At 47.6% G+C, this 72,089-nt stretch overlaps 1 long non-coding RNA gene across 1 annotated transcript; it reads right to left on the bottom strand.

The window, feature by feature from the left end:
• Nucleotides 1-386: 386 nt before the first annotated feature.
• On the bottom strand, nucleotides 387-60,428 carry LOC146839341 (uncharacterized). The gene is made up of 2 exons (XR_014981061.1): nucleotides 60,218-60,428; nucleotides 387-6,022 (listed from the first exon to the last, which is right to left on the bottom strand). It is a non-coding gene; the product is annotated as an uncharacterized LOC146839341 (long non-coding RNA).
• Nucleotides 60,429-72,089: the final 11,661 nt, after the last annotated feature.

A 72,089-nucleotide genomic window follows, 5' to 3' on the forward strand; every position in this document is an offset into this window, starting at 1 on the left:
AGAATTTTGGCTCAGTCTTCACGTACACTGAACGGCACATTTCTCAATTTGTGTTTTACAGGTGTAACATCCTCCTGGACCTTAATCCTATGTTTGAATCTGTTAATTTTACCTAACTTGTCGCCAAAAACTGTGGGAAATTTTCCAACCCATTTGTTATTGTTTTCACAACTTCCAAAAGACTCTTTTTTTTTTTCGCCATCAGTTACTAATGAAACTTGTACATCTCTCCCAGGTCTAAGTGTCATACCGAACAGGCCTTGGTGATACCACCCAAGAATATTTAACCCTTTCTTTGCTACATATACCTTTCCAAAAATGCTACGGTCCATCCTCGTCGCCAAATTGTAGTGAAGTATGATGGTATGTAGGACATCAAACAAGGATACTTCAAGACGTGTGTTTATTAGCCACAGCTGCTGCAGTCAGAGTAACAGTAACATCTGGAATCTCTGAGCTACAAGCCCACACAGTACATTCTACATTCCAATGACATGTCACCATGATGGAATGAATGCAAGATTACAACAATATCACAGTAGTTCCGCCCTGCAGTATCTCACCAAGATAGAATGTTCTAGCAGGATAAAGAAAAGAAATAAAGGCCGGGCAGCTAACAAAGCCTCAACAGCTTCCGCTTTCCCAGAACCCACTTTGTTATGTGACGGTCACGTGGGTTCTGAAAGACAGAACTAAGCTACCACGTAATGTGGCATTACTAGCGAAGTGGGTATAGATACCCTCTAGAAGCACCCAAAATGACCCCACCCCAGAGGAAGGGGCATCTAAATGTAACATTACAACTGGACACAAACAAATCATACAAAATCTATTGCTGTATTGTCTCCCATGGCTGCATTTGGGGGTTGTTTGGTGGTTTTCATAAAACATTAAATATAACATGTTTTCGGGGCACCCATCCTTTTGGGTATCAAGTTTCTGCTTTTGCTATAAACTAAAAGAAAGATATAACACAGTGGTGTTATCTAATAAAAGATATAGCTGGCAGGAGAGGTGGGGTCTAGAGACGGAGAGTAACATACCTGTCTTCAAAGAAACCCATGCACAGAGCATTGCCTTTTTCTGTGGCGTTAGAGATGAGAGGGGCCATAGCCTGCTTTCAGTATTGCAGACTGCGCAACCAAGAAACCTAAGGTCCCGGCTTCCCCTTGAACACATTTTGTCAATCTGGACAAGTCACTTTAGCTTGAAGTTTCTACAGTAAATTCAGCTCACGGTCCGCTTTCCATTACTCACTTTCTCACTCGCATATGGATGCCCATATATAATTTCAAGTGTCAGTGTAGAGCACACCATAAACTGCATTGTTTCCAAACCCCTCCCAGGTGGGCAAGACCCTCGAGCTCCCAGTCCAAACTTTGCAACTCACTTGCCTCATGCTCACAAATAACACAATTCGGTTATGGTGCAAAAAGGCCGCATCTTCATTAACATACAATTAACCAACACATAATTCAACCAAGCAATCCTGTTTGTGCATTTTGTTGCTGATCGCAGCAGTCCTGACATAACCTAGACAGCACAACCCCTTGTGACAGCGTTCTGAGCGAATGCCCCTCTCAGCTGGTCCAGCACTTCCTGTGGCCTGTAGGCCACACCTTGCTCCCAAATGTTGTAGGTGGCCCTCCTGCCTGACCCGGGCTGCAAGTGCTGTGTCCGCCCTCTGCTGACCCGAAGCTGCCCCCTGTGTCCCTCCTTAAGGCAACCCAAAGGCACAGATTTAAGCTGCTCCCCTTTGGCTATTGTGTCTGACAAACTTGTGGTAGCCTTGTACTTTAAGGTCGATGAGACCATGCCTCACGAAGCCCCACCCATCCCGCTAGCCCAATAAACCAGGCTGTGCCCCAACCTGTCGACCTGGTGTGACTGTGATTTCCGCCACTTCTCCCTGGCCCAATCAGTGATTCATTGGCCTCTTGCCGTGCTGTCCACCCAGCCTGAGCCTAACTGGCCAATGTAGTTACTATACATTGTCCTGTACTGTGACACTTCGGACATGTCCTAACTCTGCTCTGCGGTGGTCCCACCGAGAGAGGCCTCCTCCATCCCCAAACACTTGTTACTGCTGGGCTCCTCCCATAAGCAGCGGCAGGGATTCTTGCCAGTCACCCCTCCCAACTCTCTAACCAAACAACCTCTCTAGCACATCACTCCTGTCTGAGTGCTGGCCAGACGATCTTACAGATATGCAGATCGTGACCAGTGCCCGCCTGCCCGTGTCAGCCCTTTCACACATGGCTGAGCCTTCCCGGTGTATAACCTTCCAACTAGATTCACTGCTGGTTTGACCGTCAAAAGAGAGGTAAACCCAATGTCATCACTGCAAGCTGACCAGCTGCCCAAAGGTCAGAACTGTAGGAAGAAGGCCCGGGATGTGAACGTGAATACCACCCCAGGGGAAACAAAACACCCAGGTAAGGATCAAAAAACTGAGAGCAAGCGTGTCCAAGCAACTTCTTGCAAGATTGAAGTGTAAGCCTTTTTGCAACATTAGGATAACCGAAGACCGGGAAAAATCCTAATGCTGTAATCCATCCTTGCTGTTTTCATGCAGTTCCCTGCTGAGAGGTGAGGGCTTACTGTTCTGAGATTTTAATTCCAACTGCAAGTAACGCAAGGATCTCTCCGACAATACGCAGCAAGTAAGTGACTTACCTACAATAGAAAACTTTGTGCGCTGCCTGGTACAAGCTCTTTCCAGCAGGAGTATTAACCCTTTGCGCTACCCAGTGCTGAGTCCAGACCTCTACCTAGCAACACTCCGCTCTCTCCCCCAAAAGAACAATTACTCCCAGGAGTCATCTTAGAAAAGGCGGGTCCGGCATCAGACATGCCAATAATATGGCGGTCCTGCGGGCTCCGACGACCTGGGAGGCGGGCCTGTCGCACACAGCAGTCACGCGACAGGCGCGCCTCCATCATTATTGGTTAGTAGTTAGGGGTTGTGACAAGGAAGTGAAGTGAATCACTTTCGGGTCGCGCTAGTGGCCAGCACCAGGCCGGCTAGAACCAGTCTGGGCTATTGGTGGCCATAAAAGGCTGAGGAGCAGAGGAATCTTCCTCTTTGCCTTCTGCACTCCCCAGCCTGTAGAGAAACCTCGCTAGGAGGCTGCTATTTAATTTTCATGCTTTATTTTCTAGGTTGTGGGAAGTCGCAGGATCGCTTCCTTTTTTCCTCCACACCTGTGTACTTTGCAGATACCCACTTCAGCTGTTCCTGTAGCATGTGCAACAATGGGATAGCTTGGCCCATGGTACAGTCCTCCTTGCTGACTTCACGTGTGAAGCTCTCGAAAGCGAGTAGCATCTCTGTCAGGGATTTAACTAGGCCTCATTGGTCCATCTCAATGATCATACCTTTCATAGTAGCATACCCACTTTGCATGACATATTCATTGATTGGTCTCTACTGCTCAAACAGACATTCAACCATATAATAAGTTGAATTCCAACATGTTGGCACATCCTGGATGTGTGCTTTAACTGGCATTCTATTATTACATTGAAAGATCCTCAGCGGCTTCCGCGCTTCAAACAAAAGTATGGCTGAAATGTGTACAGATTCTTCTGCTGGTGGTCAGTAAGTTGTTGACTTGCTCTTTTTTCAGAAAGTCTTGAACAATGATATTAATGCAGTGCGCCAAACACAGGACCCTGAAACAGCCACCACCAGCCATGGCCTTAACTATATTACTGCCATTGTCCGTGGCAACAAAACCATTGTTAATCCCACTTGGCCGCAGCCATTCAAAGACCTTCCTGTCAAAGTCTTCCAAAATGTTTGCAGCACTATGAGATTTCTCCAGGGCGATCATGGCTACAGTTGCATGTTTCCAAGCGGCATTAAAAATCTCAGCAGTGTCAACAACACCTGCTACAGATATCTTTTCTCTAACCCCCACAAAAGAGATCCAGTGTACAGTGTTGCACATGTTATCAGTGGCTTGGCAACTGATCCAAATGTCTGTTTTAAGGTGGATAGTGTGACCATCACTCTGCTGCAAAGCTGGTCCGAGGAATTCAAGCACGTCGTGATGTAGTGCTTGAACAGCAACTCTGGTGAAATAGGATCAGCTGGAAAGCTCCCATTTCGGGCATATGGCTGCCACAAATTGAAGATAACCCACCCTTTTCAAAAGGGAAGAGATCCAGCTTTGAGTTGTTTAAACGTGCCGTTGGGTGGTTGCGTTCATTCTGCCCCTCTGACCTAAACATGCTGATAGTGGTAGCCTGGATTTTTTTCTTTTCTAGTGCCACTGATGCATGTGACTTATTGATGCCATTAGGCCTGGGTGGTAAATTCCGTTCCGCTCGCGGAATTTGGGTAATTTTATGTTCCGCGGAGAACGCGGAATTGCCAAACATTCCGCAATCCGCAGCTTCGTGGAATTTTTTGCTTGTTCCCTCTTTCAAAATGCGTGTTTGCGAGTTAATTCCCCCGAGCATGCAAACAGCGTTCGCGAACAGGAAAAAAGCATTGCGAACGGGCGGAACAAGCAATTCCGCGTGTTTGCAGAACTCTGCGTGCTCATGGAGATTTGTTACTGTTTCACGGAGCTTTGCGTAACGCGACTATGCAAATTCCGCCCACCCCTAGATGCCATATGTTAGACACAGTGCACGTTTTTTCACTGCGGTACTCTCTTGACTTGGACCACTTGGTGTCTCATACTGACTCTTGTGCCATCGCAATGTTGCTGGTGAGGATGTGGGAGGTACCATTGCACAGCTGGGGACAGGGCTGCTTTTTGTACCAGAGAAAATGTCTCCCTCTTGTTCTACTTCTTCATCCCCTCCAACAACAATGGGTGCAGTTTTTTGGCCGCTAAGGTGCGCCTCCCACTGGATCAAGTGGAATTTTTTTGAATGGGTCATTTTGCAACCGGTACCATAGTTTGTACCAAGCTTACCCCAACTAACACCTTGTCCACCAATGGAGCATATAGCAATGTTCACCTTCTTCTTGCTAACCGAAAACAAAGTCCCAAACTGGGGGACCAGCAATGCTGATGCTACTTGCATTGTCGGATAAACTGGTAGGTGGGTGTGACATTTGACTTCCTGCAGTACTTACTTCTACGGAGGTGGTTGTGGTGGATGTAGGACGCTGCCAGCGAAATATGGAAGCTAGAGGTGGTGTTGGTGGTATCATCTGTGTTGGTGGTATCCGTGCCACATCCCTCATAGCAATTTGGGATGGGGCAATGTCCGTCTCCACTGGGGCAGGGCTAATGTCCATGATGAATGGCTTGTCATCATCCTTCTCTTCTACATCTACGTCCATAACTCTAAGGCTTTCCGGAACCTTACTTTTCTCTAGCCTTGTCTCGTGGCGTGCTCTCTCTCAGACTGAGTTGACTTCCAAGTGGCATCTAGATCATCAGAAGGGGGCTTGTAGACTGACTAACCCTCCTTTTTTTTGCTGGGGATCAAGAAGACAATGGATCTTCTGAAAGAGTGGCTTGCTGTTCTTCTTCCTCTGCAGGAAGCTCGATCTCCTGAACTGCCCCTACTTCGGGAGGAACAACTACTATTGGGGGCGATGGTTGCGGCTGTTGTTGCCCACTTTTCTTAGTTTCCTGCATTGATTGGGTACTACTTTGCGATAGGTCAATTTCAACATCACTGCTCATCGTTGTTGGACTCGTGATTACGTTGGCTGCCTCTGTAACAGACATGGGCTTAGGTTGGTGGGGTGGGTCCACTGATGCAGGGGTGCTGCTCCCAGCTTGCTCCCCGGACACTGCTACTGCAGGCACCATTTTTGGTTTCCAAAAAAAGGTATTGGGTGACATACCAGTCTTGGTAAATGGCAGTGTCTTCTTCTGACTGGCAACTCTATTGATACTGGTACCTTTCTTTGGCGCTATATTCAAGATATCAGCAGCACGCAGTGGCACAAGTTGAAGAGATGTCTGTGGTCACACGTCACATGACGTCATGTGTAGCAGGACTTCAGTCTGGCAGTACAGTGGGTGGTGTTGTCTCCTCTTTTGTGTACCTAAAAGCAAAGAAGCAAAAAGAACATCAGTAAAACGTGGCATTCAGTGTTGTGGTTCAATTACTACTAGTACAAACAAACAAATATAATATATAACTTAGTGTGCGGTCCACTTGTTAGTGTTATTAATATTATTAAATGTATTACCTCAGTTATCAACAAAACACACCAATCCAGTGTGGCCATTTGTGAGACTTTTACATCAAGGACTTTCATGGTGTACTGTACACTCAAGAAGGACACAAAAGAAGAAGAACAACAACAAAAATACAAATATAACAGAACCAGTTTAGCATTGTGCATCATGTGGGATGCAGCATTCATGGAGCTGCAGCTGACAATGGATGAAAGCAGCAAGCCAAGAGGAACAAAGAAGAGACATGCAGGCCTATGGCAAAAGCAGTCGAGAGCACTAACTGCCAGCACAGAATGGTCACCAGAAACATGGACACTCACAACAAGCAGGAGGCCTGGAAAAAATGGACTCTAGCAGGCCTATATGGATGGACACAGACTTTACAAAATGGCCCCTGGCCACATGGAGAGGCTCAGCCAAGGTGAATGCTTACCCACTAATACAAACACACTGACACACTCGCCAGACAGAGTACCAAAACAGAAATCCACAGGGCTAAAAAAAAGTTTGCAAGTCACACAACAACCACACATAAAAAAGTGAAATACCCCAAAAAAACACATTTTGCAATTCAATCCAATGCCATCCATGCCCTAAATAATTTTTTAATTCAACAGACACCAAAGAAACAGTTGCTTTTTGCATCTGTGAGTAGCCTTGAGCCTACTGGCTGAAAAGCCTGTTGGCAGACTACTGCGATAGTGATTTAAAATACGGCAGAAGCAAAGGGGGCAACATCCACATACCGCGCCGTGAGGGGAACGGCCAGCGCTGAGGGACATTGCCTTTTCGTGCCATGAGGGGAACGGCTCACGCTGGACTTCACCTCCCAGCCACCCCTGCACCATCGACTGCTGTGACGCGGTACAACGCACCTGGAGGCGTTTAAAACCATCTGTACACTTCCACAGCACGGGACGCGAAAACTGACAGCAGCAAAGGGGGCAACATCCACATACCGCGCCGTGAGGGGTACGGCCAGCGCTGAGGGACATTACCTTTTCATGCCGTGAGGGGAACGGCTCACACTGGACTTCACCTTCCAGCCACCCCTGCACCATCGACTGCTGTGACGCGGTACAACGCGCCTGGAGACGTTTAAAACCATCCACAGCCTCCCGCAGCACAGGACGCGCATTGGCTGCGCCCGGGCGAAGCCCGTCCTTGCCCATCATTGCCAGGAAGAGGCAGGGCAGGGCCAGATCACTTTCATCCGACTTTTGGGACATAAACCAGAAGACTCTCAAGGTTCTGGGTGGTCTAAGGGTCGTGTAGTATATCTAGCATATCTGGTCCTGCTGTCCCGCTGTAATTTATCTGCTCCCGGGAGCTGCGAAGCTGTTAAAACATAGCAGAAGTGTACTAATGTTTTAAAGTTTATTATTCCCTACTTGGCATAAACATCTTTAATGTTAACCACCCAATTTTGGTTTTATAATGGGCAAAAGGAAAGCTATGGAGGGTGCAGGGGGGATAAGTGGCCAAGCTGGTGGTGATAAATACAGGCCCCAGCTAGGCCCGCAAGGCACAAGGGTTCGCTCTCCTGTAACGGAATCTATAAGGAAGTTGGCACGGAAACTGCAAAGTACAAAGACAGCATTTATTAACCCTTAAGGGTGGTCCTACAATCCACACAACACCCTTCAGTATTGCATGGAGTAGCACACAGAACATTCGTACACAGTCCCCTTTTATACACAACAGAGGGGCTCATAAGTGGGTGGATACAACATGAGGCCGAAGAACATTACCATTTATGGTCATTCTCGATACTGAATCAATACATGGGCGGAGCCAACACACTCCTTGAGCCCGCGAAACACATGGTCAAGCAAGGCTAATTATAACAGATGTGGTCAAGTCTGGGCATGCGCCAGATGGACAAGAGAGCTATTTATAAACTGTTACTAGGCAGATTACAGAGCAACTAACACAGAGGTCGGACTCGCCTCGTGGCGAACACGTGGCAGCAGGGTAATACAAAATGGAGTCCAGACTTCGGTCAACATAACGGAGAAAACATGATCTAAAGCGAAAAGGATTAATGTCTTCAGTAAATGCTTAATCATGTTGCTGTTTCAATTTACAACAGACGACCCTTTCAGCATTTACTGAAGACATCCGGTTTCCAAAAATCATCATATATGTCAATTATCATCATTCCTTTAACCTCTTTGGCTAGACGCTTCTGATGAGCAACATCGGCAATAGTTTTCTTATCTGGGATACAACAGGAAATGCATACGGAACAGAACAATGGTCCACATTGAACACACATACAGAGAAAGAACAGAATTGCTATAATAATACAGAGACCAGTTAAGACCTTCCATCCCCAGGCAGTAACCAATGCCCAAAACCATCCAGAAAAGGACCAGGTGCCGTTTTCTGTGTGGATTTCAGCTGCTATTTTATGCAGCTTATTAATGGCGTTATAAACGGATGGCGTATGATCAGGGATGAACACACAGCAGCTACTTCCAATAATTTTACAAGCTCCACCTCGATCAGCTAACATTACATCTAATACCATACGATTCTGTAATGCAACAATCCTAGTTATTTGTAACTCTTCCGTAAGATTCCCAAGAGCAGCAGCAGTCTGATTCGTCACAGCTTCTACCACTCTTGTCAATCTTCGGATCTTCCTACTATTCAAAGCGGCTCCAACAAAGAAAAACAGTCCTAAGTTAAAATCAATATACTGTTGCAAGCTGGTATCAGTTTGATCCACATCATCAATCGATAAAGTACGTTTATACCTATTTACAGTCACATTATTCAACAATTTGAAATCCTTATGATATGATGCGGGTGCTAGGAATACAGGAGGTAATAGGAATGATACATAACATACCCCAGACCACCCAGCCGGCAAACGGTAATAACCTTTATTTCCGCACACAAAATAGGTATTATGGGACGCTAGGAAGGTACTGTTATTTAACCCATCAATGTTTAGAACAGTAAGGCAATCACTAACACCAACAGGGATGAAACCCACACTCTGGACACACAAGTCCGCTTGAGCTTGTGCCACTTGAATCACGAATTTGTCCTTCCCCACAGTGTCTCTGGTGTTCGTGAAGATATAGGGAATGGATTCATTGTCCGGCCGGTACTCTTCCCATTCCCAAATTGTCCCATTCGCTTGTGGATACCCATTCTTGTCTTGATGGCATTCCCTATTAAGTCTGAAAAGCAATCGTCCCACTGTCGGTTTCCGAGTGGCAAAAAGCAAAGTGTACCATGCTCTACAAGAGCCATTATGAGAGAAAGGGAGTGGTATGAATGGCGTACCTCCTTTCTTCTGATGGGCCGGCATCATCCCACATATCCAACAGTTCGTAGCATTCGTAGCAACGTGGGTATGATGCAGCATCTGGATGAAAGTGTTGTTCAAGTAAGATTGTCGATGCTTCAACTCTTGATACGGTAATGTATAAAAGTAGTGCTCCTCAGGCACCGGAGTTGTCAACACGAGTGTTTTCCGAGCAGGAGTTACCTCCTCCACAAACCATGTGGTTATCCCAACAATAGCTACTGTTAGCATGAACCCCAACGCACAAAGGATTTTCTTCTTCTCCATGTCAAAAGAAACAATACCCTGATATCTTCCTGAAACTAAAAAGTCTGTCAGAACTCTTCCCCTTGGGCAGCGGTTGATTTCTTCACCAGCGGGCCAAGACGGGTGTCACTACACTAATGCAGGGCTGATTCCCCCCCTTGCCTCATCGGCTCTCCGTTTCACTAACCCAAGGGCCGTTCTGACAGTATGCCCCGGTACTGGAAACCTCACTTCCTCGGTCGAAGATGATATCGCCTTCCTCCAGAAGCCGCGTGGTCCGGAAAGAGCTCCTCAGTGTCTCGTGGCTCAGCAGCACGGCCTGTCTCTGCTGCCAGGATTTCTCGTTGATCGGTCAGCACGGCAGACTCCACCAATCCGGGCGGCACCTTTCGACAGTGCAAGGAATGGATCCAATTCTTCCTGTTCGAGACTCGCACAGCCGTCCTCGTTGCAAGGAGGACTTGCTCAGGGCCCACCCATCTGGGCTCCAAACTGTTCGTTCTGTCGAAGACTTTCACCATGACATGGTCCCCAGGCCGGAGACCATGTCCTTCACCGGTAGACCGATCAGGGAGCGCCTCTCGGACCTGTTGATGAATAGAAACCAAGTTATCCGTTAACTGTGCCAGATAATCGCTCATCATTACACAAGGTACATCATACACAGCCTTAGGTCTTGGTGGACCCCAAATATTCATTGGGCGTCCAAAAACAATCTCGTACGGCGTAAGGCCGGTTCGAGAGTGTGGTACTGATCTAATTGACAATAACGCCAGTGGCAGGGCGTCTGGCCAAGTCAAAGACGTTGAAGCTTGGATTTTGGCTATCTTAAGCTTCAGTGTACCATTATACTTCTCGACTAATCCTGCAGACTGAGGGTGGAACACGGCGTGAAACTTCTGAGTGATACCTAGACCCTTCAAGACGTACTTTATAACATCCGCTACAAAGTGAGGGCCATTATCACTCCACAGAAGTCTACAGACGCCATATCGAGGGAAAAACTCTTTTAGCAGTAGCTTCGCAGTAGTCATTGCAGTATTATCTTTCGTAGGGTACGCTTCAACCCACTTGCTGAAAGCGCAGACCACTACTAGAACATACTTCAAATTGTTACAGCGCTCAAGCTGGATGTAATCCATCTGCAGAACCTCAAAGGGTGCAGTGGGGGTCGCAAATCCTCCTGCTGGGGTTCGAGTACCCTTTCCTGGGTTATACTTCAGACAGATCATACAGGTCTGCACCACCCTCTTTGCTGTGCTAGCAATCTCTGGATGCTCCCAGACTTGGGTAAGCAATTTCACAATTGCGGAAGCTCCAACATGTGCTAGCCCATGTGCCATCTGAACCATAGGTTGTACAAAGGCCGTGGGTAATTTCCATCTATCCATCTGCTTATTTCTCCAGCAACCCTCGTCATCCAGTTCTCCTTCGCTAGCCCATTGTTCCCGCTCTTTGTCAGAAGCGGTCCTTTGCATTTCTCGCACTTCCTCCTTCGCATCACGCCATCTCTCCACCTGTGACTTCACTACATACATGGCAGTAGTACCGGGCTGCATCGCAGTCTCCCGTGCTACTCGATCCGCTAACGCATTCCCTTCTCCAACTTTATCAACCACTTTCCTATGGGCGCTACACTTAACAATGGCAATTTTCTTTGGGTATGTCAATGCGGTTAAAAGATTGTGAACTAACTCTCCATGCATTATCTGTACTCCATGTGACGTTAGAAACCCTCTCTCCTTCCAGAGTAGGCCGAAGTCATGCGCTACTCCGAAGGCATAGCGGCTATCTGTGTAAACATTCACACACAATCCTGTACTAAGCTCACATGCTCGTGTTAATGCTATTAGTTCCGCTGCTTGAGCCGACTTTTGTGGTATGCGTGCTGTCTCCACTATCGTTTGTAACGTGGTAATTGCATACGCTGCTGAAGTCGTACCATCTGGTAGCTTCAGACAGGATCCATCCACCCACAGTTCTCCATCTACATCTAGAAAGGGCGTATCCTGGAGATCAATACGACCCTTTGTTTGTTCCTCAGTCACAAGAATACAATCATGCGCTTTCTGTGCCTCAGGCTGGGTCTCGGGGTATGGCAACAATGTGGCCGGGTTTAACGTTACGCACCTTTTCAACGTAATATGAGGAGCCAAAAGCGTCAACTCATATCCCGTTAAGCGGGCACTGGTCAAATGCTGCGTCTTTGTTTGATTAAGCAGGGCATCCACAGCATGGGGAACTAACACCAACAATTTATGGGACAACACAATTCCTTCACTTTGGCGTATTGACACAGCTGTCGCCGCTACCGAGCGAAAACACCCTGGTAATGCTCGGGCGACAGGATCAAGCACAGCCGAAAAGTATGCACAAGGGCGTTGCTTATCGCCATGCATCTGCACTAAAACTGATAATGCACATCCGTCTTTCTCATGCACATACAGCGAAAAGGGTTTTGCATAATCAGGGGTCCCTAACACTGGTGCTGAACAAAGGGCCTGTCGCAGTTGCTGAAAAGCAGCATCACACTCATCTGACCAAGGGATTGGGATAGGCGTGTTTTTTGTCAAAAGCGCTAGTAATGGCTTAGCTATGTGTGAAAACCCCAATATCCACTGTCTACAAAAAGAAACAAGGCCCAAAAATGCACGCACATCCTTCTGCGTGGATGGCCTCGGTGTGCCCAAAATTATTTTGATACGATCTGGTGTGAGTGCACGTCCCTCCTTAGACAAAAGGTGACCCAAATAAGTCACCTTTGGTCTACAGAATTGCAATTTCTTCCTAGATACCTTATGATTGTGGGATGCTAAAAAGGAGAGTAAGGATAACGTGCTTTTCTCACACAACTCCAGGGTGTCAGCCGCCAACAAGATGTCATCGACATATTGAATGAGGGCGACCCCCTCGAGTAAAACAAAGGAATCCAACTGTCGCTTCAAAGCCTGACTATAAATACTAGGGCTTTCTGTATAGCCTTGGGGAATTCTACAAAAGCGATAAGATCTATTGTTTAATGTGAACCCAAAAAGAAATCGGCTATCAGGGTGAATGGGAATGGAAAAGAAGGCATTCTTTAAATCAATCACTGAAAACATGGTCGCCGTAGGCGGGACCAAGGTAAGCAACGTCGTGATATCGGAAACCACCGGGTACTGAGGTATCACGATCTTGTTTACCTCCCTCAAATCAATTATGAACCGATAGACCTTTGCATCCGTGTCCTTTTTCAGAATAGGGAGAATCGGACTGTTACAGATATTATAGGGAACTTCTTCCACTACTCCCACTGCAATCAAATCTTGCACAATCTGTATGAGAGCCTCCTCGCCCTCCTGGGAAATACGATACTGCGGGAGGCGTGGTAACACTGCCCCCTCCTGGACACTAATGTGGACCGGAGGAATCACCATTTGTCCCACATCTGTGTCCGAAGTCGCCCATAAAGCACGAGGGAGGGTAGCCAACAACGCATCCTCTGATATCGTACACATCCGCCCTGACCGGGGGTAGTTGTCATTTAAGAGCACCCTCACACCCTCAGGGGAGCAGCGGATCGTAGCCCTAAAGTGCTTTAACATATCAAGGCCCATAATGTTATCCGGTGTATACGGAGCAAGCAGAAACGGACAGGACGCAGAAAAAGAATCAACCTTAAATGTAAGGGGCTGTGAAAGAGGGCTTCGGGAGAGTGTACCGTCAAACCCTACCGATGTAACCACTGAGCCGGATGGGGGAGCCCCCGGAACCAAGTACCTAGACAATGCACTACGTGTCGCCCCTGTATCTACTAGGAACTGATCAGTAGAACCTAAAACCTCAGCCGATACATAAGGACCCGTCTGATCGACCGGCACCTCAACTGATTCAGACCCCCATCCAACGCATTCCCATGCATGCTGAGAATCATGATATCCTGATCGATCAATCTCCGATACATGATACTGATGCTGGCGATCGAAAACATTTGAGCTATCTCGGTGCTGCCCAGCGGTATCGAAACGAACATGATCATTAGAATTCCCTCTAAAGTTCGAGGAACCCCCTCTACCTCTCGCGCCACCCGGAGTATGCCCCTGACGCGAAGCACGCAACACTGGGCAATCCCTGGCCCAATGGCCCAATTGCTTACAATACGCACACTGGTTCCTATTCAAATCAGATCGGCCCGAAGGGGGACCATAAGATCCTCCCCTTCCTCTATTATTACCCCGTCGGGGCGGGCCATATACTTGTGCTAACATCACCTTAGTCTTGAGGTCTTTCGATTTCTTCTCTTCCTGGCCCTTCGCCTCGTGCTCCTGACGCTCATAATACTGGGCGATAGTCAGAAGGGCCGTCGGCGTCGCGGAGGACCAGGAACTCTCGCTCGCTTTTAAACGGGCCGCAACTGCCGGTAGCAGATTAGCCACATATTTGTCCGCAAAAAGGTGGCGGCCTGTGTCGTCAGTAAGCGACTGGCCACTAAAATCATGAAACGTTTCCTCAAAGCGCGTGAAGAAATCTGCAACTGACTCGTCGACTTTCTGTTTACATGCAGCTAACATATTCCAGTCAATCTTTTTAGGGGGGATAATCGTCTTTAACTTAGTCACAATAGCAGCAGGGAGATCTAAAATACTCTGCGGCGGTTTCTGCGCGGGCTTCCTCTCCCTGTCTTCATCCTCAAGCTCAGACCACCGGGCCTTAAAGGCAACTATATCATCTACCTTTCGTACAGAGCGCCACATATCCGGTGGTAGAATAAGGCCAAAGAACAGGTCTATATCTGCTAAAGTCATAACGCAAGAATTCAAGGCCCCCTCGACTTCTTCATAGAAGGCCGCTGGATTCTTGCGGGGGTCAGGCAATGCATTCTTTAATGCCATAACATCAGCCCTATGCCACGGAGTATAAACCCAATTATACACGAAGTATCCCTTAGCATCGGCGGAGGTAATGTCCGAGCTAGTCCCCGCTCCTTTAGGAGGAACATACAAAGGCGCCGCCTCTCGCATTGGTTTAGCATGCACTACGTCATCCTTATCTGACTGGGAGGTGGATGGGTGGCCCCCTGCTGCAGACGGATCCGACTGCTTCTCCTCCTCCGTTTGTTGGCGTGCTTTCTCTCTAAGGGCCAGCACCTCGTCCCGCAAAGCGAACAGCCGCCGAGCCGCCTCAGGAGCCTTAGGGGGAGAAAAAACACCATTACGTAATGCTCCGGCATCCGAAGACACTTCGTCAGGCTCAAGGACACTAGAATATTTTCGGAAAGCAGCAATCACTTCATCCGCGAAATGAGACAGAAAATACACCCTCTCTCTATCTTGCCACGACCCCCAAGTATGGAACAACTCCTCCTTAGACATCTTGCCCTTAAGTGCACGGAGGGAAAGTTTCCGAAGCTCAGCCATATGCTCGGCCGATAACATGGACCGTGTGTCTACCTTACCCGAAGCCGGGCCAGAATCTTGCGGCCGCGGAGCGGATGCGCCAACATAAGGGGGCGGAGAGCGATCTAGTAAATAAAAATCATCATCAGGATTATTAAGGACAGGATAAAGTGGCTGGCGAACGGCATATTGACCCGAAACTTGTAGCCTACGCTCTTTCTCTTGTCTGTCCGTCTGCTCTCTGTCCTCCCGATGCTTCGCTTCCTGCGCTCGCACATGATCATTCTTCCGTTGCTCTTTATCAAACAGCGCTTTCTCACGTTTCTCTCGCTCACGCACTTCCTTCACCCATAATCGCACACATTCAAACATATCCTGACGAGCACGTCGCTTACACATACACTGTTCCACATACTCAATCTTACGTATATCAAACGATCCATACGAAGGCCATCGCAACTCAGGATCTTTCTTCGTGTATTTCCTCCATAGTGTGCTGTACATTATGGAAGAAAGACCATGCTTCACATACATATCCCTATTAGGAGTCCCCTCTGGGGGAGCTGGAGCAGATTCCTCGAGGTTCAACCGGTTACCAAAGCAGCAGCACCACTTACGGAGTGCGCTAAAAGCAGGCATGCTAGGAATAATGCAAAATATGCAATATTGCAAGAAAAAAAATGGCACTTAATCGTTGCGCCGTTCAAAGTTTACACAGCTCCGGAGAAATCTCTCCACATTACCTGCCTATATGTGTTGCAACGCATATATGTTCACAAAGACAAATCCAAATATGACTAGTCCTCATCAATCAAACTCAAATAGCCAACCCAGGCTTCAAAAACTCGGAGCAAGTACCATACAATGGTTCTTACCAATCAAGAGTCCAGGTTCAACTGCCAAGCTCCACAATCGCCCAAACGGCTCTCACGGCAGGACCGACAGAAGAGGTCTCAGTCGATGACCGGCGCCACCCAGACGGTCAGCTCGGAAGGGAAGGGAGAAAAACCTCGGGATGCCAGGGCTAAGACGCCGCTGGCAGTGATCACGTCCCCGGCCAAACTCCTCACCTTCGTCGCGACCAGTCCTTCGAGCATCCGAGTCGCCGATGAGCCCCACGTGACGGGCGCCAATTGATAAATACAGGCCCCAGCTAGGCCCGCAAGGCACAAGGGTTCGCTCTCCTGTAACGGAATCTATAAGGAAGTTGGCACGGAAACTGCAAAGTACAAAGACAGCATTTATTAACCCTTAAGGGTGGTCCTACAATCCACACAACACCCTTCAGTATTGCATGGAGTAGCACACAGAACATTCGTACACAGTCCCCTTTTATACACAACAGAGGGGCTCATAAGTGGGTGGATACAACATGAGGCCGAAGAACATTACCATTTATGGTCATTCTCGATACTGAATCAATACATGGGCGGAGCCAACACACTCCTTGAGCCCGCGAAACACATGGTCAAGCAAGGCTAATTATAACAGATGTGGTCAAGTCTGGGCATGCGCCAGATGGACAAGAGAGCTATTTATAAACTGTTACTAGGCAGATTACAGAGCAACTAACACAGAGGTCGGACTCGCCTCGTGGCGAACACGTGGCAGCAGGGTAATACAAAATGGAGTCCAGACTTCGGTCAACATAACGGAGAAAACATGATCTAAAGCGAAAAGGATTAATGTCTTCAGTAAATGCTTAATCATGTTGCTGTTTCAATTTACAACAGTGGGACAGGTAAAGGGAAAAAGGCCAGAAAATGTTAAAGAAGCGGATGTGATCAATATATGTGTCATGAGTAGAATTGACAACCTTATCACAGAGTGTGAAGGGCTATTGGGAGTTGATCCACTAGCCCCCATCGATCCTATTAACTCTTTATCTCCAAAGAAACCTATTCCCTTGCGCCCAACCATCATCCCGTCAATGTTTCAGAAAACTCATCGTAAGGATGCAGTGGCCTGTCAGGAGACCATACAACCAGGTCCTGAATCTCATCCAATGATCGATTGGTTAACGTTCCTAAAATAGGTGCAAGATATGAGAATGACGACTCCCTGATAAATCAGTCCATACATTGGTTACGCCATGTCAGGGGTTGCTGCTCGCTGATCAGGGAAGATATAGATATAGTCAGGGCATGGAGATGCATGTCAATTAACCAGCTTACCGACTGCATCAAACTTACCCTGACTAACCCAGACCTAGCGAAAAACCTCCAGGCCCTAGAGTATAGAACTTGCTCTCCTGATTCTTCATCCATTCAGATTAGGCGTTTCCCAACAATTGCTGCGGCCACGGCTCACAATAGTGTGAAGCTACTACCTACACTTAGAGGGTCCCTGTTAGAGGCTGTGGATTGACTATATCGGGCTCACCAGTCTCGGCAGGAATTACAACTCACTTCAACTACTAATAATCAAAGTACCCCTAACTGTCAGGGTCGCTTTGCCCTGTCGTGCTTCCTCACTTCTACATAAAGAAACGACTTTGGTGGGCCTCGTTAACTGCGCGAACCCGCTCTGGGACTACATGTCCCATGAGCAGTAGCGGCAGCTCGGCATGCACGCGCAGTCGCGGAAGGCTTCATAGAGCCCTTCCGCCCTGGCGGCAGTGCCGATTATTTTGTTTGGAAATGACTTGAGAAGCAGGAGATTCCGTTCCTGCCCCCACTCCTGGTTCCCCAGTGGCGTCTGGCAGAGCCCTTCGAGCAGCAACGTGGTAACGCGTCCATTTCATAGACCTGGTGAGACGAAACCGGGAAGGCATTACTTTGGCAGGCTCAACCTGTACGGTAAGGGTGCAGTGCACCAGCGCAGTTCCCAAACGGCCTATCTAGGCTTGAGAAGGCTATCGGGGAAGCTGATGAACGCACGTCAATCAAGGATGTGCAGCAAGATTGGTGAGCTTGCATGAATATTATTGTTTGTTTGGCATAACATTACAGTCGTAGCACCCGGTGTTCATCCTCGTTGGCGAGCCACACATTTGTCGGCTCTTGCGAGTGGCAGGAATACCGGTGCCTGGGCATATGAAGTGTCTAATTTACGCAGAAGTAACGTGTCGGTTAAACACAAATCATTTCACTTAGTGAGCCAAGACTGTCTTTATGTTACATGTGATTTGTTCATCAACCAGTGAGTGTGGAACCTTTCAATCTCAAAGGATGAGAGATAACTAAACTTTGTGTTTATGGTTGTGTTTTCTTAGCAGGGGATTGTGGATGAGCTGAGACGATCTCATACAACCTCTGCGACATTCCTACCGATATCAGTCTGGGTAGGTCAAACTGAGAGGAAGGATTTTAATGCTGTTTTCTCCGTCTTAGTGATACGTGTGTGTTCTTGAGTACGACGAGGCATTGTCTTATCGGCCTCAGGTTCTTGGGTAGAGAGCGTGATCTGTACCTAAGGAGCCACACATACCCTTATTTTTCTTTACAGGTGATTACCCTTAATATTGGCACTCACACAAGGGATAGGGGTAGAGAGTGGTGGGGACATTAGAATTATAACATCGTTGTCTTTTTTGTGTCTTTTCAGGTCTCCTTCCCCGCTGTTCCCTCCCTTTCCTTCCCTCGCTCGATCGCGTCACTGATCTGCGCTATAATAGCCCTCAGACTTGAAGCTATAGAGAGGTGGACCATAATGAGCATCGTTCTGATCCTGAGGAGTCGAAGAGCTTGACAGAATAATCGGCCCATGAGTTTTACTCCTCCTGATTGAATACTCTGGTTAGGTATGGCTACCCTTGAGGATGTGGTGGCTGCTTTACAGGTAGTGCAGCAGGAATTGGCAGCCTCCAGAGTAGAAACCGTGAATCTACAAGCTAAGGTAGAATGCTTACAAAGGAACCCTTTCGATGCAGGGGGGTCTTCCCTATTTCAGTCACATCCTATCACAGTTGAGGTACCCACGCCAATCCCTCTAGCACCCCCAGAAAGGTACTGCGGAGATGCTAATAAAATACAAGTCTTCCTGACGCAGGTCATGTTACACTTTAATTGTAAGGCCAAGGCATTCGCCAATAACCAAGCAAGAGTGGCGTTCCTTATCTCCTATTTGGCCGGTGACGTTGCTTTGTGGGCCGTCCTGTTAGTGCAGCGAGACGACCCGCTCCTCTACGATTGGGATTCATTCAGAGAGGAATTCGAAAACATTTTCGACCGCAGGTCCCACACCCTCTCTGCAGACCGTGAATTGCTTGAGCTGTGACAAGGAAATAAGGAGCTAGTGGTATACTTTACCACGTTAAGGCGACTAGTGGCGGAAACCAAATGGCCAGAAGACAAACAGTTCGCTATTTACTACCAAGGATTTTAGAGACGAACTGAAGAATATCATCGCTCAGATCGACCCCCATCCGACGTTGTGTACTGAGCTCATCAACTTGACCCTGAGGTTAGAACACCGTCTGGGCGACAGGAAGAACGACATTCGGAAGAAGGAACGCGTACCCCTACGCAATGAACGTTTCAGCACCAGGGAACCTCCACGTAGCTACACGGAACCCATGGAGATAGGAGCAGTACGTGCTCAACTAACCGCGGAAGAAAGAAACTGAAGACGGAAGAATGGGCTGTGCCTCTATTGTGGGAAACGGGGGCATTTCGTCAGGGACTGCTTACAAACACCCCAGAACCCTTGGGAGAAGGGAAAGGAGGCAAACACCTATAGCAAGAAAACTCCGGAAAACTAGACAGCTCGAGAGACATCGGAGGGAAACTCTTGAGCGCTATATATCTGCCCTCTTTGAGCGCTGAGGACATGAATCGTTTTTTCTATATCACGATAGAAATCTGAATCGGAGAGGAATGGAGAGCGTTCCAAGCCCTGGTGGATTCTGGAGCGATGGGTATGTTTATGTATGAATCAGTAGCCCTAAGAATGGGGGTACGCCTATTGAAGAAAACCACACCAGAAACTGTGAGAGCAGTGGATGAACATACGCTGAACTCCAGACCCATTTGTTACGTCACGGACAAGGTGGAAGTCAGATGCAACCTACACCATGAAGAAGTCTTAGAGTTCAACATGATTCGTTCTCCTCAACACGGGATTATCCTGGTTCTCCCATGGTTACAGAAACACGACCCACGAATCAGTTGGGTAAACAAAAAACTATCAGTTTCGAGTCAGAGCACTGCTCCAGCCATTGCTTCAACCGGACGGTACCACCTTCACAGGCCAGGCCAGTGAAGCATTGGATCGCGACGGCAGCAGAGAAAGATAACATCTTACCCAAACAATACTCCAGATTCCGTGACGTATTCAACGAAGTACAAGCAGAGACCCTGCCACCCCATCGACAGTATGACTGTCAGATCGATCTTGTAGTGGGAGCAGTAGTACCCTGAGGACGGATATACGCCCTTACGGAAAAGGAGAACGAGCATCTGAGGCTTTACTTGGACAAATACCTGAGATTAGGGTTTATATGCCCCTCAAAGTCACCTGCGGCCTCCCCTCTGTTTTTTATTCCGAAAGCCAACGGAGATCTCCGTGCATGCATAGACTTCAGGGCATTGAACGACATAACAATTAAGAACAGGTATCCTCTCCCATTAATCCCAGTCTTATTGGAACAGGTCAAGAAAGCAGTAATCTACACCAAGCTGGATCTTAAAGGAGCCTACCACCTTGTGAGGATGAGGGCCGGAGATGAATGGAAGACCGCCTTCAAGACAAGATACGGGCTGTACGAATATCTTGTGATGCCCTTTGGTCTTTGCAACGCCCCGGCAGCATTTCAGTTTTTCATTAATGAAGTGCTGCGCGATTTCATGGATAAATACGTCGTCGTTTACATTGACGATATTCTGGTCTACTCGTCATCCGAAGAGCAGCACATATAACACGTTAGCACGGTCTTACAGGCGTTACGTAACAACAAACTGTACTGTAAACTTATTAAGTGCGAATTCCACGTGGACGTCGTCGAATTCTTAGGAGTCATGCTTTCACCTAGGGGGGAGGTGATGGCAGAAAGGAAGGTGCAAGCTGTGAAGGAATGGTCTGAACCACAGAATGTCCAGGACGTACAGTGCTTCTTGGGATTCGCCAACTTTTACAGGAGATTCATTAGCCAGTTCTCCAAGACAGTGACTCCTATAACCAAGTTATTACGAAAGGGTACGAAGTTCCAGTGGTCTGACGAAGCCCAACTCGCCTTTGATGAACTAAAAACCGCATTTGTAACAGCACCCGTATTGGCGCATCCCAATCCAGAGAAACCCTACATAGTGGAAGCCGACGCCTCCGAGGTGGCCATCGGGGCGGTCTTGTCGCAAAGACACGACGCCACGGGAGAGTTGCATCCCATAGCTTTTCTGTCCCGGAAGCTGAACGAGGCGGAGATAAACTACACCATCGCCGAGAAGGAGTTGCTCGCGATCAAGGAAGCATTTACAGAGTGGCGCCATTTCCTATTAGGAGCCAAAGAAAGGGTAACGGTGTACACCGATGATCGGAATCTGTAGTTTATGTGGTCTGCCCGGCACCTAACACCGAGACAGCTACGCTGGATGTTCTTCTTTGAGGAATTAGATTTTGTGGTGACATACCGACCGGGTAAGGAGAACAAGAAGGCAGACGCTCTCACCAGACAGGAATCCAGTAGAGAAGAAGAAAAACGAGCGGAACACGCCATTATTCCCCCATATAAGGTAGTGTGTGCCCTACAAACCAGCGACTTCTTACAGAACATGGCAAGAGGAAGCCAGACATGCACATGGAGAACGTGGCTGAGATTCCACAGAGAGTGGAAGGGAAAACAAGGCATCTTCCTAAAAGGACACTTGATGTTGATACCCACGAAAGCCTTGCAGAAACAGGTGTTTAGCTGGTGCCACGACATACTAGTCTATACGAGAGGCCAAGCGTGTGTAGCTTTTGTTGTCGTGCAATGTATGATCTTAGCTGCGCATGTACCTCCCTGGTGTAGCCTGGGAAGATCATAACTTTATTCCCTTTGAAGGAAAGGTCCGCTTGGGAGCGTGCTTCTTGCAGAATGGAATCTCAGTCTTTGAAATTGAGGAAGTGCACTATGATGGGTCTATGCGGTGTTCTGGGGGAGGGCGGGGTAAGTGCGTGGTGTGCCCTCGCAATCACGAACCATGCAGATAGGCGGCCCTCATGCAGTCAGGACCTAATCCAGGTTTCTATGAATGGGGCCACTTGGGCGGGCTCCGTTCCCCCTGGAAGGCCCACCATATGAAGGTTATTTCTGCGCAAGCAATTTTCTGCATCTTTGGATAGCCTGTGGAGTTCCAAGGTTTGAGAGAGAAGCTTTGAGATCTGAGACTTCATGGTAGTGACTTCGTCCTCGACAGAGGATGGTCAGGATTCTGCCTTTGTGATTCTAGCTGTGGCGTTGCAAAGTTCCTGGTGTGTGAGAGCCATATAGACTCGTTCTTCCCCAATTTTAGTCTCCACTGAGTCCTGGGATGTACGGATCGCTTGAAGGACGGTGGCCAAGTCCCCCCGGATGATGGGACAGCACTTCTGGGAGCGGCATTGGAGGCTGCGACAGTTGTAAATTGCTCCATTTGTTTCTGGTGGGGGGTGTGCTGGTGTGCTGGTCTGTCCTTGCCCATGTCTGCCCTTTGGCTACTGAATATTGCCGCCGTTAGGGAGTTGAACCAGGTTTGCTAGGAGGCAGTGAATAGACAGGGGGTGTCTCCCTCATCCAGTGGCCAGCACGGCACCAGTCACCGAAAGGCGTGGGTGCGATAGAACATGTGCTGGGTTGCCTTGTGTCTGGGCCCTCTATCTCCCTTGGGACTGCCCTGCGGGCGTTGGACCTTTTGGGATCACTGCTTGTTCGATTATGGGCTCTCCTTCTCGTTTTACACCTCTTTGGCTGTGAAATTACTTTTCCCGCTCCCAAGTGGGGATCCAGGACCGAGAGAGTCCAGTAGTACACTCGGTGTATGTCCCTGTTGTGAGCGCGGGAAGTTCATTCCACAGTGGTCCTCTTTAGCTGCTTGGCCCACTCTCCTCACTCACTCTGCCTGCCGGGGATCGCCAGGTGGAATCTGGCTCCTTCCTTGCTGCTTTCTCCCTGGCTCGCAGGTAGCGGTTATTTGTAGGCCTGTTCCACTGAATCATCCTCTCCACAGGCCCCAAGAGCCCCGTCATAATGTTCCCTGGGTTTGGGTGGGTGAAGCGTAGCCCACATCCATAATTGGGTGTCCCCATTCAGGCAGATGGGGGCTGCCACTGGTCTCCACTCGGGCAGGTCCCTTTTACTTTTGGATTTGCACTTGTGGTGAAATACGGCAAGTTCCTATGCCAATGGAGGCCCTATGTCCCAGGCAATGAGTAGGGGTTCCCCCGCTGCAGGAGAGGTCACAGCGGGACCGGACCCCAGATGTCCTCGGGCTGTACAGAGTCTCTGGGCTATGTTTTGAATGTTGGGTCTACTACTGTCCCTCCTCCGGGCCTCCACTGCAGGTCTGCAGGGTCACTGCTGGACTGGACCGCAGTGACAGAGGCCAGGGCACCCCCACACCCTGAGGCCGCCAACTTGCTTGCATCTGGAGAAGTTCTAGCTGGGGGGTCCTGCACTGAGGGCCCTCCAGGGATTCGACTTCCACAAACGATCCCGCCCAACAGGCAGTCCAGGCACAGAGGAGACCCAGGCCAGGGAACTGCCTCGCAGCTGCGTCGGTCCCCAACCTTCTCCCTTGTGGCAGAGGATGACTTGCCTGGCTCAGCCGTCGGCGTCCCTCACCACTTCCACACCGATCCCGCCTCACTGACCTGGGGATTTGATCGGCCCTGATGCAGGCAGGGATGTGGAGTCACCAGTCTCCGGGCCACGGTGCAGGCAATGGGAACACAGCAGTCCTGCCTACAGGGGTCCCACCGGGGGAGGAAGCCCACCCCAATGCACTCCAGTAAGGGGGTGCAGGTCGTCACAGGCTGGGAACCGCTCGCAGCTCCACTGTTGTTGCACCGGACCAGATCCCACTGACACGGGCAGGGAAGGTTATTGTGTTCCAGTCACATTGTCCTAACATAAGAACATTGCAGGATTGGTATGGTGGTGTGTACCACCAGAATTTAATGACCGTCCTTTGTGCGGTGCTTTGCTGGAACTGCTGAAACTTGTAGAGCAATAATATTTGTGAATTCTTGTAGTGATTTCTAGTGGGGCTACAGCCAGAGCTGCTGACTTTGGAACTGAAGAACCAGGTTTGAGTCTCAGCGCCGGCTAAAAGTCCTGTGATTCTGGGCAATTCATGAAGGGGCATATTCATTTTCAATTCATTCAATGCTGTGCAGCAAGACAATTTGCTGCCCTGAGTGAATGGGAGAGAGCTAAGAAATGACACTCTTCAGCTAGATCCCTGCTCTGGCAAACTTGTGTGGCTGCCTAAAACCAAGCCTAGCACTATATTGCATGGGTGGCAGCATTTTGGGCAGGAGATTTGTTTTATGCAAGAAGGGACACAAATAGGACGCATACATCGGAAGTGGAAATAACAAGCAGCAATAATGACATTTCTCCATGCTAAGCACTTTCAGAGAAACATAGCTGTTTGCCATATTCCTAGATTTGAAAGTCGCTGTAAATCTGGGATTGTGCCCAAATCCATTGGAGATTGCATGAGAACACCCATTCTCCACCCATGTAATGCCTCTCCAATGGAAACTAACACAAGGCAGCTCTTTGTGCTGCCTGCGTTACTTTGTATTTTCTAATTCATGCTTAGATACACAAGGTGGCTCTGCATGGTTCCGTAAATGCTAAAAAGAACTTTGCATCGAAGTTACGCTGTAAAAGTTATGCAACCCGATGCAAAATGTGGTACTGTAAATTTCGGAACCATGTTGGAGGCATGGCCCTACCATGCCGATTTTGGTATCAGCGAACCGCAAATGACTAATGCGGTATGTATGAGTGTTTTCGTCATGTTTCACCGATGAATTCACCGTGTATACGATACTACATATCGAACTCTCTGTCTCCATTTTAGAACGGTAACCATTCTGTGGTTGCCCTCACATAGGCTGCGCTTTTAGGCCATGCCTAGGCCTAAAGGACACGCACTTCTTCTGTCCCTTCTTTGTGACCTGTGCAACCTGACTCCACTGCCCGAGGTCAGTCCTGTTCGGCCGGTTCCTTTTACTGCGGCCAAATGGGATTAGCATCAGGGCTTGACACACCATAAAGTCATTCTTCCCACACGAACCCTGACTAATCTCTTTCACACCTGACTCTGTTTCCTACTTTATGGCTTGCTTTACGAGGAGGAGGTGCCCGTTTTTATTGGGGTCTGCTGATATCTGATGAGGGTTCTGAGCCTCGCTGGGTAAATAATTGTGGGCTGACCGAGCTGAAATGTGGGATTATCATCATGACTTTGCTGTTTCTTTGAAGCGAAAATATGTGAATGACCACTTGTAAAACAGGGGCGGCGTTGCCCAGAGCGTAATATTTTGTATATAAGAAAAGACAGTTTTTTGGTTGGGAGCAGTCTCCTGAGAACATACACCGTGCTGTACTTCTCGGATACCTGTGATTGGTCTGCAGCCAATAAATACGATCTTTGACTTCACCTAGAAGACTCTGTGTTTCTGTAGTCTGAAACAGGAAGAACTCGAAGTCTTCGGGTGTGTCCCCTGGCACCGCTGGGTTGGTTCTGAAAAACCCAGTACTTCAGTTGGCGCCCAACGTGGGACGATTTCAGCGGTACTGGTCCAAGCCAGAGGTTCGTGAGAAGCTTCGTGTGAAAACTCTGGAGGAAGGCCGCCACTTCATCGACCCCTGCATGTCGACGTGGTCCAAAAGTCTTTACTGCGAGGTTCTCCGCGTCCCGACGGCTACAAAGGACTGCTGCCCTGACTATCGCCCTGTTTTGGACCCTTGATGATTTGGTAGAGCGAAACGATTAAACGAGTCTTCTGGTGACGTCATCGATACCTCAGTTAAGTATAAGTGGAGCGTCTCCCAGTCCTTAGTTTAGTTCTTAGTTTGGTATCCCTTTGGGATCACTTTGATTTGGAACTTGCAAGTGCCAAAGCCGAAGGACTCGTGTATTCACGAGACTATCGTATTCGATAATCCTTTGAAGTTTGAAACTAGACTAGTGAGCGACGATGCCTGGTTCTAGTATATTTGGAAATTGGTTTTGTTTGGGTTGTAATAGGGACTCCCGATTAGAGGATTTGTGTCTGGTTCCTCCAATTGGAACTCCAACTTATGAGCTTTATGTGAAACATGGCGTGGGCCCCATTACGTATAATGAAGTATGGATCCGATACACCAGGAAGGATGGTGTTTTAAAATGGCCCCAAAATGGTAGTTTCGACACAGAAATCCTAGATAACTTAGAAGTTAAATTATTTAAAAAGAAAGCCCGACCGGCGATGCTTGATTCTTTCCGCCTATGGCGAAAGGAAGCCAAACATAAAGAAATCAAATTGGCAAAGAAAAATAAAAGGGAGAAAGGTATGTCGATAATGCAAGCAGCTTTGCAGTTTAAAGATAACGAAGACGAACAAATGAATGAGCAGTTGCGCAGGCAACGTGAACTAGTGATTGATAAATGCTACCCAGTTTTGCCGCCCCTTCAGCAAGATGCGTCAAAAGAAAAGGAGAAAGATCCCCTAATGTCACATTTGCTGAGTTCGCCACCCCCGTATGCGCCGAGTGCTACAGCACCTCCGCAACCTTTAAATGTACAGCCTCCAGTTAATTTGCCTCAAGCGTTCCCGCAGCCGCCAGCTCCTCCTCAGCCGGCTCCTATGCCTACGGCGCAGCCCTCTCACGGGCCGCCGGTTTCGTTGCCTATCTCTTCCGCGCTTCCTGCGACTTTACCTAGTACATCAGCTGCCTCCCTCGGCGCTCTTCCTGATACGGCCCCTGTATCTGTATCTGCACCCGTTTTTCTTCCCTCTGTCTTTCCCCCTGTTCTTGCCTCAACTTCTCCTTCTACACGACAACGAATAGCTAGTGCGGTCACTAGTTTTATATCACCTCTCTTTGGGTCATCTAGTACGACCCCTGGTTCACAACGTAAGCAGTTGCGTAGTCAGTTGCCTGGTTCTGGAGAGAAAGAAATATTAGACCGCATGGCACGTACATGGATTGTTTATCCTTCAAGATATGATGTAGAGTCTGTTGTAAATGTTTTTCATCAATGGGAAGCCCCAAAACAGAGATACGTCTTTGAGAAAATGTGTGAATTCCTCTGTGAGGAATTGGAAGATCATGGTTTAGATTTAAGCCCGCAGGAGTTGTGTCATGTACGGTTTGAATTTGTAAAAGGTACGATTGTGGGTCCCGATGTTGAGAAAGCAGTTGCGACATTATTGTCTTTTAGGATCGAGGGTCCTTCTCAGTCACTGTTTGAACATGACTCCACTGATAGGAAGGTTAAACAATACCCTATGAGAGAAGTCCCTCCAGTATGGAAGGACGCTGTTGCAGCTGATGCCGCTCGAGGTATCGCTGCTATGCCAGCTCATTTTCAGCGTGTTTGGGTACATGTTCCTTGGAAGCGATCAGAAGTTTTAGCCCTTAAGCAGACATTGCCTGACCCCCGTAAAAACCCTACAGGATATTATAAGGAGTTATCACAGACTGCAGAATCGTGTGTCATGAACCTAGCTGACATAGATATGTTATTCGGGAATGTCGTTCCGCAGCCTTTATGGGGGTTGATTCATAATACAGATCATGCTGCAGAACTAGGTGGCACATGGGCTAATATCATTGCTACAGACACTAGACAAGTTGGTGGTGCGAAACCTGAGCCCTTAGTAGCAGAACTCCCTGCTAGAATTATTACCTACATGAAAACTTTAATGCCGGCGATGCATGTGAATTGGGATAAATTATCCGCATGCAAACAACAGAAAGACGAAACAGTGTCTGATTTCTTCACCAGGTTTGAAGAAACATTTATCGACCACAGTGGTCAAGACATGAGTACGGAAGGTGGTCAACGATTATTTGTTGATAAATTTGTGCATAATTTGCTTCCCGAGTTGTGTAAGAAATTAAAAGATTCAGAGAGTAGTTGGGCTGTTTCCTCATCAGCGCAAATACTGGCTACTGCACAATATTACGAAAATAGGGATAAAGATGAGAAGGATAGAGCAGACAAGAAAACAAAAGAGTTAAAGACGAAGGTTCTTTTACAGCAGGCTTACTCGCCACGTGGAGACCAGAATAACTATAAGCAAGGTCAGAGTAACTATCAACAACCCCAACAGTTTCAGACTAACTCGCAAAGGTTCGGGTATTCCCAACCGCGTGTTCCTGTGGGCCCCAATCAGTGTTCGTATTGCAAAGAAGAAGGTCATTTTAAGTATAGTTGTCCTATATTGTTGCAGCGCACGAATAATGCTTATGGCGCGAGAGGTAGAGGTGGCCAGCAAGCTCCTAGAGGTAGAGGGCGTGGGAATGTTCCCCAGAACGCGCGTCCTCTTCCGCCTCAAAATACGATGAACAGTTTTGATCAGCAGGCCAATGTCACTGGTAGCCAGCTCAGTACTATAAAATGACTATTATGCAGAAGATGGAAATGCGGAATGTAATGATTACTAGTACAGCCGTAGACAAAGAGAGGGAGTTGTTTCAGTACCAGTGGATCAGAGTGGACTGTAAGTTAATTTGACTACAGCGGGTGTGTCAGAGCCCTTTCTGTTGGATAATGGTGCTGCAAAGAGTTCAACTATGCACTGAAAACTCCCTGGCGCGCCTTTGTGTGGCGAAATGAATGTTTCAGTAGGTTTTTCTGGCGCCCCGGTTAGGAACCCGATCTCTAGTCCTATCCCCCTTTCTGTTGGACCTTGTGAGCTGAAAGCACCCCTTATCCTAACGACAGGTTGTGGTGAAAACCTGTTAGGATTGGATTTGTTAAAGAGATTACATGCGACATTATATTGTTCTCCCTTGGGAGTACAACTTACAATAGGTAGGGAAGTGATTTCTCCAATGTATTTGTCGAAGAATAAACTGCCAGCTGAATGGTCGTCTCTTCCGGATATCCTTTGGGCTACTGGTCCTAATGATGTGGGTCTCTTGGAAATACCACCATATGTGGTCACTTTGAAAGCCAATGTTAAATTGCCACGCATTCCCCAGTACAAGATCTCTAATGAAGGTGAGAAAGCATTGTTAGCAATCATCTATGATTTGATTGAAAAGGATGTAATTGAAGAGACAAGAGGCAACGTTTGCAATAGTCCTGTTTTGCCTGTTTTAAAACGTACTGACCCCTCTCAGCCACCTGTTTACAGGCTTGTGATCGATCTCAGAGAGGTCAATAAGATAGTTGTGCCACAGTTTCCAGTTGTCCCTGATATAACTGCCTTGTTAACTATGATCCCAGCTTCCGCTGCTTGGTTCTCAGTGATCGATTTAAAGAATGCTTTCTTTAGCATCCCGATTGCAGAGGAAAGCAAGGATATTTTTGGTTTTAGTTTAGGTGGTCGCAGCTTCCGCTTTAAATGTGCTCCACAGGGCTACTGTGAAAGTCCATCAATATACAGTCAGGCTTTAAAAGCGCAGCTTGATGCAATTGTCTTACCTAGTGGTGCTACCCTTATTCAGTATGTTGACGATTTACTAATCACCGCGGATACTGAGGAGATTTGTAAAGAAACTACATTGTCATTGTTGCGTCATCTGTCTATCTTTCATCACAAAGTGTCTCTCTCAAAACTGCAATATTGTCGACAAGAAGTGACCTACTTAGGTCATCTCTTATCGAAGGAGGGAAGGAAACTGACCCCAGAAAGAATTCAGGCCATTGCACAATTGAGCGTGCCAAGAACACAGAGAGAAGTGCGTGCTTTCTTGGGTATTACTTCATACGAGTTTTTCTTTGCTGGCAAAACCTTTGATAGCATTAACATGCAAAGATTCACCGAATCCCGTCCCATGGTCGGAAGAGTGTCAGAAAAGTTTTTCGGAATTGCGGAAGGCATTATGTTCGGCTCCTGTGTTGGGTACCCCCGACTACAGTAAACCTTTTACATTGTATGTTCACGAGAAAGAAGGTTGTGCGTTGTCAGTGCTGACACAGTCTTTTGGAGACAAACAGCGTCCGTGCGCGTATTTTTCGTCGACTTGGGATCCAGTAGCTAAGGCATTGCCAAGTTGCTTGAGAGCCACAGCGGCAGCAGCTGTGTCTATTCGACAGTCTGCTGGGTTAGTAATGAATAACACGTTGATTGTAATGGTTCCGCATGCAGTGGACACATTGTTAAACAGGACCAAGACACAGCACTTAACTAGTGCCCGATTGTCAGGGTACGAGTTGACACTGCTAGCGAGTCATGTGCACATAAAGAGGTGCAATACGTTGAATCCAGCTACATTATTACCGATTTCAACAGACACAGATGAGATTGAACAGCATGATTGTCTGTTCAGAACAGAAGAAGAAACAAAAGGGAGAGTGGATCTTAAAGATACTCCCCTGGTTGAGTGTGATGGTACCTTATGGGTGGATGGTTCGTGCTTCAAGCTTCCGAATGGTGATATGACTGCTGCATATCCTATCACGACTTTGCACACGATTGTTGAAACTGCACGTATACCACATAATTCGGCTCAAGCAGCAGAATTAATTGCACTTACAAGAGCATGCGTGTTGTCGAAAGGAATGAAAGTGAACATATATACTGACAGTCAGTATGCCTTTGGCGTGGCCCACCGTTTTGGGCGCTTGTGTAAAGAACGTGGGTTCCTGACTTCGCATGGAACTAAAATTCAGAATGGTCAGTTGGTGAATGATCTCCTTGAATCACTGACCTTACCGTTACAAGTTGCGATTGTGAAATGCAGTGCACACAAGAAGGTTATTGATGATGTTGGTCGTGGTAATGCATTTGCTGACGAAATCGCGAAAGAGACAGCAAAAGATGTGACGAATCGAATGTATGTTGCAGGCCCTGCAAGATGGGTTGGTGATGTTGGAATGTGTGAAGACACGATAGAGAATGTGAAGTCCCTTCAAGCTGAAGCCACAGAGAAAGAATTGAGCATGTGGAAAGAAAGTAAGGGTAAATTGGATGAAAATGGTTGTTGGGTTGATTTGTCAGAACACCGGTGATGGTTGTTACCTGATGCATATGTGCTTCCAGTGGTGACGATGGCACATGGTATGGCGCATATCAGTGTGAAAGGGATTTGTAAGTTGTTAGCTCCAGTATGGCAGAATGCTGGAATTCCCAAGTGTGCAGAGAATGTGGTCAAAAATTGCATGGTATGTTTGAAATACAATCCTGGTAGGGGAACCCCAACTCCAGCTGGTCATTTTGCGCCTCCAACGTATCCGTTCGAGGTTTTGCAGCTAGATTTCATCCACATGGAAAGGTGCAACAATTTGAAATATGTACTTGTTGTTGTTTGCGCTTTTTCAAGGTGGATAGAAGCATATCCCCTAAAAGACAATACTGCGTTATCCACAGCTAAAGCCCTTGTCAAAGAATTCTTCCCTAGGTTTGGAATGCCGAGAATGGTCTGGAGTGATAATGGGAGTGAATTTGTGGGTCGAGTGATGAAGAATGTATGTGAGGGACTAGGTATTAAGCAAAAGTTTCACACTGCAAATCACCCCCAATCAGCTGGACTAGTAGAGTGCTATAATGGCACATAAGAAGCTCAAATTAGCCAAGATCCAAGCGAGTTCTGGTCTTAAATGGCCTGACGTGCTGCCCTTAGCACTCCTATCAACAAGAATGACTGTGCACTCACGAGTGGGACTTGGTCCGTATGAGATTGTGTTTGGCCGTCCGGCCAATATATGGGGTGTGCCAAGACCGACAAAAATCAGCAAAATTGAACATCCAGTACTGCTTGATTATCTGTATGAATTGACGGCTAAATTGCGTGTCTTACACCAACAGGTCCACGATACTCTGCCTCAGGCCTCTGAAGCTCCAGGACATCCTATCAATCCTGGATCGTGGGTGCTGGTCAAAAATTTCAAAAGAACGAAAAATGATGAGCCCCGTTGGACCGGCCCCCATCTCGTCCTTCTCTCGACAAGATCAGCTGTTCGAGTGAAAGGGAAAAAGAACTGGATTCACGGCGTACATTGTAAGAAGGTCCCTTTGCCTCTACCGTACGACCGGTGGGTCCAGGAGGGTATCGCTGATTCTGAGACTGACACTGTGCCTCGTTTCGTGCCATTTAGCGATGCACGCGTGAAAGGAGCAAGCTCTGAGCAGGAAAGCGATGACATTTTGCAAGAGGCTGTGCCACCGTCAATTCGATTGGACACTACAAAGCCTGAACTCTTGTTTCAAGACCAGACAGTACCTGGGAGAAATCGCTACAATTTGAGGCCAAGGACTATGGACATATAAAATTATTTTTCTTTCCTTTGCTATTTTTAATAATTTTTGGGAAGTACAGCTCTCTCTTTCATCTGAGAAACTTGCTTATTTTTTGCTTTTTCGAACCGCCATCCGGGTTCAGCTGCAGGGTCGCGGTTGCCCAAGTCTTTGGAGTGCAACTGAAGACGTTAGGTCGACAGTTCTGGTCAGTCTAGGGAGTTGCCCTGGACTGACAGAAGCATTTCCTCAGCATAGAACATCCTACCACCGCGAGCAGCACTTAGAGAGGATGGAGTTTTTTGAGAATGAGAGACCTGCTAAACCAATGAACTGCAAAGACAGAATATGTACAGTAATGACAAGAAAACGATTTTTGATGTTATGTATTTCCATGTTACTGAGTGTGATGACGATTTTCATAGGATATGTTTTATTCTCTTTCCAAGTATCATTTGCACCCACTATGCAGCCCATACCTCCTCCTACTGTTTCCTCACACTCTTTCCACCCTCTGCCTGAACACGAACAAGCTAGACGTTCTGAGTTCGTAACCAATTCATTCATTCAACTCCTGCACCAGCACCAACTAGTTATGAATACAACAAATTGCTGGGTGTGTGGTTTTATGCCACATACCATTAATAAGCGTATCCCATAAATAGTGCTGCCGTTTAGCTATAATGGGTCATCATGGGCATTCCAGACTATGTTTCTTTTTGCTCTTGAGACCTACTCTCCGCGACCACCGCGTTCCACTAGACCTAGCACGAACAATAAGGCCTTGATGAAAGGAGTTGCTGATATGAGCAGAGATATCGATGCATATTCATCTATTCCCAAGGATGAGTTGCGAGCTTATGTAGGTTGGAACGCGACGGGGTATAGCATTAGTCTGGGCGAAAAACAGCGTAAAAGTTCATCTACGATTTGGGTCGTACCACACATAGGACGTTTTTGTTTACAAGGCGATGGTCAGAATCCAAGAGCTCAACTAGGGAAGAGTGACTGTACTGAAACGTACATTTTTCCATCACAGTTTTCACCTGCGTTTTTGGCTGCCAAGGGTACATACTTTGTGTGTAATGACCGAGCATATACATGGTTGCCCCCTGATTTTTCGGGCACATGTTATGTTGCAAATTTGCTACCGCCAACATTTACTGCCGCCTCTGATTATCACAAGACCAGAGTTGTGCGAGGCGTCGCTAGTCAGGAGCATACTGCCGGTCAGGAAGCGGGAGACTTCTTCATGGGTTTTCTGCCGTTTTGGGGACCAATGGTCAATAGTAGGAACCTGAGACAACTGACTTGTGTAGCTGAATCCACTGTTAATGTAACGGCCGGTGCCCTTGGTAACCTGACAGCTGAGCTCCAAGCGGACCGCCTCATGACGTTGCAGAACCGTATGGTTCTAGATGTCATACTTGCAGACCGTGGTGGGGTATGTAAGGTTATCCAATCAAGCTGCTGTATTTTCATACCAGATAACGCTCCGACAGTCTATCAGGCCATCTCCAAACTGCATAAGATTTCCGAATCCATTCACGTGGATAAAGGAGATTGGTCGATGATGGGGTGGTTCTGGGGACTGATATCAGCTTGGGGATGGAAGATTCTAATAGTCACTGGGACGATCGTAGCCATTCTTTTTCTGTTCTGTCTATGTATACAGTGTGCTCCTGTAATGTGTAGCCTCTGTGTTACATCATGTGTAAGGAGACCTGTATCAAGGGACGAGCTAAGCAATAGGATGATGCTACAGCAACATCTCCATGACTTTATGAATATAGACCTGGACTCAGATTAGTATAGTTATTGCCTATGTAAGGGCAAAAGGAGGGTCTGTGGTACTGTAAATTTCGGAACCATGTTGGAGGCATGGCCCTACCATGCCGATTTTGGTATCAGCGAACCACAAATGACTAATGCAATATGTATGAGTGTTTTCGTCATGTTTCACCGATGAATTCACTGTGTATACGATACTACATATCGAACCCTCTGTCTCCATTTTAGAACGGTAACCATTCTGTGGTTGCCCTGACATAGGCTGCGCTTTTAGGCCATGCCTAGGCCTAAAGGACACGCACTTCTTCTGTGCCTTCTTTGTGACCTGTGCAACCTGACTCCACTGCCCGAGGTCAGTCCTGTTAGGCCGGTTCCTTTTACTGCGGCCAAATGGGATTAGCATCAAGGCTTGACACACCATAAAGTCGTTCTTCCCACACGAACCCTGACTAATCTCTTTCACACCTGACTCTGTTTCCTACTTTATGGCTTGCTTTACGAGGAGGAGGTGCCCGTTTTTATTGGGGTCTGCTGATATCTGATGAGGGTTCTGAGCCTCGCTGGGTAAATAATTGTGGGCTGACCGAGCTGAAATGTGGGATTATCATCATGACTTTGCTGTTTCTTTGAACCTGGCACCGCTGGGTTGGTTCCGAAAAACCCAGTACTTCAGTTGGCGCCCAACGTGGGGCGATTTCAGTGGTACTGGTCCAAGCCAGAGGTTCGTGAGAAGCTTTGTGTGAAAATTCTGGAGGAAGGCCGCCACTTCATCGACCCCTGCATGTCGACGTGGTCCAAAAGTCTTTACTGCGAGGTTCTCCACGTCCCGACGGCTACAAAGGACTGCTGCCCTGACTATCTCCCTGTTTTGGACCCTTGATGATTTGGTAGAGCGAAACGATTAAACAAGTCTTCTGGTGACGTCATCGATACCTCAGTTAAGTATAAGTGGAGCGTCTCTCAGTCCTTAGTTTAGTTCTTAGTTTGGTATCCCTTTGGGATCACTTTGATTTGGAACTTGCAAGTGCCAAAGCCGAAGGACTCGTGTATTCACGAGACTATCGTATTCGATAATCCTTTGAAGTTTGAAACTAGACTAGTGAGCGACGATGCCTGGTTCTAGTATATTTGGAAATTGGTTTTGTTTGGGTTGTAATAGGGACTCCCGATTAGAGGATTCGTGTCTGGTTCCTCCAATTGGAACTCCATCTTATGAGCTTTATGTGAAACATGGCGTGGGCCCCATTACGTATAATGAAGTATGGATCCGATACACCAGGAAGGATGGTGTTTTAAAATGGCCCCAAAATGGTAGTTTCGACACAGAAATCCTAGATAACTTAGAAGTTAAATTATTTAAAAAGAAAGCCCGACCGGCGATGTTTGATTCTTTCCGCCTATGGCGAAAGGAAGCCAAACAGAAAGAAATCAAATTGGCAAAGAAAAATAAAAGGGAGAAAGGTAGGTCGATAATGCAAGCAGCTTTGCAGTTTAAAGATAACGAAGACGAACAAATGAATGAGCAGTTGCGCAGGCAACGTGAACTAGTGATTGATAAATGCTACCCAGTTTTGCCGCCCTTTCAGAAAGATGCGTCAAAAGAAAAGGAGAAAGATCCCCTAATGTCACATTTGCTGAGTTCGCCACCCCCGTATGCGCAGAGTGCTACAGCGCCTCCGCAACCTTTAAATGTACAGCCTCCAGTTAATTTGCCTCAAGCTTTCCCGCAGCCGCCAGCTCCTCCTCAGCCGGCTCCTATGCCTACGGCGCAGCCCTCTCACGGGCCGCCGATTTCGCTGCCTATCTCTTCCGCGCTTCCTGCGACTTTACCTAGTACATCAGCTGCCTCCCTCGGCGCTCTTCCTGATACGGCCCCTGTACCTGTATCTGCACCCGTTTTTCTTCCCTCTGTCTTTCCCCCTGTTCTTGCCTCAACTTCTCCTTCTACACGACAACGAATAGCTAGTGCGGTCACTAGTTTTATATCACCTCTCTTTGGGTCATCTAGTACGACCCCTGGTTCACAACGTAAGCAGTTGCGTAGTCAGTTGCCTGGTTCTGGAGAGAAAGAAGTATTAGACCGCATGGCACGTAGATGGATTGTTTATCCTTCAAGATATGATGTAGAGTCTGTTGTAAATGTTTTTCATCAATGGGAAGCACCAAAACAGAGATACGTCTTTGAGAAAATGTGTGAATTCCTCTGTGAGGAATTGGAAGATCATGGTTTAGATTTAAGCCCGCAGGAGTTGTGTCATGTACGGTTTGAATTTGGAAAAGGTACGATTGTGGGTCCCGATGTTGAGAAAGCAGTTGCGACATTATTGTCTTTTAGGATCGAGGGTCCTTCTCAGTCACTGTTTGAACATGACTCCACTGATAGGAAGGTTAAACAATACCCTATGAGAGAAGTCCCTCCAGTATGGAAGGACGCTGTTGCAGCTGATGCCGCTCGAGGTATCGCTGCTATGCCAGCTCATTTTCTGCGTGTTTGGGTACATGTTCCTTGGAAGCGATCAGAAGTTTTAGCCCTTAAGCAGACATTGCCTGACCCCCTTAAAAACCCTGCAGGGTATTATAAGGAGTTATCACAGACTGCAGAATCGTGTGTCATGAACCTAGCTGACATAGATATGTTATTCGGGAATGTCGTCCCGCAGCCTTTATGGGGGTTGATTCGTAATACAGATCATGCTGCAGAACTAGGTGGCACATGGGCTAATATCATTGCTACAGACACTAGACAAGTTGGTGGTGCGAAACCTGAGCCCTTAGTAGCAGAACTCCCTGGTAGAATTATTACCTACATGAAAACTTTAATGGCGGCGATGCGTGTGAATTGGGATAAATTATCCGCATGCAAACAACAGAAAGACGAAACAGTGTCTGATTTCTTCACCAGGTTTGAAGAAACATTTATCGACCACAGTGGTCAAGACATGAGTACGGAAGGTGGTCAACGATTATTTGTTGATAAATTTGTGCATAATTTGCTTCCTGAGTTGTGTAAGAAATTAAAAGATTCAGAGAGTTCTTGGGCTGTTTCCTCATCAGCGCAAATACTGGCTACTGCACAATATTACGAAAATAGGGATAAAGATGAGAAGGATAGAGCAGACAAGAAAACAAAAGAGTTAAAGACGAAGGTTCTTTTACAGCAGGCTTACCCGCCACGTGGAGACCAGAATAACTATAAGCAAGGTCAGAGTAACTATCAACAACCCCAACAGTTTCAGACTAACTCGAAAAGGTTCGGGTATTCCCAACCGCGTGTTCCTGTGGGCCCCAATCAGTGTTCGTATTGCAAAGAAGAAGGTCATTTTAAGTATAGTTGTCCTATATTGTTGCAGCGCACGAATAATGCTTATGGCGCGAGAGGTAGAGGTGGCCAGCAAGCTCCTAGAGGTAGAGGGCATGGGAATGTTCCCCAGAACGCGCGTCCTCTTCCGCCTCAAAATACGATGAACAGTTTTGATCAGCAGGCCAATGTAACTGGTAGCCAGCTCAGTACTATAATAATGACTATTATGCAGAAGATGGAAATGCGGAAGGTAATGATTACTAGGACAGCCGTAGACAAAGAGAGGGAGTTGTTTCAGTACCAGTCGATCAGAGTGGACTGTAAGTTAATTTGACTACAGCGGGTGTGTCAGAGCCCTTTCTGTTGGATACTGGTGCTGCAAAGAGTTCAACTATGCACTGAAAACTCCCTGGCGCGCCTTTGTGTGGCGAAATGAATGTTTCAGTAGGTTTTTCAGGCGCCCCGGTTAGGAACCCGATCTCTAGTCCTATCCCCCTTTCTGTTGGATCTTGTGAGCTGAAAGCACCCCTTATCCTAACGACAGGTTGTGGTGAAAACCTGTTAGGATTGGATTTGTTAAATGCGACATTATATTGTTCTCCCTTGGGAGTACAACTTACAATAGGTAGGGAAGTGATTTCTCCGATGCATTTGTCGAAGAATAAACTGCCAGCTGAATTGTCGTCTCTTCCGGATGTCCTTTGGGCTACTGGTCCTAATGATGTGGGTCTCTTGGAAATACCGCCATATGTGGTCACTTTGAAAGCCAATGTTAAATTGCCATGCATTCCCCAGTACAAGATCTCTAATGAAGGTGAGAAAGCATTGTTAGCAATCATCTATGATTTGATTGAAAAGGATGTAATTGAAGAGACAAGAGGCAACGTTTGCAATAGTCCTGTTTTGCCTGTTTTAAAACGTACTGACCCCTCTCAGCCACCTGTTTACAGGCTTGTGATCGATCTCAGAGAGGTCAATAAGATAGTTGTGCCACAGTTTCCAGTTGTCCCTGAAATAACTGCCTTGTTAACTATGATCCCAGCTTCCGCTGCTTGGTTCTCAGTGATCGATTTAAAGAATGCTTTCTTTAGCATCCCGATTGCAGAGGAAAGCAAGGATAATTTTGGTTTTAGTTTAGGAGGTCGCAGCTTCCGCTTTAAACGTGCTCCACAGGGCTACTGTGAAAGTCCATCAATATACAGTCAGGCTTTAAAAGCGCAGCTTGATGCAATTGTCTTACCTAGTGGTGCTACCCTTATTCAGTATGTTGACGATTTACTAATCGCCGCGGATACTGAGGAGATTTGTAAAGAAACTACATTGTCATTGTTGCGTCATCTGTCTATCTTTCATCACAAAGTGTCTCTCTCAAAACTGCAATATTGTCGACAAGAAGTGACCTACTTAGGTCATCTCTTATCGAAGGAGGGAAGGAAACTGACCCCAGAAAGGATTCAGGCCATTGCACAATTGAGCGTGCCAAGAACACAGAGAGAAGTGCGTGCTTTCTTGGGTATTACTTCATACTGTAGGCAGTGGATCCCGAGTTTTTCTTTGCTGGCAAAACCTTTGATAGCATTAACATGCAAAGATACACCGAATCCCGTCCCATGGTCGGAAGAGTGTCAGAAAAGTTTTTCGGAATTGCGGAAGGCATTATGTTCGGCTCCTGTGTTGGGTACCCCCGACTACAGTAAACCTTTTACATTGTATGTTCACGAGAAAGAAGGTTGTGCGTTGTCAGTGCTGACACAGTCTTTTGGAGACAAACAGCGTCCGTGCGCGTATTTTTCGTCAACTTCGGATCCAGTAGCTAAGGCATTGCCAAGTTGCTTGAGAGCCACAGCGGCAGCAGCTGTGTCTATTCGACAGTCTGCTGGGTTAGTAATGAATAACACGTTGATTGTAATAGTTCCGCATGCAGTGGACACATTGTTAAACAGCACCAAGACACAGCACTTAACTAGTGCACGATTGTCAGGGTACGAGTTGACACTGCTAGCGAGTCATGTGCACATAAAGAGGTGCAATACGTTGAATCCAGCTACATTATTACCGATTTCAACAGACACAGATGAGATTGAACAGCATGATTGTCTGTTCAGAACAGAAGAAGAAACAAAAGGGAGAGTGGATCTTAAAGATACTCCCCTGGTTGAGTGTGATGGTACCTTATGGGTGGATGGTTCGTACTTCAAGCTTCCGAAGGGTGATACGACTGCTGCATATGCTATCACGACTTTGCACACGATTGTTGAAACTGCACGTATACCACATAATTCGGCTCAAGCAGCTGAATTAATTGCACTTACAAGAGCATGCGTGTTGTCGAAAGGAATGAAAGTGAACATATATACTGACAGTCAGTATCCCTTTGGCGTGGCCCAGAGTTTTGGGCGCTTTTGGAAAGAACGTGGGTTCCTGACTTCGCATGGAACTAAAATTCAGAATGGTCAGTTGGTGAATGATCTCCTTGAATCACTGACCTTACCGTTACAAGTTGCGATTGTGAAATGCAGTGCACACAAGAAGGTTATTGATGATGTTGGTCGTGGTAATGCATTTGCTGACGAAATCGCGAAAGAGACAGCAAAAGATGTGACGAATCGAATGTATGTTGCAGGCCCTGCAAGATGGGTTGGTGATGTTGGAATGTGTGAAGACACGATAGAGAATGTGAAGTCCCTTCAAGCTGAAGCCACAGAGAAAGAATTGAGCATGTGGAAAGAAAGTAAGGGTAAATTGGATGAAAATGGTTGTTGGGTTGATTTGTCAGAACACCGGCGATGGTTGTTACCTGATGCATATGTGCTTCCAGTGGTGACGATGGCACATGGTATGGCGCACATCAGTGTGAAAGGGATTTGTAAGTTGTTAGCTCCAGTATGGCAGAATGCTGGAATTCCCAAGTGTGCAGAGAATGTGGTCAAAAATTGCATAGTATGTTTGAAATACAATCCTGGTAGGGGAACCCCAACTCCAGCTGGTCATTTTGCGCCTCCAACGTATCCGTTCGAGGTTTTGCAGCTAGATTTCATCCACATGGAAAGGTGCAACAATTTGAAATATGTACTTGTTGTTGTTTGCGCTTTTTCAAGGTGGATAGAAGCATATCCCCTAAAAGACAATACTGCGTTATCCACAGCTAAAGCCCTTGTCAAAGAATTCTTCCCTAGGTTTGGAATGCCGAGAATGGTCTGGAGTGATAATGGGAGTGAATTTGTGGGTCGAGTGATGAAGAATGTATGTGAGGGACTAGGTATTAAGCAAAAGTTTCACGCTGCAAATCACCCCCAATCAGCTGGACTAGTAGAGTGCTATAATGGCACATTGAAGCTCAAATTAGCCAAGATCCAAGCGAGTTCTGGTCTTAAATGGCCTGACGTGCTGCCCTTAGCACTCCTATCAACAAGAATGACTGTGCACTCACGAGTGGGACTTAGTCCGTATGAGATTGTGTTTGGCCGTCCGGCCAATATATGGGGTGTGCCAAGACCGACAGAAATCAGCAAAATTGAACATCCAGTACTGCTTGATTATCTGTATGAATTGACGGCTAAATTGCGTGTCTTACACCAACAGGTCCACGATACTCTGCCTCAGGCCTCTGAAGCTCCAGGACATCCTATCAATCCTGGATCGTGGGTGCTGGTCAAAAATTTCAAAAGAACGAAAAATGATGAGCCCCGTTGGACCGGCCCCCATCTCGTCCTTCTCTCGACAAGATCAGCTGTTCGAGTGAAAGGGAAAAAGAACTGGATTCACGGCGTACATTGTAAGAAGGTCCCTTTGCCTCTACCGTACGACCGGTGGGTCCAGGAGGGTATCGCTGATTCTGAGACTGACACTGTGCCTCGTTTCGTGCCATTTAGCGATGCACGCGTGAAAGGAGCAAGCTCTGAGCAGGAAAGCGATGACATTTTGCAAGAGGCTGTGCCACCGTCAATTCGATTGGACACTACAAAGCCTGAACTCTTGTTTCAAGACCAGACAGTACCTGGGAGAAATCGCTACAATTTGAGGCCAAGGACTATGGACAAATAAAATTATTTTTCTTTCCTTTGCTATTTTTAATAATTTTTGGGAAGTACAGCTCTCTCTTTCATCTGAGAAACTTGCTTATTTTTTGCTTTTTCGAACCGCCATCCGGGTTCAGCTGCAGGGTCGCGGTTGCCCAAGTCTTTGGAGTGCAACTGAAGACGTTAGGTCGACAGTTCTGGTCGGTCTAGGGAGTTGCCCTGGACTGACAGAAGCATTTCCTCAGCATAGAACATCCTACCACCGCGAGCAGCACTTAGAGAGGATGGAGTTTTTTGAGAATGAGAGACCTGCTAAACCAATGAACTGCAAAGACAGAATATGTACAGTAATGACAAGAAAACGATTTTTGATGTTATGTATTTCCATGTTACTGAGTGTGATGACGATTTTCATAGGATATGTTTTATTCTCTTTCCAAGTATCATTTGCACCCACTATGCAGCCCATACCTCCTCCTACTGTTTCCTCACACTCTTTCCACCCTCTGCCTGAACACGAACAAGCTAGACGTTCTGAGTTCGTAACCAATTCATTCATTCAACTCCTGCACCAGCACCAACTAGTTATGAATACAACAAATTGCTGGGTGTGTGGTTTTATGCCACATACCATTAATAAGCATATCCCATAAATAGTGCTGCCGTTTAGCTATAATGGGTCATCATGGGCATTCCAGACTATGTTTCTTTTTGCTCTTGAGACCTACTCCCCGCGACCACCGCGTTCCACTAGACCTAGCACGAACAATATGGCCTTGATGAAAGGAGTTGCTGATATGAGCAGAGATATCGATGCATATTCATCTATTCCCAAGGATGAGTTGCGAGCTTATGTAGGTTGGAACGCGACGGGGTATAGCATTAGTCTGGGCGAAAAACAGCGTAAAAGTTCATCTACGATTTGGGTCGTACCACACATAGGACGTTTTTGTTTACAAGGCGATGGTCAGAATCCAAGAGCTCAACTAGGGAAGAGTGACTGTACTGAAACGTACATTTTTCCATCACAGTTTTCACCTGCGTTTTTGGCTGCCAAGGGTACATACTTTGTGTGTAATGACCGAGCATATACATGGTTGCCCCCTGATTTTTCGGGCACATGTTATGTTGCAAATTTGCTACCGCCAACATTTACTGCCGCCTCTGATTATCACAAGACCAGAGTTGTGCGAGGCGTCGCTAGTCAGGAGCATACTGCCGGTCAGGAAGCGGGAGACTTCTTCATGGGTTTTCTGCCGTTTTGGGGACCAATGGTCAATAGTAGGAACCTGAGACAACTGACTCGTGTAGCTGAATCCACTGTTAATGTAACGGCCGGTGCCCTTGGTAACCTGACAGCTGAGCTCCAAGCGGATCGCCTCATGACGTTGCAGAACCGTATGGTTCTAGATGTCATACTTGCAGACCGTGGTGGGGTATGTAAGGTTATCCAATCAAGCTGCTGTATTTTCATACCAGATAACGCTCCGACAGTCTATCAGGCCATCTCCAAACTGCATAAGATTTCCGAATCCATTCACGTGGATAAAGGAGATTGGTCGATGATGGGGTGGTTCTGGGGACTGATATCAGCTTGGGGATGGAAGATTCTAATAGTCACTGGGACGATCGTAGCCATTCTTTTTCTGTTCTGTCTATGTATACAGTGTGCTCCTGTAATGTGTAGCCTCTGTGTTACATCATGTGTAAGGAGACCTGTATCAAGGGACGAGCTAAGCAATAGGATGATGCTACAGCAACATCTCCATGACTTTATGAATATAGACCTGGACTCAGATTAGTATAGTTATTGCCTATGTAAGGGCAAAAGGAGGGTCTGTGGTACTGTAAATTTCGGAACCATGTTGGAGGCATGGCCCTACCATGCCGATTTTGGTATCAGCGAACCACAAATGACTAATGCGATATGTATGAGTGTTTTCGTCATGTTTCACCGATGAATTCACTGTGTATACGATACTACATATCGAACCCTCTGTCTCCATTTTAGAACGGTAACCATTCTGTGGTTGCCCTGACATAGGCTGCGCTTTTAGGCCATGCCTAGGCCTAAAGGACACGCACTTCTTCTGTGCCTTCTTTGTGACCTGTGCAACCTGACTCCACTGCCCGAGGTCAGTCCTGTTAGGCCGGTTCCTTTTACTGCGGCCAAATGGGATTAGCATCAGGGCTTGACACACCATAAAGTCATTCTTCCCACACGAACCCTGACTAATCTCTTTCACACCTGACTCTGTTTCCTACTTTATGGCTTGCTTTACGAGGAGGAGGTGCCCGTTTTTATTGGGGTCTGCTGATATCTGATGAGGGTTCTGAGCCTCGCTGGGTAAATAATTGTGGGCTGACCGAGCTGAAATGTGGGATTATCATCATGACTTTGCTGTTTCTTTGAACCTGGCACCGCTGGGTTGGTTCCGAAAAACCCAGTACTTCAGTTGGCGCCCAACGTCGGGTGATTTCAGTGGTACTGGTCCAAGCCAGAGGTTCGTGAGAAGCTTTGTGTGAAAATTCTGGAGGAAGGCCGCCACTTCATCGACCCCTGCATGTCGACGTGGTCCAAAAGTCTTTACTGCGAGGTTCTAAACGTCCCGACGGCTACAAAGGACTGCTGCCCTGACTATCTCCCTGTTTTGGACCCTTGATGATTTGGTAGAGCGAAACGATTAAACAAGTCTTCTGGTGACGTCATCGATACCTCAGTTAAGTATAAGTGGAGCGTCTCTCAGTCCTTAGTTTAGTTCTTAGTTTGGTATCCCTTTGGGATCACTTTGATTTGGAACTTGCAAGTGCCAAAGCCGAAGGACTCGTGTATTCACGAGACTATCGTATTCGATAATCCTTTGAAGTTTGAAACTAGACTAGTGAGCGACAATGCCTGGTTCTAGTATATTTGGAAATTGGTTTTGTTTGGGTTGTAATAGGGACTCCCGATTAGAGGATTCGTGTCTGGTTCCTCCAATTGGATCTCCAACTTATGAGCTTTATGTGAAACATGGTGTGGGCCCCATTACGTATAATGAAGTATGGATCCGATACACCAGGAAGGATGGTGTTTTAAAATGGCCCCAAAATGGTAGTTTCGACACAGAAATCCTAGATAACTTAGAAGTTAAATTATTTAAAAAGAAAGCCCGACCGGCGATGTTTGATTCTTTCCGCCTATGGCGAAAGGAAGCCAAACAGAAAGAAATCAAATTGGCAAAGAAAAATAAAAGGGAGAAAGGTATGTCGATAATGCAAGCAGCTTTGCAGTTTAAAGATAACGAAGACGAACAAATGAATGAGCAGTTGCGCAGGCAACGTGAACTAGTGATTGATAAATGCTACCCAGTTTTGCCGCCCTTTCAGCAAGATGCGTCAAAAGAAAAGGAGAAAGATCCCCTAATGTCACATTTGCTGAGTTCGCCACCCCCGTATGCGCAGAGTGCTACAGCGCCTCCGCAACCTTTAAATGTACAGCCTCCAGTTAATTTGCCTCAAGCTTTCCCGCAGCCGCCAGCTCCTCCTCAGCCGGCTCCTATGCCTACGGCGCAGCCCTCTCACGGGCCGCCGATTTCGCTGCCTATCTCTTCCGCGCTTCCTGCGACTTTACCTAGTACATCAGCTGCCTCCCTCGGCGCTCTTCCTGATACGGCCCCTGTACCTGTATCTGCACCCGTTTTTCTTCCCTCTGTCTTTCCCCCTGTTCTTGCCTCAACTTCTCCTTCTACACGACAACGAATAGCTAGTGCGGTCACTAGTTTTATATCACCTCTCTTTGGGTCATCTAGTACGACCCCTGGTTCACAACGTAAGCAGTTGCGTAGTCAGTTGCCTGGTTCTGGAGAGAAAGAAGTATTAGACCGCAAGGCAAGTAGATGGATTGTTTATCCTTCAAGATATGATGTAGAGTCTGTTGTAAATGTTTTTCATCAATGGGAAGCACCAAAACAGAGATACGTCTTTGAGAAAATGTGTGAATTCCTCTGTGAGGAATTGGAAGATCATGGTTTAGATTTAAGCCCGCAGGAGTTGTGTCATGTACGGTTTGAATTTGGAAAAGGTACGATTGTGGGTCCCGATGTTGAGAAAGCAGTTGCAACATTATTGTCTTTTAGGATCGAGGGTCCTTCTCAGTCACTGTTTGAACATGACTCCACTGATAGGAAGGTTAAACAATACCCTATGAGAGAAGTCCCTCCAGTATGGAAGGACGCTGTTGCAGCTGATGCCGCTCGAGGTATCGCTGCTATGCCAGCTCATTTTCTGCGTGTTTGGGTACATGTTCCTTGGAAGCGATCAGAAGTTTTAGCCCTTAAGCAGACATTGCCTTTCCCCCTTAAAAACCCTGCAGGGTATTATAAGGAGTTATCACAGACTGCAGAATCGTGTGTCATGAACCTAGCTGACATAGATATGTTATTCGGGAATGTCGTCCCGCAGCCTTTATGGGGGTTGATTCGTAATACAGATCATGCTGCAGAACTAGGTGGCACATGGGCTAATATCATTGCTACAGACACTAGACAAGTTGGTGGTACGAAACCTGAGCCCTTAGTAGCAGAACTCCCTGGTAGAATTATTACCTACATGAAAACTTTAATGGCGGCGATGCGTGTGAATTGGGATAAATTATCCGCATGCAAACAACAGAAAGACGAAACAGTGTCTGATTTCTTCACCAGGTTTGAAGAAACATTTATCGACCACAGTGGTCAAGACATGAGTACGGAAGGTGGTCAACGATTATTTGTTGATAAATTTGTGCATAATTTGCTTCCTGAGTTGTGTAAGAAATTAAAAGATTCAGAGAGTTCTTGGGCTGTTTCCTCATCAGCGCAAATACTGGCTACTGCACAATATTACGAAAATAGGGATAAAGATGAGAAGGATAGAGCAGACAAGAAAACAAAAGAGTTAAAGACGAAGGTTCTTTTACAGCAGGCTTACCCGCCACGTGGAGACCAGAATAACTATAAGCAAGGTCAGAGTAACTATCAACAACCCCAACAGTTTCAGACTAACTCGAAAAGGTTCGGGTATTCCCAACCGCGTGTTCCTGTGGGCCCCAATCAGTGTTCGTATTGCAAAGAAGAAGGTCATTTTAAGTATAGTTGTCCTATATTGTTGCAGCGCACGAATAATGCTTATGGCGCGAGAGGTAGAGGTGGCCAGCAAGCTCCTAGAGGTAGAGGGCATGGGAATGTTCCCCAGAACGCGCGTCCTCTTCCGCCTCAAAATACGATGAACAGTTTTGATCAGCAGGCCAATGTAACTGGTAGCCAGCTCAGTACTATAATAATGACTATTATGCAGAAGATGGAAATGCGGAAGGTAATGATTACTAGGACAGCCGTAGACAAAGAGAGGGAGTTGTTTCAGTACCAGTCGATCAGAGTGGACTGTAAGTTAATTTGACTACAGCGGGTGTGTCAGAGCCCTTTCTGTTGGATACTGGTGCTGCAAAGAGTTCAACTATGCACTGAAAACTCCCTGGCGCGCCTTTGTGTGGCGAAATGAATGTTTCAGTAGGTTTTTCAGGCGCCCCGGTTAGGAACCCGATCTCTAGTCCTATCCCCCTTTCTGTTGGATCTTGTGAGCTGAAAGCACCCCTTATCCTAACGACAGGTTGTGGTGAAAACCTGTTAGGATTGGATTTGTTAAATGCGACATTATATTGTTCTCCCTTGGGAGTACAACTTACAATAGGTAGGGAAGTGATTTCTCCAATGCATTTGTCGAAGAATAAACTGCCAGCTGAATTGTCGTCTCTTCCGGATGTCCTTTGGGCTACTGGTCCTAATGATGTGGGTCTCTTGGAAATACCGCCATATGTGGTCACTTTGAAAGCCAATGTTAAATTGCCACGCATTCCCCAGTACAAGATCTCTAATGAAGGTGAGAAAGCATTGTTAGCAATCATCTATGATTTGATTGAAAAGGATGTAATTGAAGAGACAAGAGGCAACGTTTGCAATAGTTCTGTTTTGCCTGTTTTAAAACGTACTGACCCCTCTCAGCCACCTGTTTACAGGCTTGTGATCGATCTCAGAGAGGTCAATAAGATAGTTGTGCCACAGTTTCCAGTTGTCCCTGAAATAACTGCCTTGTTAACTATGATCCCAGCTTCCGCTGCTTGGTTCTCAGTGATCGATTTAAAGAATGCTTTCTTTAGCATCCCGATTGCAGAGGAAAGCAAGGATATTTTTGGATTTAGTTTAGGAGGTCGCAGCTTCCGCTTTAAACGTGCTCCACAGGGCTACTGTGAAAGTCCATCAATATACAGTCAGGCTTTAAAAGCGCAGCTTGATGCAATTGTCTTACCTAGTGGTGCTACCCTTATTCAGTATGTTGACAATTTACTAATCACTGCGGATACTGAGGAGATTTGTAAAGAAACTACATTGTCATTGTTGTGTCATCTGTCTATCTTTCATCACAAAGTGTCTCTCTCAAAACTGCAATATTGTCGACAAGAAGTGACCTACTTAGGTCATCTCTTATCGAAGGAGGGAAGGAAACTGACCCCAGAAAGGATTCAGGCCATTGCACAATTGAGCGTGCCAAGAACACAGAGAGAAGTGCGTGCTTTCTTGGGTATTACTTCATACTGTAGGCAGTGGATCCCGAGTTTTTCTTTGCTGGCAAAACCTTTGATAGCATTAACATGGAAAGATACACCGAATCCCGTCCCATGGTCGGAAGAGTGTCAGAAAAGTTTTTCGGAATTGCGGAAGGCATTATGTTCGGCTCCTGTGTTGGGTACCCCCGACTACAGTAAACCTTTTACATTGTATGTTCACGAGAAAGAAGGTTGTGCGTTGTCAGTGCTGACACAGTCTTTTGGAGACAAACAGCGTCCGTGCGCGTATTTTTCGTCAACTTCGGATCCAGTAGCTAAGGCATTGCCAAGTTGCTTGAGAGCCACAGCGGCAGCAGCTGTGTCTATTCGACAGTCTGCTGGGTTAGTAATGAATAACACGTTGATTGTAATAGTTCCGCATGCAGTGGACACATTGTTAAACAGCACCAAGACACAGCACTTAACTAGTGCACGATTGTCAGGGTACGAGTTGACACTGCTAGCGAGTCATGTGCACATAAAGAGGTGCAATACGTTGAATCCAGCTACATTATTACCGATTTCAACAGACACAGATGAGATTGAACAGCATGATTGTCTGTTCAGAACAGAAGAAGAAACAAAAGGGAGAGTGGATCTTAAAGATACTCCCCTGGTTGAGTGTGATGGTACCTTATGGGTGGATGGTTCGTGCTTCAAGCTTCCGAATGGTGATACGACTGCTGCATATGCTATCACGACTTTGCACACGATTGTTGAAACTGCACGTATACCACATAATTCGGCTCAAGCAGCTGAATTAATTGCACTTACAAGAGCATGCGTGTTGTCGAAAGGAATGAAAGTGAACATATATACTGACAGTCAGTATGCCTTTGGCGTGGCCCACAGTTTTGGGCGCTTTTGGAAAGAACGTGGGTTCCTGACTTCGCATGGAACTAAAATTCAGAATGGTCAGTTGGTGAATGATCTCCTTGAATCACTGACCTTACCGTTACAAGTTGCGATTGTGAAATGCAGTGCACACAAGAAGGTTATTGATGATGTTGGTCGTGGTAATGCATTTGCTGACGAAATCGCGAAAGAGACAGCAAAAGATGTGACGAATCGAATGTATGTTGCAGGCCCTGCAAGATGGGTTGGTGATGTTGGAATGTGTGAAGACACGATAGAGAATGTGAAGTCCCTTCAAGCTGAAGCCACAGAGAAAGAATTGAGCATGTGGAAAGAAAGTAAGGGTAAATTGGATGAAAATGGTTGTTGGGTTGATTTGTCAGAACACCGGCGATGGTTGTTACCTGATGCATATGTGCTTCCAGTGGTGACGATGGCACATGGTATGGCGCATATCAGTGTGAAAGGGATTTGTAAGTTGTTAGCTCCAGTATGGCAGAATGCTGGAATTCCCAAGTGTGCAGAGAATGTGGTCAAAAATTGCATGGTATGTTTGAAATACAATCCTGGTAGGGGAACCCCAACTCCAGCTGGTTATTTTGCGCCTCCAACGTATCCGTTCGAGGTTTTGCAGCTAGATTTCATCCACATGGAAAGGTGCAACAATTTGAAATATGTACTTGTTGTTGTTTGCGCTTTTTCAAGGTGGATAGAAGCATATCCCCTAAAAGACAATACTGCGTTATCCACAGCTAAAGCCCTTGTCAAAGAATTCTTCCCTAGGTTTGGAATGCCGAGAATGGTCTGGAGTGATAATGGGAGTGAATTTGTGGGTCGAGCGATGAAGAATGTATGTGAGGGACTAGGTATTAAGCAAAAGTTTCACGCTGCAAATCACCCCCAATCAGCTGGACTAGTAGAGTGCTATAATGGCACATTGAAGCTCAAATTAGCCAAGATCCAAGCGAGTTCTGGTCTTAAATGGGCTGACGTGCTGCCCTTAGCACTCCTATCAATAAGAATGACTGTGCACTCACGAGTGGGACTTAGTCCGTATGAGATTGTGTTTGGCCGTCTGGCCAATATATGGGGTGTGCTAAGACCGACAAAAATAAGCGAAATTGAACATCCAGTACTGCTTGATTATCTGTATGAATTGACGGCTAAATTGCGTGTCTTACACCAACAGGTCCACGATACTCAGGCCTCTGAAGCTCCAGGACATCCTATCAATCCTGGATCGTGGGTGCTGGTCAAAAATTTCAAAAGAACGAAAAATGATGAGCCCCATTGGACCGGCCCCCATCTCGTCCTTCTCTCGACAAGATCAGCTGTTCGAGTGAAAGGGAAAAAGAACTGTATTCACGGCGTACATTTTAAGAAGGTCCCTTTGCCTCTACCGTACGACCGGTGGGTCCAGGAGGGTATCGCTGATTCTGAGACTGACACTGTGCCTCGTTTCGTGCCATTTAGCGATGCACGCGTGAAAGGAGCAAGCTCTGAGCAGGAAAGCGATGACATTTTGCAAGAGGCTGTGCCACCGTCAATTCGATTGGACACTACACAGCCTGAACTCTTGTTTCAAGACCAGACAGTACCTGGGAGAAATCGCTACAATTTGAGGCCAAGGACTATGGACAAATAAAATTATTTTCCTTTCCTTTGCTATTTTTAATAATTTTTGGGAAGTGCAGCTCTCTCTTTCATCTGAGAAACTTGCTTATTTTTTGCTTTTTCGAACCGCCATCCGGGTTCAACTGCAGGGTCGCGGTTGCCCAAGTCTTTGGAGTGCAACTGAAGACGTTAGGTCGACAGTTCTGGTCGGTCTAGGGAGTTGCCCTGGACTGACAGAAGCATTTCCTCAGCATAGAACACCCTACCACCGCGAGCAGCACTTAGAGAGGATGGAGTTTTTTGAGAATGAGAGACCTGCTAAACTAATGAACTGCAAAGACAGAATATGTACAGTAATGACAAGAAAACGATTTTTGATGTTATGTATTTCCATGTTACTGAGTGTGATGACGATTTTCATAGGATATGTTTTATTCTCTTTCCAAGTAACATTTGCACCCACTATGCAGCCCATACCTCCTCCTACTGTTTCCTCACACTCTTTCCACCCTCTGCCTGAACACGAACAAGCTAGACGTTCTGAGTTCGTAAACAATTCATTCATTCAACTCCTGCACCAGCACCAACTAGTTATGAATACAACAAATTGCTGGGTGTGTGGTTTGATGCCACATACCATTAATAAGGGTATCCCATAAATAGTGCTGCCGTTTAGCTATAATGGGTCATCATGGGCATTCCAGACTATGTTTCTTTTTGCGCTTGAGACCTACTCCCCGCGACCACTGCGTTCCACTAGACCTAGCCCGAACAATAAGGCCTTGATGAAAGGAGTTGCTGATATGAGCAGAGATATCGATGCATATTCATCTATTCCCAAGGATGAGTTGCGAGCTTATGTAGGTTGGAACGCGACGGGGTATAGCATTAGTCTGGCCGAGAAACAGCGTAGAAGTTCATCTCCGATTTGGGTCGTACCACACATAGGACGTTTTTGTTTACAAGGCGATGGTCAGAATCCAAGAGCTCAACTAGGGAAGAGTGACTGTACTGAAACGTACATTTTTCCATCACAGTTTTCCCCTGCGTTTTTGGCTGCCAAGGGTACATACTTTGTGTGTAATGACCGATCATATACATGGTTGCCCCCTGATTTTTCGGGCACATGTTATGTTGCAAATTTGCTACCGCCAACATTTATTGCCGCCTCTGATTATCACAAGACCAGAGTTGTGCGAGGCGTCGCTAGTCCAGTAAGATACTGCCGGTCAGGAAGCGGGAGACTTCTTCATGGGTTTTCTGCCGTTTTGGGGACCAATGGTCAATAGTAGGAACCTGAGACAACTGACTCGTGTAGTTGAATCCACTGTTAATGTAAGTTAACGGCCAGTGCCCTTGGTAACCTGACAGCTGAGCTCCAAGCGGATCGCCTCATGACGTTGCAGAACCGTATGGTTCTAGATGTCATACTTGCAGACCGTGGTGGGGTATGTAAGGTTATCCAATCAAGCTGCTGTATTTTCATACCAGATAACGCTCCGACAGTCTATCAGGCCATCTCCAAACTGCATAAGATTTCCGAATCCATTCACGTGGATAAAGGAGATTGGTCGATGATGGGCTGGTTCTGGGGACTGATATCAGCTTGGGGATGGAAGATTCTAATAGTCACTGGGACGATCGTAGCCATTCTTTTTCTGTTCTGTCTATGTATACAGTGTGCTCCTGTAATGTGTAGCCTCTGTGTTACATCATGTGTAAGGAGACCTGTATCAAGGGACGAGCTAAGCAATAGGATGATGCTACAGCAACATCTCCATGACTTTATGAATATAGACCTGTACTCAGATTAGTATAGTTATTGCCTATGTAAGGGCAAAAGGAGGGTCTGTGGTACTGTAAAGTTCAGAACCATGTTGGAGGCATGGCCCTACCATGCCGATTTTGGTATCAGCGAACCGCAAAGGACTAATGCGATATGTATGAGTGTTTTCGTCATGTTTCACCGATGAATTCACTGTGTATACGATACTACATATCGAACCCTCTGTCTCCATTTTAGAACGGTAACCATTCTGTGGTTGCCCTCACATAGGCTGCGCTTTTAGGCCATGCCTAGGCCTAAAGGACACGCACTTCTTCTGTGCCTTCTTTGTGACCTGTGCAACCTGACTCCACTGCCCGAGGTCAGTCCTGTTCGGCCGGTTCCTTTTACTGCGGCCAAATGGGATTAGCATCAGGGCTTGACACACCATAAAGTCGTTCTTCCCACACGAACCCTGACTAATCTCTTTCACACCTGACTCTGTTTCCTACTTTATGGCTTGCTTTACGAGGAGGAGGTGCCCGTTTTTATTGGGGTCTGCTGATATCTGATGAGGGTTCTAAGCCTCGCTGGGTAAATAATTGTGGGCTGACCGAGTTGAAATGTGGGATTATCATCATGACTTTGCTGTTTCTTTGAAGCGAAAATATGTGAATGACCACTTGTAAAACAGGGGCGGCGTTGCCCAGAGCGTAATATTTTGTATATAAGAAAATACTGTTTTTTGGTTGGGAGCAGTCTCCTGAGAACATACACCGTGCTGTACTTCTCGGATACCTGTGATTGGTCTGCAGCCAATAAATACGATCTTTGACTTCACCTAGAAGACTCTGTGTTTCTGTAGTCTGAAACAGGAAGAACTCGAAGTCTTCGGGTGTGTCCCCTGGCACCGCTGGGTTGGTTCTGAAAAACCCAGTACTTCAAAAACCTAAGTAAATGACCCCAGAACCTCCCGATGCCTAAAAAAAAATATGAACTTCAACTTGTGTAATGAATGTTATTTCATGCAAAGCGCTACAAAACCCTTGGGTCGCACTATATAAAACTTAAATCACCAACCTGTTAATTGGTCCCACGGAGACACTCTCCTGTGTGTGGTAATGATGGTGTATGTGCACATGGAGGGATATATAGGGTGGAGGAACAAGCTGCTGGTAGTTCTCCTGCTGTGAGCTGCCAGGGAGGACACTCTACACAGATGCACTGCTCCTCGGGTACCCTGCTCTGGGGTCACCTCGCTTCCTTTCCATAGGATGTGAGACTCTTGGATCAGATCTCAGTGGTGAGGTAAGACATCCCCACATCATTACTAAAGGGCTCAGTTTGAACATCTGTTTGTGATGGTGACACTCTGATGCTACTGTCAGGTCACTGCAGGCAGCTGCTTTACTGCGCCCCCTCAAATGGACTCAAGATACTGTCAGAGTGGAAATGTCAACTGGCCCTGTAGCTAGTGGAAAGGGGGTGCACAAATGGCGAGATTAATAATTTATCTGGCACTTCAAAGATTTCTTACTCCACATCTGGCAGGGACACCTTCCTGCACATAAACAATCATGCATGGCATTTTGCTGTTTCTATGTGTGCTGTACAATGCAGCACAAATAGAAACAGCAAACACAACAAACATTTCTCATCATTGCGTCATGTTAAGATCAGACTTTTTTTGGTCCTAATTTTGGTGCTGCCTCCTATTTGCACCACCCTTGTAAATATGGAGCAGCGTCAAAATCAATGGGTTTTTGTGGTGGAACGCCCACCGATCACCCTTTGCTCACCCGTTTCACGCTAAGTATAGTGTGAAGGGTGTCTTATTTACAATGCGGCATTAAGCCACGTTAAGTAAATTAGGCGAAGGGCTCATCGCCATAAAAAGTGACATTCCTGTGGCGATAGCTGCTCGTTAATATGCCCCTTAGTTCTTGAAATTTGTAAAGCGCTGCCTAGACCTATACACCCTTCTTCTCACGTCTGCTCCTATTCACGGAAAGAGACATTACAATCGAAACTGTCAACAAAGCAAGAAAAGAGTCTCAAGTTGTGAAATCATGGTGGTCTATGCAGAGGGCCTTTGTTGAGAAACACCAGTAAACTGCGGTTTAATATTGCAAAATATTTGAGTGAGAAGGGCCATATGAAAAAAAAGATGTCATTGGATGAAAACCACTGGCAGACACGCATGGAGCAATTGTGTGCAGACAGAGGAAACTAGGGGGAATATTTACAAGGCGGCGATAGAAAATTATCGCTGCTTTTGCGGCCATTTTCGGCTGAAAAGCGGCGATAATTTTATCGCCTAATTAGCAAGGTCACGCTAACGCATGAAACCTTGCATTAGCGCACCTATTCTTAACGCCCAGCTTTGCATCTCTAGTGAGATGCAAAGTGGGCGTTCCTGACCTGATCTGACAGGAGAAATGTCGCTAAGTGACATTTCTCCTATCATCAAGCCCCACGCTATTAAGCATAGCGGCAGGAAAAGTAGCGATACCCCTGTTATCACTGCTTTCCTTACGCCTGCTTCAGGACTGGCTTAGCCATGATATCCTATGGAAGGTGGATATCATGGCTAAGTTTGTGAGTCCCTATCAGCAAGCTAACGCCACATTGCGTGAGATTATCGCTGGGTTTCCAGCGATAATCTCACTTTAGGCAGTTAGCGCGAGGATTTTTATCACTTTTGACATAAGCGTTGCTAATAGCACGCTATCGCAGCGATAAAAATCCACGCTAGCCGGCGATAATTATCCTCACGCTTAGAGCGCTGAGCGATAATTATCGCCGGCCCTTGCTGATATGCCCCTTAATCCTTTGCTGGGACTGAAGTCCTCTCCACCTACAGCTTGGGGAGGCCTGTCAGCATGAACGTGAGTTCACCCCATGCCAGAGGTAGCAGAAGTGACTTCACATGCCTTTCCTCCTTCGCTTTCACTCACCCGCGCGTGCTTGCACACACACACACTCTCACTGTCCCATAGCCACACTCTCCCCTGCAAGCGTACATGCAACATATCTTTAAAAGCATATTTTGCTGACCTCAGCTGCCAGGGAGGGTCATAGTCCAGGTCATTGTCATCCGTTCTTCATTACACTAATAGTTAATGATAAAGATACCGGCCTGTTGCCTTTTGGTTCCATCTGAAGAATCTTTGCCAAAGACGCTTTCGAAGGGTGACCTCAAGGCGCCTCCTCCGATGGAGCAGAGCAGTTTAGGGAGGGGCGATCCACGACAGATAATGCTCTAGCCCTACTAATGATTGATGGATACTGTGTAAGGGTGAAACAGTCGAAACGTATGTATCTTTCATCGATTTTAGCAATGCCTTTGACAAAGTTGCCCGTCCCTTATTTAGGCAACAATGATCACCTTGGGTCTTCCAAACTCTCATTGGCGTGTCCTCTGCTAACCGGCTGGATGGGAATACACCTCCATTACTGCAGTTTTAAAGAGCCCTGGCTCCTGCCTCCCCGGGTTCGGTCCATTATCTGGCTGATTTTCCTGAACTGATCAATACGCTCGATGCAAAGCCTTGGTTACAAACCCCTGTGACTCATGCATGCTGAGGACGTCACCCTGACGTCTCTCAGGCCTGTGGCTCTCCAAAGACAGCGAGACCTCCTAGCAGCTCATTCAACCAACCCACAACCTGAGCGTCTGGTCTGAAATTGTGATACAAATGCTTGTATGAGGGGTCTGAAGGAGAAACCCTACAGGTGTGTAACTAGCTAGAGGTGCCTACTTCAAATACCCTTTCAAAGTCCAGTCATGTCAGGGGGCGACTTTCTAAAGCCTCCGCGATTGGTCCGAAGATTTGTCTTTATTCTTGTGGGGGCTACAGACACGTCATCGCTGTTGAAAGTCCAAGCCTCAAACATTCAGCCAGTAGTAGCTGCCGTGAAAACCGATGACAGCTTTGTGTTTAAACTTTGGAAATACTTTTGAGTTGTGGGGCAGGATCAACGGTAGGAAATCAGTCAGCAACTCCTTTTACATACCTAGGGGCAGATTACGAGCCCCTTGCGTCACTTTTGCACCGTTGTTGCGCCACCATCTAGGGAGATGCGTCATGTTGTGAAGCCCTGCGCCACATTAAACCTGTGTCAGGTTTAATGTATGCAGGGTGGGCGTTCCGATGCAGGAAGCCCTGTAAAAGTGACGCATTGAAATCTACAAGATTTCACTCAGTCACTTTTACGCCCATGCTGCGTCAAAACCCTGCGCCTGCTTGAAGCAGGCGTAAGGAGTGACGCAGCATGTTAGGCATAGGGCGCCCCTGACCATTGCTGGAGTTGCGTCGTGCTTGCGACACGACTCCAGCAATGCGTTGATTTTCTATCAACAGATGCGTCAGAATTTCTGACGCATCTGTCAATTCTTGCGCCATAGTGCGCCATATTGTAAGTGCGGTGCATCCATGGTGACGCAAGGGTTTTGCATGTTGGCGCAGGGCAAGTGACGCATCTCTACAGATGCGTCACTTTCTTGTAAATTCTCCCCTTAATTCTTTATAGTTCAATCCCCCCTATGTATCTCATCTTATGATTGGGAACATTGAGAGTTCTACATCACTATTTATATTGTACATCATTTTTCTTGCTTCTGCATTCTCCACTTGTCTTATACCTGATTTTTTCTCTTACCTTTCTTCCTTCTATTCTATGTAGTTTTTCATTTTAATAGCATATTAATATTTGTATTATCAATCGACTTTGTGAGTCCATAATGATATAGAAATCATGTGCTGTTCTTCGGCCCAGGTTTGGAAAGCATGAAATATATTGATACAATATGGAAATAACTCACATGTGTAAAATGGGAGGGGGTGTCGTTATTAATGTTGAATCTGCACTTTGAAACATTGCACTTTTTTTTATGAAACAGCGCCATCTGCTGCATGGAGAAATCCCGGGTATTTCTACTGTGAAAGTTTTACCATCCTCCAGATGTTATTGAAGAAATTAGACAAGCACTAAGATCATTATAAATCACCTTTTTTATTGGATTTGTGCCATGCATTGTTTTCATTATCTGGAGCAAACTTCAAGGTAGGCTTTAGGAGATCAATAGATTAGGACACAGGATGATGTCAGATTTGGGAACCGCTGCAGACGTTTTGGCAGACTGATCTGCTAAAGCTTTATCACTGGACACTATGGGGCATCCGTAGAAGCCCCTATCGCCATGGGAACGTCACTTTTATCAATGTTGTGGTGGTGATAGAGGCTTTGCCTTATGTACAAGGCAGCGTAAAGCAACTTAACGTTGCTTAACACTCCCTTGTACAAAAGGCCCCCTTTCACGCTATGGTTAACGTAAAACGGGTGGGCAGTGGGTCTTGCGGTGGGTATTCCACCACAACACCCAGTGATTTTGACGCTGCCCCCAATGTACAAGTGCATATAGGAGGCAGCGCCGAATTTAAGACCAGGGAAAACCTGGTCTTAAGTTGGCAAAACGAGGAGAAATGCTTTATTTCTCCTCGGTTTTCCTTTTTCCATGTGTGCTGCCTTGTGCAGGACACATGAAAAAAGCCAAATGCCATGGTTTGTTTATGTACAAGAAGGTATCCCTGCCTGTACATAAACAAACCTTTAAAAAATGCCATTTTGTGACTTTTATGTGTGCTGCATTAATTGACAAATGGCATTTCAGGGACCCCTTCCTACACATAAACAATTCTCCGCTGCACGTAGACACCCTTGTGCTATGGTGCAAAGGTGCCTGTGTTAGTGCTACACAGCTAAGTGTATCCCCATCACAGGGAGGAAACGCAAGGCTGCACCATATCGTTGTACATATGGCGCAGTCGTGCGTTTCAGAAGTGGTGGAGAGAGGCGTTAGACCATGACGGCGAAAGCCTCACTCTGCCACTTCCTTGTACATATCCCCCTGAGAGGGATGGCATTCAGTGCATTTGACAAAAGCACCTTTGATGATGGCATCAAGCAGACGTTGTACATCAGACGTATTCTCACTAGGGCCACCTGCAGAAGTAAGGAACCCTTGCTGCAACCAGAGGCACCGGAAGTCATGGGCCACGCCACGTTACTTAGAATCAGTGATAAAGGGTAACATTTGTCAGTGCAGCCAAAATACTGACGTGAGTTGGGACTATTAGTTTTGCTACTTCACCAGAGTAGACATGAAGTAAACATTGACTTTCAGTCATTTGTATGCACAGTACAAACAGTAGAGCCATCTATCAGGATTCCCTCCTCATATCTTATGCCCCAACCATCAAGATAAGGTGCAAGATCACAATGTAGTAATGGTTCATCAGCGCGGCCAATCAAGAGGCTTTGACATGTGAGACGTTTTCAGAAGACAATCACGTGGTTCCCCACCAGGGGCTGTGAAAAAAGGAGAAGCGTGGATGAATGTAGGCGTCATATCCGTGTTATGTGATTAAACAGAGATCAACAATATGCCATACCTCGACAACTTTGACTGGAAAAAGTGCCATCATCACTTATTAGACCATTGGAAGAACACCAGCAGACTGTATGAACTGGCATAGACCCCTGCTCTCAACACTCCAATGTCCCAATGTCCCCTGCCGGTCAAAACAATATGAACTGGGCATGAGAAAGCAAAAGACAGAGGCCAGGGAGAACCTGGGGCTGATTTCCGAAAGCCTGCATCCAATGTTCTTGCTGCGAATGACCAGTAGTTGAACTCCCCAAAGGTAACTGGATGGTGTGTTTAGCTACTTGCCAGTGTATCGAGGTGATTGGGACAGACACACACATGTGTTAAGACGAGAACTCTCACCCACCCTAAGGTGACATGCTTCACCATTGGGCTCCCTCTTACACACTCGGACTGCAAGGTACCCAGTGTGGGCTACAACTCACCGTAGGAGAGGAGCGTGCAGTGTTTATGTCATCCAATGTAGGGCAGAGGGAGGGGCAGAGTGCAAAAAAATGAAATGTGAGTTAAAACTATCTCCTGGTTGACAGGGTTAATCCTTTATTTGTGTCCCCAGTGGATAGATTAAAATGAGCTCAGTAAAAAAAATAGGGGTATGGATGTTCCCTATTGAGATATGGTCAGCATGTTATGTTTTAATGCTTATACTTTATTGGATTTCTCCCTTACCCTCTCTCCCTTTCCTTCCTTCTTCCCTTCCTCCCTTCCACTTTTCCCTCCTACGTACCCTTTGCTCTAGGGCAGGCTTCTCCAACAAGTAACTCTCCAGCTACCTGTAAGTAGCTCTCCTGTGTACAGCCCAGCTTTCTAAGTTAGAATCTTATGCTTGGTTGAATTAATCATTGAATAATACAATTTAAACTGTGTATTTTGAACGAAAATGTGAGTATTTTCAGAATTTATAAGCTGATGTTTGGAGAAAAATGGTTCAATTTTCAAAATGTATTTAAATCTGATATTTAAGTGATAAGTGATGAGATGATGGCAGACTGATTGCTGACATCATTACCTTGATGCCTGGGGCTGTGCAGCTGTGTTATGTATTACTCATGAAAAGGCATTTCAAATTGACAAAGCCTTTTTACATTGCTGCTTGCAACCCTCCTGATGCACAGATGTGATCACTGCAGGTAACACAGTGGCCACTAACTTAATCTTGTCTTATGTTGTCCCAATTACAACCCTAATACTAATAGCTTAAGATGATTTTCATTGAACAAAAGTAGCGCTCATTACTGAAAAGATTTGAGATCCCTGGTCTAGGGGCTCATGTCCAGAATGTTCGTGGCTAAGCGTTTGGGGTGATCACAGTTAGGAACGTACATTGGGGATTATTACGTACGTACGAGGCTTGGCGTACAGACGTGAAACAAAGACGCTCCTGCTTTCCTCACCTTGAGTCTCTCGCATTCCTCATCTGGATTACAACACTTATCTGTGGCGATAAGGGACGGGAGGACACAGCCCGGTGTGTGGTGCTGTGGTGAAGTTAGCTGTGCTGGACCTTGTGTGCTGTCTCTATAAAGCTGTCCATATTCATCGGTGTTGCCTGCGGCCAGAGGTCCTACGCAGTGAGCACTTGGCATGGGGCATTGCCCTGCTGTGGCTGGTGGTGGGAAGGCCTTAGAAGGAGTGCCTCACGAGCTACCCACCTCATAGGAGGGGCCGCGAAAACTCCTCTTCATGTAAGGAGCAAGACACCCTGTGTTCCAAGCCTCGCTTCAGTTTTGGGGGCCATTTTAATTCTGCACTGTAAATCTTTTAGCACATACGTTCTAACAATGGCGGCAGCCATTTTATAATGTCTATGAACAAATAAACTTTACCTCAGAATTTAAAGATTTTCACTGTCTTTCAAAGGGATTTTAGGGACATATAGATTTATTACCTAGAAGCTTTTTTTTATCCATCTATTTTCCTTTGATAGAAAACTAGTAAAGTGTGAACATGCAGCTAGACCCTCCTTTAAAAAAAATTACAAACTAAAGGTGAACCACCTATACCCTAGAGAAGATGGGAGGAGGAGTGTTTAACATATTTAATGGCAATTGATGGAACTTGAATGCCAGCTATGAGGAAAAAAACTATCCTTTTGCATTCTCTAGGTTCGGAAGGACAGGAAGTCTTTAGATCTTTGCCGAAAATTGAGACTGAACATGAGGATGAGGCACTGAATTAATTCGATGAAGCTCTTTTGAGGCTAGATATTCATTTTCAACCCACCATCAGTACCACACTTACGAGGTGTCACTTTTGTACTACAAAGAGACAGAAAGAAGGACAATCTATTGATGATTATTAACTGCACTGAGAAGTCTATCCAACACTTGTAATTTTGGCAACACAACTAATGAAATTATACGTGATCAGCTCCTGGTTAACACTAACAACAAACGTATCCAAGAAAGTTTCTGGATCATGGGCGATCCCACCAAGGATGAAGTGGTGGCTTCAGCCAAAGCCGTAGAACAGTCCATGAACTGGGTAAAGGAAGTAAATGAATCTCAACTTGGCAAGAAAGAAAATGAAGTTTGTGCAGTTACAGGAAAATTTGTGAAGAATGAGAGTCATAAAGGTGGGCGTAAGGGCAGTAAGACGTACTGCTTTAGATGTGGTGATCCTAACCATTTTACTTCTTCCAGGAATTGTCAGACACTTAGCAAACTATTGCAATAGAAAAGGTATTTTTTCAAAGATGTGCAGGGATGCTAAAAGACAACACAGTCATTGTGCTGTGTAGGTATCACACCCTCTTTTGTACCGCTTTGTTCGCCATAAGTTGGCAGGGTATGCTCAGACGTGAGTCCCTTGCTCACTTTGCCACTGGATTCAAGCAAGCCTGGCTGAATACGGCTGAAATGCCAGAAACCGGTCCTAGGAAGCTTGTTTCCGGTCCAGGGAAGGCATGGCTTGGCAGTTCGTGCTGGACTGTTCCCATGAGGCACAGGGTCAGACTGATTTGCATATGGCCATGTCTGAACTGGGGTGGCAGAGTGGGCTAAAGAACGGTGATGGATCAAACCCGGATCTGTTGACAGGGTGTGAGTGTTTGATTGGTTCTGATGCTCCGTCCATCACCACCCTCTTTTGTACCGCTTTGTTCGCCATAAGTTGACAGGGTATGCTCAGACGTGAGTCCCTTGCTCACTTTGCCAGTGGATTCAAGCAAGCCTGGCTGAAGACGGCTGAAATGCCAGAAACCGGTCCTAGGAAGCTTGTTTCCGGTCCAGGGAAGGCATGGCTTGGCAGTTCGGGCTGGACTGTTACCATGAGGCACAGGGTCAGACTGATTTGCATATGGCCATGTCTGAACTGGGGTGGCAGAGTGGGCTAAAGAACGGTGTTGGATCAAACCCGGATCTGTTGACTGGGTGTGAGTGTTTGATTGGTTCTGATGCTCCGTCCATCACCACCCTCTTTTGTACCGCTTTGTTCGCCATAAGTTGGCAGGGTATGCTCAGACGTGAGTCCCTTGCTCACTTTGCCACTGGATTCAAGCAAGCCTGGCTGAAGACGGCTGAAATGCCAGAAACCGGTCCTAGGAAGCTTGTTTCCGGTCCAGGGAAGGCATGGCTTGGCAGTTCGGGCTGGACTGTTCCCATGAGGCACAGGGTCAGACTGATTTGCATATTGCCATGATTGAACTGGGGTGGCAGAGTGGGCTAAAGAACGGTGATGGATCAAACCCGGATCTGTTGACTGGGTGTGAGTGTTTGATTGGTTCTGGTGCTCCGTCCATCACCACCCTCTTTTGTACCGCTTTGTTCGCCATAAGTTGGCAGGGTATGCTCAGACGTGAGTCCCTTGCTCACTTTGCCACTGGATTCAAGCAAGCCTGGCTGAAGACGGCTGAAATGCCAGAAACCGGTCCTAGGAAGGTTGTTTCCGGTCCAGGGAAGGCATGGCTTGGCAGTTCGGGCTGGACTGTTCCCATGAGGCACAGGGTCAGACTGATTTGCATATGGCCATGTCTGAACTGGGGTGGCAGAGTGGGCTAAAGAACGGTGATGGATCAAACCCGGATCTGTTGACTGGGTGTGAGTGTTTGATTGGTTCTGATGCTCCGTCCATCACCACCCTCTTTTGTACCACGTGCAGGTATTTGATGGCACGTCTTTGAGAGATTTGGAATTGGACGATGGCAAGGTGGGAGAGAGAAACATAGTACCAATGGTGCATGGAGAAAGCAAGTGAGACAATGAAGAGCCTCTTAATCCACCTATGTGCAAGTTGCATGTGTTGGGGATAGAGTTGTCGATTACTGCAGACTGTGGTTCCCCATTTACTATAATAGCCTAAGCATATTTTGAAAACAAGTTTGAAAACAGAAAACCACATTTGGTAAAAACCTGACGTCATAGCGGTCACTTTTGATGGACAACATATTGATTTTACAGGTTATTATGAAGCTATGACAAGGTTCAAAGGAAGAAATGCCCAGTTGAAGATTTATGTGGCAAAGAAAGGAGCAAATGTGTTTGGATGGAGGGATCAAAATGATTAGGCATTAAGCTAGATCCCAGTGCTGTGGGGACTGTACTGTTGGTACAAGATCTGCCGGGCAAAGAAAAAAATATTTTCCTCTTTCCTAAAGTATTTTGTGAGAAATTGGGAAAGTTGCAAAGATACTAACACAAAATAAAATTGAAGAATGGTGCTGAGTTTATTAAACAAAAAGTGACAACGGTACCATTTGGCATGAGTAAAGAATTGCGAGATCTTCTGGATCAAACACTGAGAGATGATTTCAACAGAGAGATAGAACCTTCAGAATGCATTTCACCCGTAGTTTTGGCAAAAAAAATAATAATGGGAAACTCCAATTATGCATAGACATGAGAGTGCTTGCTGAGAATATCATTGTGGATAGGCACCCCCTGCCTAATATAAATGATCTGCTGTCTATATCCAATGGTGCTACAGTGTTTTCCACCTTAGACTTACGTAGTGCCTATCATCAAATAAATTTGGCCAAGAAGTCAAGACATTTGACCAGTTTTATCATGCCTCATGGGGTGTGCCAGTTCAAAAGGTTGCCTTTCGGACTGGCATCGGCATCTTCTGTTTATCAGAGAGCTATGCAACATATGTTCAGGGGTATGGAGAGTGAAGTAAAATGTTTCCAGGATGATATTGTGGTATTTGCCAAATCGGAAGAGAAGCACTTTAAACTATTGCAAGAGGTTTGCAAGAGACTGTCCGAGAGAACTCAATCTAGTAAAAAATATGTTGTTGAAGGGTGGCCTAGTATTAAATGCCTTGTTGGTCCATAAAATTCCTTTGCCCAGGTGGCTCCTGAATTGTCTGCGGATTTTTTGTGTTTCACAATGACAAATGTATTCCAACTGTGAATTTATGAAACCATCTTCTCGAATGGAGTCACCAAGGGCAGATGGGTATGGCTGCATTATAAAATCGGATGGGGGAACATTTCTGGTGGCCAAGGATGGTTATGGATGCGGATCGTTTTGTCAGACAGTGTGAAGTGTGTAAAATTACAGACAAAAACTGCAAACCACAGGTTCCTCCTATGCAAGCTACTCCCTGGCAGGAATATGCATGGCAGAAAGTGGGATTAGATCTAGTGGGACAATTGGTGAGCTTACCAAGTGGAATGAGGTTTGCTATTGTCCTTATAGACTATCATTCCAAGTGGCCGTGGGTAAGTTTAGTGGAAAACATAAGCACCAGTGATTTAATTTCTCATAGAGATATTTAGTAGAGAAGGGTTTCCAGACCCTTAACCCTGCTCGCAGGGCCGGTCGCTCCAAGCACCGCACGGCTCCCCGTGTGTTCCCAGGACTTTCACCGCTGCTGCTGCGAGTTCGACGCTGCTCCTGTGCTTTGAGTATCTAGTGCTCTATATCTCTGTGCCCTTGTGTATTTGCCTGTGCCACTGTTGTATTGCCTGTTTTGCTCCTTTCTGGTCTCCCCATGATTGTTTCCTTCCCGCTTTGTGCCCCCCCCCCCGCTCCCCGCCGCCGCTTCCCGGTGGTCCCACCCCTTTTGATTTCTGTACCCGCTTCCCTGACGCCCATTCGCCACCCTGCTCCCGCCTCCCAGCTGCTTCTCCCTCCCACTTGGCCATATATGGAGGAGACCGCGCGGAGGTGCCAATGGCGCGCCAAAGGCAAGCCCATCTGCGCCCGTCCGCGCCTGGACCGCACCCAGCGCCAGAACCCCTGGACCTCGCCGAACCCAGACCAACCGACTGATATACGACAGCAGTGCCCTCAACGCACTCAACACCGGACTCCCTCCCGCCTGCTATCAAGCCACCCCTAGACGGACCCACGGGCCCTTCGCCTGTCAAGCCTGCAAATTCACCTGCCTCAGACTCCGTACCCCGACCATAATACACAAACCTATGTTAGGAAAGATTCCTAGTTAGGCAAGGGGCCGAGAGGAACTTAGGGCATACCATCGTCTGAGTTAGCAATAGATATTTATTGCTGGCTGGTCCATCACAGGAGTACTTGTAGTGATTTAGTCCGTACCCCGACCGCCAAAGCAAACAGCAACAAAAAACCACCTCAAGTGCATCCTCCTCAACACCCGCTCCGTTCACAAGCACGCCATCGAACTCTGGGACCTCCTCGACACAACAGCACCTGACGTCGCCTTCCTCACGGAAACCTGGATGAACGCCTCCTCAGCCCCCGACATCGCCATAGCCATCCCGGACACCTACAAAATCACCCGGAAGGACCGCATCAACAAAACGGGAGGAGGGATCGCAATCATCCACAGAAACACCATCAGCATCGCGACCAACGCCGAAGACTCCATCTCCTCCGCCGAACACCTAAACTTCCAGATCCACACTGACCCCCAAACCACCCTCAGAGGAACACTCCTCTACAGACCCCAGTGTTAGAGTCGGGGATATCTGATTGGCGCAAGGATGTCCTTGTGTCAAGCAGGGACCCTCTCCTCCACGTCAGGGCAAAGGATAACCCCCTTTGGAATGACCCTTGCTCACCCTCTAGGTGCGTGGCGGGAGCAGCCAAGGCGATTCTTCAGGCGTTGTTGGTTAAGCACTTATAATCACACACACAGTAAATACATTAATCCCCCCAGAAACGGACACCAGGCTTAGGTATGTGAAAATACGCTTCTTTATATAAAAATAATTATCTCAATATGCAGACTTATCACAAGACTAGTAACGTTGTTTCTATGCCGCCAGGTTATAAAGCAGGCCAACAGTTTAAGCGGGTACTTCTTCGGTCTTTTACGAATGTCACTTGGGGGATTCCAGTCTTGACTTACTTCCGGCCTACCGCGGCTCACGCATCGGTCGAGGGCACGCCTGCAAAGCAGCAAAGTCTTTTCAGCAAGTCTTTTCCTCTCCTTCCTCAGCAAGGCAAGCAGCAGGCCAGTCCTTCCAGCGTCTTCTTCTCCTCCGAGTCGGGCAGAGGTTCTTTGTGGTAAACAGGATTCTGATTTGCAAGGAGCAGGGCTCCTACTTTTATACCACATTTCTTTTGTTCTTTCAGGCCAGGGGGGCCTTCGCATAACCGTTCTCAGTCCTGAGCACTTTGTTGGGGGTACTCTGACTTCTGCTTTCAGTGGGAGAGGCAGGCACATCAGCCGCTCCACAGGAGGTGGAGCCGGCATTCAGGGGACAAGTACTTTCAGGAGCACCTTGTGGACAGCGCTTCGCCCGTCCTGGGCCAGGTGCAGGCTGAGTCATCCGTCGATCCCCAGGGGGCGGCGCCAGCATTGTGGTGGTGGAGCACTGCCCTATTCAGAGTCCAAGGGGCACCCCCACCTCCCACCAAGGTGTTCTCCTGCCATTCGCTACCTGTCATCCCCCCCAGCCCTGTCACTCACATAGCCCAGACAGTCAGATACACACACAGCAGAGGCGGGCTGGAATGGTTAAGCGGGTAAATACTGACTTTCTAAAAGTCGTATTTACGAACCCAGGATAGTAAAATAAACTTGGCTACAAGAAGTATCTTATCATTCCGAGTTCAGGCATATGAAACATATCTCTCTACCATGTTCCCTGAGCCTGCTGGGATTATAGGATGTAATAATTCCAGCAGCTCATCTGGCCTAAGGGGAACAGGCAGCCTTGCAATAGTGAACCACGAATATGGCGGTAATTCACTATTAGGACAGGCCTCAAAACCAGGGCTTGTCCTACCTTACACCTACAACGCAACCTGCCCGCGGGCCTACCATAGGGGTGACTAACATGAGGCTAAGGGAAGGTTCTGGAGGCCGGCAAGTGTGTGCACTTGTCCGGCCGGCGCTACAGTACGGGACTGCACGCGGGGTCTGCAGTGGCAGACCCAGGACCCATTTTACATGGCCGCTGGTGTGGGTGGCGCAACCAGCGCTGCAGCCCACTAGCGGCATTGGCACTCACAAGCCCTCGCACTCCGGGTGCACTTTACTGGGGACTGACAGTGAATCCAATACACCAATCAGGTATATCAATTATGAGCACTTTATCTAGGGAGCACTTGCGCTGCGGCACGGATTAGCCATGACGCGGCGCCCTGAGCGGACAACACCAGCAAAACAATCGAGGCACACCATCAAAAAGTGGAAGGGAAACTCACGCCAAGGTGCCAGGTCTAACACCCAGGCCCACGCACACAATTCAGCGAAACCATCACTGACCTCATCAGCCCGCATGCCCTAGCCTCACCAGAATACATCCTCCTTGGAGACCTGAACTTTCACCTGGAGAATAACAACGACAACACCACCTCCACCCTGCTCGCCAACCTCGCCAACCTCGGACTCAAGCAACTGGTGGACACCCCCACTCACCTCTCTGGCCACACCCTCGACACCATCTTCTCCGCCAGCAACCACGTCGCCTTCAACCACTCCACAGGACTACACTGGATCGACCACAGCTGCATACATTTCACATTCAAGAAGACCACATCTCACAACCACACGCTTCGTATCCCCCGCAGATGCTGGAGCAAAATCACCAATCAATCAATCAATCATAGGCATTTGTATAGCGCACTGCTCACCCGGAGGGCCTCAAGGCGCTGGGGGGGGACATGCTACTGCTCGAACAGCCAGGTCTTGAGTTGCTTCCTGAAGGCGAGATGGTCTTGCGTTGTCCGGAGGTGGATTGGGAGGGAGTTCCATGTCTTGGCTGCCAGGTAGGAGAAGGATCGTCCTCCGGCGGTGGCTCTGCGTATGCGGGGGACGGTGGCAAGAGCGAGGCTGGCGGAGCGGAGCGGAGCTGGCAGGTGGGCTTGTGGAAGGTCAGGCGGCTGTTGAGGAACTTGGGGCCCAGGTCATGGAGGGCCTTGTGTGCGTGGGTGAGGAGTCGGAACGTGATTCTTTTGTTGACGGGGAGCCAGTGCAGGTCTCTCAGGTGTCCGGAGATGTGGCTGTGTCGGGGGATGTCCAGGATGAGTCGTGCTGAGGCGTTCTGGATCCGTTGGAGTTTCTTCTGGAGTTTGGCGGCGGTGCCGGCGTAGAGGGCGTTCCCGTAGTCCAGCCGACTGGTGACGAGGGCCTGGGTGACCGTCTTCCTGGTCTCAGTGGGGATCCACCGGAAGATCTTTGGAAGCATGCACAGGGTGTTGAAGCATGAAGATGAGACGGCGTTGACTTGTCTGGTCATCGAGAGGGAGGAGTCCAGGATGAAGCCTAGGTTGCATGCGTGGTCCGTTGGCTTGGGGGTGGCTCCCAGGGTGGGGGGCCACCAGGAGTCATCCCAGGCAGAGGGTGATGATCCCAGGATGAGGACCTCCGTCTTGTCTGAGTTCAGTTTCAGGCGGCTGTTCTTCATCCATTCGGCGACGTCTTTCATTCCTTCGTGTAGGCTGGCTCTGGCGGCGTCCGGGTCGCTGGTGAGGGAGAGGATCAGCTGGGTGTCGTCGGCGTAGGTGATGATCTTGAGGTTGTGTTGACGTGCGATGGTTGCAAAGGGGCTCATGTAGATGTTGAAGAGGGTGGGGCTGAGCGATGACCCTTGTGGAACGCCGCAGATGACTTCGGTGGCCGCTGACCGGAACGGGGGGAGGCGGACTCTCTGGGTTCTTCCGGCGAGGAATGAGGTGATCCACTCCAGGGCCTTCTCCTGGATGCCGGTGCTGTTCAGGCGCTGTACCAGTGTGCGGTGGCAGACAGTGTCGAACGCTGCGGAGAGGTCCAGGAGGATGAGGGCCGCAGTTTCCCCGTTGTCCATTAGGGATCTGATGTCGTCTGTGGCTGCGATGAGGGCGGTCTCCGTGCTGTGGTTGGCTCGGAAGCCGGATTGCGAGTGGTCGAGGGATCCGTTGGTCTCGAGGAAGGCGGCTAGCTGTCTGTTGATGGTCTTCTCGATGACTTTGGCAGGAAACGGGAGGAGCGAGATGGGGCGGTAGTTCTTGAGGTCAGAGGGGTCTGCAGTTGGTTTCTTCAGCAGGGCACTGATCTCGGCGTGTTTCCAGCACTCCGGGAAGGTGGCGGTGTTGAAGGAGGCGTTGATGATGTTGCGGAGGTGGGGTGCGATGATGTGGTTGGTCATGTTGAAGATGTGGTGTGGGCAGGGGTCCGTAGGGGATCCGGAGTGGATGGTGTTCATTGTGCGTGTTGTGTCTTCCGTGCTGACTGGGGTCCAGGTGCGGAGGGTGGTGGTGGGGGGCATCGGTTCGGTGGTGGGGTTCGTGGTTGGTGGGCCGAAGCTGTTGTGAATGTTGGCGATCTTGTCGTGGAAGAAGGCTGCGACGGAGTCGCAGAGGTCTTGCGAGGGAGTGATGTCATTGTTTCCGGCGTCGGGGTTGGAGAGCTCTTTGACGATGCTGAAGAGTTCCTTGCTGTTGTGGGTGTTGTTGTCCAGTCGTTCCTTGAAGGCTGTCTTCTTTGTGGCGCGGATCAGTTGGTGGTGTTTGCGGGTGGCGTGTTTGAGGGCCGTCATGTTGTCTGTGGTCTGGTTGGTGCGCCAGGTGTTCTCCAGGGAGCGGCAGTTCTTCTTGGAGGTGATTAGCTCGTCGGTGAACCAGGAGGCTTTCTTGCTGCCGCGTCTGCTGGGGGGTTCTTCTTCAGTGGTGCGAGGGCGTCTGCGCAGTTGGTGATCCACTGTGTGAGGTTGTTGGCGGCTTCGTTGTGGTCCGTTGAGCTGGTGGGGGGGTTCTGGCTGAGGATGGTGGTGAGCTGGTCGGCGGTGATCTTGTTCCAGCTCCTGCGGGGGGCTTGTTGAGGGTGGTGGTGGGTCGTCGTTTTACTGAAGCTGAAGTGGACGCAGCTGTGGTCAGTCCACTGGAGATTGGTGGAGTGGCTGAAGGTGACGTATTTGCTGGATGAGAAGACTGGGTCAAGCGTGTGGCCGGCGTAGTGGGTGGGGGTGGTTACCAGTTGCTTGAGTCCGAGGTTGGCCAGGTTGTCCAGCAGAGCAGTGGTGTTGCGGTCCTTGTTGTCCTCCAGGTGGAAGTTGAGGTCCCCCAGGAGGATGTAGTCGGTGGAATTGATGGCGTGCGGGCTGACGAAGTCTGTGATGTCTTCGCTGAACTGTGTGCGTGGTCCCGGTGGTCTGTAGACGAGGGTGCCTCTGAGCGTGGTCTTGGGGTCAGTGTGTATCTGGAAGTGGAGGTGTTCGGCGGAGGTGAAGGTGTCATCGGAGTTGGTCGTGATGCGGATGGTGTTCTTGTGGATGATGGCGATGCCTCCTCCTGTCTGGTTGACGCGGTCCTTCCTGGTGATTTTGTAGCCTTCCGGGATGGCGATGGCGACGTCGGGCGCTGAGGAGGCGTTCATCCAGGTTTCCGTCAGGAAGGCGATGTCTGGTGCTGTCGAGTCGAGGAGGTTCCAGAGTTCGACGGCATGCCTGTGAACGGAGCGGGTGTTGAGCAGGATGCACATCAGGTGTTTGTTGCTGGGGCTCGGTTTAGCAGGTGCGGTGTTGGGTCGGAGGCCGGTGAAGCAGCAGGTCAGGCAGGTGAAGGGTCCGTGGGTGCGTCTCGGGGTTGCTCGGTAGCAGGCGGGGTTTCGGCCGGCGTTGAGTGCGTGGAGGGTTTTGGCGTCGTAGATGTGCAGGGTGTGCTGGCGAGGGCGAGGACCAGGGGGTCTGGCGCGGTCCAGGCGCGGACGGGCGCAGACGGGCTTACCTTTGGCGCACCTTCGGCGCTCAATCGGCGCTCCCGCTGCGCGCGTCCGCTACGCGGTCGCTCTGGGGGCGTCATAAGTAAGGAGCCGGGAGGGAGGAGCAGCTGGGTGGCGGGAGCGGGGCGGCAAATGGAATCACAGGGGGGGCGGAGCCGCAGGGAGGCAGCGGCGGGAAATTCCAAGAAGCAGCGGGCAGCGGGAAATTCCCAGGAGCAGCGGGAAAAATTCCAGGAGCAGCGGGCAGCGAGCGAAGGAATATGCAGGCAGGAAGCAGCAGAGGCAGGCAGGAGCGGCAGCAGTGAGTGGGGCGTCCAAGCCCTGTGGAGAGCTGAGCGGTCACCACTGACCAACTTACCATGTCACTGAGCCAGAACCCACCTGCCGACACCAACATACCCAACACCAACGACGCAGCTCTCAACTTCACAGAGTGGATCACCAACTGCGCCAACGACCTCGCTCCATGGAAGAACCCCCACAGCAAGACCACCACCAGAAAACCCTCATTGTTCACATACGCCCTCAAAACCGCAAAGAGATCCTGCCGAACACTCGAAAAGACCTGGCGCCAAGAATGAACGACAGAAATCATAACAGCCCTCAAAGCCGCCACCCGCGAATACCATCAGCAGATCCGGACCACCAAGAGGACATTGTTCAAAGAGAGACTGGACAAAAACACCCATAACAGCAAGGAACTCTTCAGCATCGTCAAAGAGGTCTCCAACCCCAACGCCAGCAACAACGACATCACCCCTTCACGGGACCTCTGCAACTCCCTCGCCACAGACATACACGACAGCTTCGGACCCCAAACCCCACTTCAGGACACCAAACCAGCGACCCCCAGCATCACCATCAACTCCTGGACCCCCATCAGCAGTGAACACACCATCCATGTCATGAGTACCATCCATTCCGGCTCCCCCTCCGACCCATGCCCCCATCACATCTTCAACAAAGCCGGCACCACCACCGCACCCCACCTGCGGAACGTCATAAACAGCTCTTTCACGTCAGCGACCTTCCCTGAGAGCTGGAAACACGCAGAGATAAATGCCCTCCTGAAGAAACCCACAGCAGACCCCAAGGACCTCAAGAACTTCCGACCCATCTCTCTTCTCCCCTTCCCGGCTAAAGTCATTGAGAAGACCGTCAACAAACAGCTGACTGCTTTCCTCGAGGACAACAACT

Source organism: Triturus cristatus, chromosome 4_1 (genome assembly GCF_964204655.1).
Source record: "Triturus cristatus chromosome 4_1, aTriCri1.1, whole genome shotgun sequence".
Classification (NCBI taxonomy): Eukaryota; Metazoa; Chordata; class Amphibia; order Caudata; family Salamandridae; genus Triturus; species Triturus cristatus.